This window comes from Sphaerodactylus townsendi, linkage group LG08, assembly GCF_021028975.2.
Source record: "Sphaerodactylus townsendi isolate TG3544 linkage group LG08, MPM_Stown_v2.3, whole genome shotgun sequence".
NCBI classification, from domain to species: domain Eukaryota; kingdom Metazoa; phylum Chordata; class Lepidosauria; order Squamata; family Sphaerodactylidae; genus Sphaerodactylus; species Sphaerodactylus townsendi.
In genome coordinates, this window is record NC_059432.1 from 41,587,948 (window position 1) to 41,660,036 (window position 72,089).

General features: G+C 43.6%; 1 protein-coding gene and 1 non-coding gene across 3 annotated transcripts; one reads left to right on the forward strand and one right to left on the reverse strand.

The window, feature by feature from the left end:
- The first annotated feature begins 6,920 nt into the window (after positions 1-6,920).
- Positions 6,921-25,656, forward strand: LG08H10orf143 (linkage group 08 C10orf143 homolog). 2 transcript variants are annotated; one of them, XM_048505546.1, is made up of 4 exons: positions 6,921-7,051; positions 19,514-19,675; positions 19,767-19,859; positions 21,405-25,656. In XM_048505546.1, exons 1-4 carry the CDS (start codon positions 6,992-6,994, stop codon positions 21,432-21,434), a joined length of 345 nt encoding a protein of 114 aa, XP_048361503.1. In that variant the 5' UTR covers positions 6,921-6,991; the 3' UTR covers positions 21,435-25,656. The 2 variants fall into 2 exon arrangements, with proteins under 2 accessions (XP_048361503.1, XP_048361504.1); XM_048505547.1 differs by having other exon boundaries at positions 19,794-19,859.
- Positions 25,657-30,691: 5,035 nt separating this feature from the next.
- Positions 30,692-30,880, reverse strand: LOC125438653. The gene has a single exon (XR_007245365.1). It is a non-coding gene; the product is annotated as a U2 spliceosomal RNA (small nuclear RNA).
- Positions 30,881-72,089: the final 41,209 nt, after the last annotated feature.

Below are 72,089 nucleotides of genomic sequence, written 5' to 3' on the forward strand. Positions count from 1 at the left end.
GAATCAGACATGCAATTCATCCAGTATTGCCTACAATTAATCCAGAATTGCCAATAATGATTGGCCGCAGCCCTGTTAAGTCCAAAATAGTGGTATTTTCCAATACTTTCAGCCATATGAGATGGTCCATCCAAGGTGTTGATATTGAACAAGCTAAACTGTTTAATAGTATTCCACCACAAGTTAAGTTGGACCACTCACAGAGATAACATTCTTAAAGGCTGCAAAAATCTGTCCACTGCACTACTGAAATTTTTCAATATCAATGGTGGTAAGTTTATCCCAGCAGCGCTGAAAGTGTTTAATGCCAAGGTGGTCCAGCACCTTTTGTATGGTATTCCCATCTGGATCCAAGCTTGGAATGAGAATATGGAATGCATTCAACCAAATTTTTTATATAATATTTTGGCACCCTGCGTTGTGTCCCCTATGGTGTTCTTTGTTTTGAATCAGGGCAACATCTGTAGAAACTAGGGCATGGGCTGTAACCTTTAAGTTCTGGTTGCGTCTCTGTTTTTGTACAGATCCAAACAGTCTATCCCAATTAGAAATGCGGGAGCTCCAGCTTTTGAAATGGTGGCTCCATATTGAAGAAAAATATTTTCCTCTGATTTCGCCTAGGAGTCCTACGTATGCTCACTGCTATGGAGATTTATCATCATCTCAAGACTAGATTATTTGACCATGAATATCAATTTCTTCTGAGCAAAGCTCTTGCTCCCCATTATACTTTGGGATTACCCCTCAGAAATCTTGCCCTGCTATCTACTTGGAACAGCTTGTTAACTATAAGCTTAGATGGGTCATGACTAGAGCAAGATGTACGGTAACTCTTTTCCCTCAGTCACACTTCAAGGTCGCTTTCTTAATATCCCACATATTGAGCGTCGTTGTCGGTTTTGCCCTTATATAGTTGATTCACTTTTTCATGTCTTGCTCTATTGCCCGAAATACAACATCATCAGAAGTGATTTGACTGCTTTACTACCGACAGGATTCATGATTCTTTCAGATAAAACAAAAATATCTAAGCTTTTGAACAATCTTAATGTTGAAATGTCTGAAGCTGTAGCCATATTTTAATGCGTGTTTTACAAGATGTGCAATAGTGTTCCTCCTACTGTAAATTGGAAGTTTTCGGCACATGGTGGTTTTTATGCCTAACTAGCGTGGCCCGGCCACGCGTTGCTGTGGCTTATTGTGGTGAAATGGGAAAGGAACAGTAGCAGCAAATCAATTGCAGAGGCCAGCAGTACATGCTCATGCAAACATGCAGCCTGATACTGTGCGATGTCAGTGATGTGTGTTCCTGCATTCCTTGGGGGGGGGGGGAATGGAAAGGCACCCCTCCCACAATAATACCTAGGCTGGCTGGTCATTGATCCTTTACCTGGGAGTAAGTTTGGTTGGTGGGCAATGGGTGTAAGCTTCTTGAGGAAACACCTCTGTGAGTCGCGAAAGCAGCTTAGCCATTCCAAAAGTATGTCATAGGCTGCTGTACTGAGCTTACTCCTGAGTAATGCGTGCCTGGTTTTTCTTAACTGTAACTGCAGTATTCAGGGACTCTTGGGTGCCTGGCCCCTCCCTCCCATCTCCTTGCAAGTCAGCCCCTCACTCTCTTCCCTCCCTCCCTTCTCTTCTCTTTGCATGCCACCCTCCCCCCCCTCCCTTCCCTTTCCCTCCCCTAGGGTGGGGGGGTCCTATCAAGATTCTGGGCCCCCTGCCTTCCCCTCTCCTTGCATGCAACCCCTCACTGTCTCCCTCCCTCACTTCTCTTCCCTTTTGCATGCCACTCCATCCCCTCCCTCCCTTCCCTTTCCCTCCGCTTAGAGGTGGGTGGGTCATATCAAGAATGCTGGGCCCCTGCCTCCCCTCCCTTGCATGCCACCCCTCACTCTCTTTCCCTCCCTCCACTTCTCTCTCTTCCCTTGCATGCCACTCCTCCCCCTCCCTCCCTCCCCTTTCCCTCAGCTAGGGGTGGTGGTGGAGTCATATCAAGATGTAGGGCCCCCTGCCTCCCTCCCTTTGCATGCCACAGCTCACTGTCTCCCCCCTCTCTCCGCCTTCTCTTCCCTTGCATGCCTCCCCCCATCCGTCCCTTTCCTCCTCTCCTCCCTTCTCTTCCCTTGCATACCCACCCAGTGAGTGGGATCCAAAAATTTTAGTAACAGAGTTCCCATGGTGTGGGATTCAGAACTGGCGTAGCGCCAATGGGGCTGGGCTGAGGCAGGGCCGATTTGGGAGTGGCGGGAATCATTCCAGGGGCGGGGGGCATTACTGGGGCGGGGGGCTGTGGCAGGGCCTTGGCCGCTGTGCGGTCCTTGGGTGGGGCAGTCTGCATGGCTTGAGCTGCCACGCCGCCTTCAGTGCACCTCCTGCTAGACTGCTTCAAGTTCTGCAGCGCTACAGAGAAGAGCATTAACTAGGGCAAGAAATCACGTGACAAAATCACCAATTAGTAACCCCCTCTCGGCACACACAAATAATTAGGGTAACCTACTCATAGGAACCTGTGAGAAACCCTGCTGGATCCCCATCTCTGATGCCACCCCTCCCTCTCAGTGGCAGTGAGAGGTTAAGGAGCTCGATGTATCCTAATCTTGAAGGAACCGGGTTTGATTCTCCGTTCCTGTCCACTTGAGCTGTGGAGGCTTATCTGGGGAATTCAGAGTAGCCTGTATACTCCCACACACGCCAGCTAGGGTGACCTTAGATGAGTCAAGCAGCTTCTCGGAGACTCTCTCAGTCCCACTCCTACCTCATACAGGGTGTTTGTTGTAGAGGGGGGAAGGGCAAAGGAGATTGTCCAATTTGTCCCCCTTTGAGTCCTCCCTCACAGGAGGGAGAGAAGGGGGATCCTCAATCCAAACTCCTCCCTCCCTCCTCTTCCCTCTTCTTCTTTTTCCTCCTCCTCCTCCTCCCTCTCCCTCGTGTATTGTATGTGTGTGTATCTGTGTTTCCACTTCCACTCGAAAGTGAGCTGCCTATGCATGCTCAGTTTCCACTTGCTCATCTTTGGCCCATCCTTGAGTAGAACAATTCCTAAGCGCATCTTGGAACAATTTCCTGTAAAGAGGTGAGCCAGATTTACACTACAGGCCCCTCCCTACTCTTTCCAACCAGGGAGCGCCAGGAAAAAGGCGTTTTTACCTGGGCCAGGTATGAAATTTCAGGTATGTGAACATCTGAAAACACTCTCGCCTGACTGACTATAGTGGCTGGGAATTTTCAGAGGAATTGGCCCAGCAGTTACTGAGGTACCCTGTCATCAACACATACACGGTTAGCTTTTTATATATATAGATAAAGGTCTTTGAATTGAATTGGCCGCAGCTCTACAAAGTCTTTCCCAGTCCTGCCCACCTGCTTTCCTTTGAGCAAAAGATGGCAGGAACCAAACCTGAAACTTTTTTATTCATAAAAGGCATGTCCAGCAAAACTTTGGGATTCCTTCATAAGAAGACTGGGGCAATTATTTTGGTTCTCACACTTGGATACAATTGCCACACACTTTTATTTAGCCCTTCAGTAATAGTTCTTCTCAGAGGCGTACCAGGAAAAAATGGCTCCCAGGGCAATAACTGCTCCAGGCGCCCCCCCCCACCTCCACACCGTCTCCACACACCCCCTCACTGCCCCCATGTCCCTATTAGCTACTGGTTCTTATCACAGGATCCCCTGTATTGATCTCACTGAAAGCCTTTTGTGAAACAGTTGAGTAGAATAGATTTTTGAGAAATAATGTGCTCCTGAAAGCAGGGTTCCACCAAACCCCCACCCCACCCCCATATTCTAGAGTTGCCTTTTAAAAAAATTTATAAAATATCAGTCTGCCTGTAAATTACAATTTTTCCCTAGTGATAAAAGCAAGCTAGGAAGAAACTATAATCCACAAATGTCCTAAACAGGCAGAACAAGAAATAGCAACCACAGTTTGTGTTCTGGTTGGTAGGAAAATGCTGAAAACCACAAGGGAAGTTATCTAAACAGCATTATTGATCAGAGCCAAAACCTGCAGAACCACATATTAGCAATTCACTATTAAGAAACAGGAACAACAGCAATATGCCATCTATTGAGTGTGTGTGCAAGCAACAAGCAAAGGACATTTTTGCAGCAAGAGAAAGCTTTGCAGAACCAAAAGAAGTCCAACTTGATTGTTGTAAGAACAAGTTTACATATGACTCACTGATACCATTAAAATACAAAAAATGCACTCCTGGAACTTTGAAGGAATTTCAAGCAGGATGTGTTGGGCTTGGTAGCTCATGTTGGATTTCAATATGTGGTGTATCCTGTAAAGGTGGGGAAGCAGTTGTAAGGCTGATTCGTTCTTATGAATGCATCATGCTGTATGCTTAGGACTTACTTCAGATTTATGAGAAGTAGGGCATTACTGGGGACCTAGTAGCCTAAATGTTGCTCCATAATTATAGATTTTGGTAGTTTCAAAATACAGCACCAAAGCTGAGAACTATTAGAAACAATTCAAGCATCCTGTAAAGAAACCAGAGTCATTCCGATTTATAGCTACAACACAGTCATGATTTTCAGTGGGCACTTTTGTTCAGAGAGAAAAGGCAGTTAGGAAGGGTTAACTCGTGTTCAAATATTCTCGTGTCCAAAGACACAGCTTAAAATGGGCAGGCAAGATGCGACCTGACCCTCAAATTATTCTTGCTCTCTAACATGAACAGAGGGTTTGCATAATTAATTGGTTTTTGTATCTCTTTTTTTATCAAACATCATTCAAAGGATTTTTCAACCATGCAATTTGTAAGGGGAAAGCTCCTCACTCATGCTGTCCTGTGAGAAAGGATTCAAGAATTTTTACCACAGAACAACTGCCTCAGGGCAACTGTTCAGCATGTGCCAAAGACCTGCCCGGGTCTTTGGGTAGTAGCAATGCTGAGCCCTGGGCTGTAAACCAGCATTCCAAACTCAAAAATGATTTTTTTATATTTTTGTATTTTTAAAAAAGGGAATGGTTGTAAAGCAGAAATGTAAAAAGCATACAGTGAACACAAAATCATCAGGTGCATTTCAGGAATACAATAAAACAATGAATATGGCTTTGTTGTTAGAAAGAATACTTGCAAAGAAACTATGATAGAAATTCTCAGTCCATGTGCAAAGTTCTTCAAATAAAGTAGAGGCAGAGATTAAACAAAGAAAAGAAAAGATAACTGGTAGCACTGAGTAATTAATTTATGCTAGCCACATCAAATGATCATAAGTGAACCAATCAGACTACACTATGGTCCAAACATGATTCTCAAAAATAGGTTTACCCTTCCCCTCCTTCTTCCTAAAAGGAAAACTCATACAATTAGCCACCAAGAAAGCAGTTACAGCTGAAAGAAAATAATGAAGATGATTTCAGACCAGCTAATTGAACTGATGACCATGGAGTTAAGCGCACTGATCTCCAAACGCAGACACCTGCCTTCTGAGCTAGCTATGGTGAGAAAGCAGAAAGGATTTTTTGTAGGCTTTGCATTGCTCAAGATGGAGTCTCCCTGGATATAACAAAGAAGTCATTCTCTTGACAGCAGACCATGGAAAAAACAGAGAGTAGACAGAGGTTTGTGTGTCACGTCTGTCCTTATGCTTGTTACCGCGCTGCTCAGGTAACTTTTACAGGCTCCAAGGTACCCAGCTCTTGGCAGCGCCCAGGAACCCAAGCAAGACCCGACACGACAAGTATAATAAAAGAGAAGGTTTACTGAGATGCTGACCTAAGTGTCAGCACCTCCGTTCCACACGGCCACTGCGCTGCCTAGCAGCCTTACAACATCTTAAATACATTTCCTCCCGTCGGAAGCCCGGGAGAACTCAAGACAGCCCACCACCATTCATTAACAAAATTCAAAACCACCAATCATGCATTTGCGACATGCAGGGACCAATCAGAGTTCGATAGGCATTTCCTTCTTGGGTTTCGCGCCAGAGTAGAGGCGAAAGCGGTCGACGTCAGGGGGCGAGGGCGCTTTCCCCCGGAGATCTTCTTTTGTGTCGTCCATCAGGGGGGCCTTTATTACCGTGAAAGGGATCGCGAAGCTCAGGTGCGGGGCTGGAGGACTCCTGCCCTTGAGCCAAGGAGGTCTTCCTTGCGCCAGTCACAGATATTATGAGAAACCACTACAAATCCTATTTCCTATCTAATACAGTTGACTTCTACCTACCTAACACAGAAATAAAACATAGTTTAATCCTTAGCCAAACAAAAATCCAGAAGTGGGACGAATTTACTTCTGGCTCCGCTATCATTTTGATCCTCCAGCTGCCTAACCTCTTGCCTCATGTCAAGGTAATCGTTTGCCTAAGGCACCCAAAATTTTGTACAGTCTAACGTAATGCAGAGCTGCAATCCTATGCACACACTCACCTGTGTGAGTAATCCCCACTGAATACAGGTGAACTTAAGTTCAAACAGACATGTCTGAATTTCTGCTACATACCACCTTTGCAGCACTTTAAGGCGCTTACAGCCCCGAGCTGGAAACCACCACCAATATCTTTTTTTCTTGCATTATAACTAGCCTGAAGAAGAGTTCTAAGACAGCTGAAAGCCTGCTCAATACTGCGTGAAGTTTTGGTTGTTACCGTTCCTTGTAGAAACCCCCAAAAGAACACCTGCGTTTTTGGAGTTATTAATACTCTCTGCTTCAGGACAGCGCCCTAGAAGGAACTGCAGAGATCAAATTAAGCTTTTTTAATGAGCCCCACAAACACGAAATTGGCGCGTTATCCTGGCGCGCTAATCTATGGCTTTAAAAAAGCGCTCTCACTGCTGTGACGCCCGCCTTCTAATGCACAACCCCGCGAAGGCGAAAAGCGCTCATTATTTTCGCGCCGTTAGTTCACCAGGATTGGCTGCGCAAAGAAAGGGGCGGGGCTACCGATGCACCACCCCAAAAAAAAGCGGGGGGAGAGGGGCTGTACGTGGAGACGGAGCAGCTGCGTGTTCGGGACCTGGTTGTCGGGAGTCATGAGTGTGCTGGCGGAGCGGCGACGGCGGAGCGAGTTGTACCTGCCCCAGCCGGAGTGCGTAAGTCTCCCGCAGACGGAAAGTGGTCTATAGTACTCCAGGAGGAGGAGGGGATGCGCACGGCAGAGCGGCTGCCTGGCCTGACGTGTATTGTCCCGAGCATGCTCCGTAACATCTGCTGAAGCCACAGCTCTGGCTTTATTTTTTTTCTTTTGCCCATGTCACTTCTTCAAGGAGGGTACTTTGGGGAGAGGGAAAGAAAAGAGCTGATGCCAACGCCAGGCTGGATTTTGCAGAAGGCCGGATGCCTAAGAGCAGTGCATGAGAAACGAAACCAAAACTGATAGGGCAGGGAGAAGAGTTCAGAGTTTTATTCGTATCCCAGGTTGCATCCTAAACACATTTGGAAATGCCTCATTGAATTGAGTGCGACTTCAGCTCTTTAAGGATCAGGTTACTAGTCTTGCAAGACAATCTTTGTGGCTGTGCCCCAGGAATACTTTTTTTTTTTAAGTGCAAGGTTCAAAAGAATTATCTGACGTAACTGACTGCGTTCTTAAAAGAACTTTGTTCTGCTGGAATATCTGTGCAGACTAACTTCTTGCATAGCAAAAATATGCAAGCATCCTTTAAGTAGCTATGGAGAAGTCCTAGTTGTACACAGTTCCATCTTGGGCTTAAGCCTTCAAAGCAGCATTTTTATTTGTAATGTGGTTTTACTCATTTTTTTTTCAAACTGCAAACACATTATTACTTAAGCACAATACAGGCTCTGGTAGGTTTTCCTGGCTGTGTGACTGCGGTCTGGTGGATCTTGTTCCTAACATTTTGCCTGAAGATGCCAACCACAGATGCAGGTGAAACGTTAGGAACAAGATCCACCAATCCTCGGCCACACAGCCCAGAAAACATACCAGAACCAGTTGAATCTGGCCATGAGAGCCTTCGACAATACAGGTAGTTTTCACTTCTCGGGTATGCTTGATTTTAAATGATCAATGCAAGTAGCTAGCAGGAAGCCAGAAGAATATTACCCTTCCCACTCCAGTTCTTCATCAAGCACCAGACACAGGGAAATCCAGGAGCTCTGAGGACATGGCAACTGAATGTTTTTATCGCCAAAGGCCACTTTCTTAGTCTCTACAATAACTTCAGGACCAAAGGAGAGTTTGTTCTCCCTTCCTGGGAGTCCTGAAGTTGAGAATTGCAGCGACTTTCCTTGGAGTTGACCCCAGCAGATGAAAGTCAGTATCTGTGTCCATCCCTTGAACACAAGATACTGTAGGTTTGTGCTGGAGAGTGGGTTCCTAAACCCATCGTAACTAAGAGTCCATCTTAGTATTGATACTTACTGGGGTTTCATTGTGAGTCATAATGCTGGGTTTCTAGAACTGCAGGTGTGTCATTTGTCACTTTGAAAAAGCATAGGCCTGGTATAGATCAGGATTGCAGTAAGAGAAGAAAGGTTTAACACTTTCTACAGCATCATTTGCCCAAATGGAAATGGCCTCTCAAGCCACATTAAGGCCTAGTAGGAACCAAAAAAAAAGATTTTGGAAGCCAGATTATATGCTGGGAGTTTCAGTATCTGCATTCCAACTCTTAGGTAAAGTTAGGCTGGAGTTCAAATTGAAGATAGTAGGGACATGCATATTGAAATTCTATCCTGCACTTTTTATTTTGGCTTATTCAACCTTATAGCTAATTGGCTTAAAATATTAACTATGCAATCCATGCAAAATCACTCTAATGTAAACCCATTGGAATAAATGGTTTTAGAGGGCAGAAGATCCACATAGGGTTTCACTGCGAGTCCTAAAAATATAGAATTGGGAGGGGAAAAAAGACTCTTTGATTCATAAACTCATGCACTAGTACCAGGACTCTTAGACTTGAAACATCCATGACTAATATTTTTAGTGCTTCTTCAAGCATCAAGTCATTCTACATCACCTTCCCAGAAATGCTGCCCATTCATCAGAACTTGCCACCCTACAAGAAGCTAGATTCTGGCAAGGAAATTTCATGAGCTGTCATGGATGGGAGAATGTAGAAATATGTAGTAGCTTGAATATACATAAATGTCAAGAATCATCACCCTGTTATAAATTTAGAGGGAAGATGCTTCTGACACAGTACTCTATCAGTCCAAAGGCAGTAGGATAAAGGTTCAAGTTGCAGGATGGATTGTATGCATAGGAGAAAAAGTATTTCCCATTGCTGAAAAATATCCCCAGTTGCTTGGACACATACACATTTTTTGCTTTTGATGTTGAAATATTTAAATTGTAGAGTTACCACTTTCACCTTCTTGGACAGGGTAGGCTATCATGAGGATAGAAGAAAGTGTGTGGAAAATTGCTAGCAAATTTTGTCCCATATTACTAAAAGATGCCCTTCTGGCTTGGACTTTTTCCAGTCTGTTGGAACCTAAACCTGCAAAGTTCATTGGGAACTGCTATGCCATCTTTAAACCCTTGTAAATCTCTTTGAGGTCAATCAACTAATTAAAATTGCATTGCTAATCTATATTATGGGGATCATCATCTGTTTGTTTGATTTTATGAAAGCTTCTTTTGAGTATGGAAAAAATACCCTCCCCCCCCCAAAAAAAAGCTGCTACTGCCCCCAGCAGTGTACCAATTTTTATTCTATCCTAGACACAGAAGATGGGCTTGGAAGAACACCAGAAATGATGCTATCAACTAAGCAGCATAGATAAAAATCTTAAGAACTAAACTCTTTTTTTTAAAAAAAGAAAAAGCCTGAAAGAGATCTTTTCATGATCTTTTTCTAGGTCTGCCAGGGCTGCATAAGATCCTGTGCAGCAGCCAAGAGTTACCAATAATTCAGAAGCTACTGGTTGGAGACTTCTGCTGTATAATCTGCCACAAAAGTCAGTTCCAATTACAACAGTGTATTTTGTGAGGTATTTCTGAGAACTGTTACCACATACTAGATTTTTCTTAGCCCTCTAGTGTTAATAGCTCAACATTACTGAGGCCAGTCTTCAGATTTTACAGGCAAGTGCTTTCATTTATGTGGAAGTATCTGAAGGAAAAGCTCTTAATGGATAGAGTTTTTAAATTTTGTGTGTGTATGTGTATTCCAAGCCCATTTTTAAGAGAATATAATTTGGAATTTAAATGCAGCAGCATACTTGTGACAGGAAGTTGAAGTCACCAGTGACTTCACTATACACTAATTTTTGCCAAGCTTGATGTCCCTGTATCTTTTTTCCTAAAGTGTTTTTCAGCTAGCTTTATAGTGTAATTAAATCTATCAGTGCAATGGCATGTGCTTGTTAAAAGAGCCACCTTTGGTACTTAATTGTAGTTAGCCATCATTTGCTTTATTAAAAGGGCATTTGCAAATATACAACATGGCAGGCAAATCCTCCAGGAATTGAACCCACTATCTTCAAAACCCACGCACAGCTCTAACTTTCCCTTTGGCTGAAAAGGGCTGGACATGTTTCCCCTCTAGAGCCTATTAAAACCACTCTGTTAAGTGACCAGAGGCTGTTAACGCATTAATGACATTAGTGGCTCCTTTTTCTTTAGGGACTTTACACAAAGCCTTTACCCCCTCCAACCTTCTCTTTCTCTCTTTTTTTTGGTGACACTAATAGCGTTTCTACAGAGGATTAGATTTGTTGGCTATGCTGATTGGAATAATGCAAGCTAATGCCGTCCTCATTTTCCATGTCTGTCTAAAGGCCATCTTCTTTAATGCTTTATATTCAGTAGAGTGAGTTTTAATATCACCCTTAAGGGGTGATTGGTCTTATCTGCAGCTTTTGAGATCAGAGTTGGTAATTGGTGTCTCCTTTAATTTTTATCCCACTGATACACTTAGCTAAGAAAGTGCTTCCAGCCATATGGTAATGTGGCTGTACCGGAGAGAGTGAAGACTACCTATCTCAGTTTGTCCCTCCAGTCAAACAGTATATTCTGTGGAGAAAGAACCAAACCAAAAAAAATTGAGCTGAGGAAAAAGAAGAGCAGGTTCCAAGACTTCCAAAAAATATTACGGACAGCAAAAGGAAAGCATTAGCAGTCACTTCTGGACAAGAATCTCAGTTCCCACCCCAATGTGTGCTGCTAAATAAAGCGTTACTTGAAATTCAAAATTACTGTGATTCCGCCAGCCCCCTGTTTTTGCCACGCAGTTCCTAGTTGAGAAAAACAAATATGTGAAGAGTGTGCTGGGTGAATAAGGGATCTCACACAATAGCAAGAGAGGAAATGAGAAAGAGCTTTATGGCACATCAATGGCTAATAGATTTATCAGAGCATGAACTTCCATTGACTAGAGTCTGCATCATGAGATGAATAAAGTGTGTCTTCATTTGGCACGTGCATGAAGAAAAATTGTAAACAATAGGATCAAAATGCAATGACGTGCAGAAGATAACAGCAAGTGCCATTTCTATGCAGAACACAAATATATGCAAGATAAACTCAGTGACTATTCATAACGGTAGTAATCGGTCGCAACACAATCTTGCTTTATGGACTAACCAAACTCCTATAGTTTGAAAGAAACCCGTAAATGAGTTGCCAGGTGGGTTTGTTGCAGGACCTACAATCTATTCCACAGAAAGATGATAGTTTGGTCAGATGAGAAAATGGTGTTCTTCCACATTAGAATATAGTCCCAAACAAATATGAGAATGATCATTCACTTTCATGCACTGCCTTTGTCAAAACCATTGTTTTGTGCATTATTGAACATAGTACTTTGATACAAGATCATCAATTATGCCAAAATGTATTTTACTTTCAAATAAATGCGGGGAGCAGGGCTAAGTAGGCACTAGGACCCCAACAGAGCATTCTACAACAAAGAAGGTCTGGCAGCGTTGTAGTGGTTAAGAGCAGGTGGATTCTAATCTGGAGCCAGGTTTGATTCCCCCACTCCTTCACCTGAGTAGCAGAGGTTGATCTAGTGTACCAGATCTGTTTCCGCACTCCTGCATTCCTGTGGAAAATGGATCTTGAGTTTTGCACCCCCCACCCCATCAGGGAAGCCACCCTCCCCCACCATGACCAAACAACATTTTTTACACCAGGTCATCTCAAAGTCACCATCACATTATAGAACATGCCCCAACACACAAATCTGAGCACACCCAGGGCTCCATAGTTTAAACAACATTGAAAGTGATGTTTAGATTAAGGGATTAAAGAAAATACAGGCATGTGAGAAAAAAAATGGCCCGTGCTTATGTCAGGTATGTAAATGATAGTTAACCTGCAAGAAGCAAATCTGGATCATCAGGGTGCAGCCTCTCACAGTGCTGCTAGTTTTCTCATGTGTGCAATAAAACACCTACTCGCTTGTCAACAGTACTGCACAGAAATACAGAGGTCATGTAGAAGACTTTAGATACATTAATATTCATGTTCTGTTTGCAAAAGAGTTGAGTGATTGACTTTCAGTCGGAATTGCACTTCAATGTAAAGTATAAAGATTTTAAAGCCAGTCTACTTCAGCTGTCAGGATTGTTGATTAGACTGGGAAGGTGCTTTCTGAGTAGGATCTTGCAGTTTTCAGTTGTAGTGCTGGGGAAAGAAGTTGTTTTAACTAAGCCTGACTGCCTTCGGTGAGTTCATTTGAACAGAGTGTCTGTTTATATTTTTCTACAGTTCTGTCAAAGTGGTTTCTCTGGGAAACTATCAGAGCCATGAATCAGCTTGTAGAAGTTCTGTTCTGTGGGTTACTCAAGTTTGTTCAAGTGAAAGCTAAAGCATTCACCCTATTCCCAAGGACTGAGGAGAGCAACTTTTTCCCCTCTCCTGCATCATTCCCTGTTTCTCTTGTTCTATTAATACAGATTTAATTTCATTATAGATTCTGGTGGCAGACATGTTTTGGAATTGATCAGTTGTTAGACCTATGTTGTTGAGCTTCTTATCTATGTCTGCTAGCCATTTTACAGACACAGATTCTGACAGAAGTTGATATAAAAGACTGGTAGGACTAGTCTCGAAATGAATTCATGTCCAGTATCTGAAAGCTCTTGTCCATGCCATCAGTTCCATGTTATTTTGCCCAGTTTCTCTACATTAAGGTGACATATGAGACACACCTTGGCGACCCCAGAATTTTTCGTAAGAAATATGATTGTACAGACTCAAGGGATGGCTTAACTTGGGTGATCCATATTGGAGCTCCATATAGTAACTGAGGGATGATCTTAGCATTAAAAATTCTCAGTGCAGCAGGAACAAACGGATGCCCTTTAGAGTAAAAAAATGGAGAAGATTCTCTTAATGTTAATGGCAGTATCCATAATCAGAATTCTGTACTGGTCTGTTGTTTCCATTCCATGAGATGTTTCCAATGCTGTTAAATTTCAGAATAATTTTGGAATTCTCTATAGAAACTTTGGCAGGGTTCTGCTTATCTTCATATAAGCCAGCTTCTGTATATTCTGAATTTCTATCTCTCATAATAAGTGTCTTAGACCCAATGCAGTAGTCTGTTTTTGATTAGCAAATTTTCTAATACACAACAGTACATTACTTTTCCCTTTTATTCTTCATCTTGTGCATCTTGCTAGTTGTGCTACCTGTACTTGCGTGCTATAGCTTTTAATAAAGGACAAATTCTGCAGTAATAAAGGAGATGGATGTTTTCCCAGTGGAAGGCAGCCTGCCTTCAGAGAGCCTTTTCTTTTTTATTATTACAGTTTGTACAGTTTTAATATAATACATATTTTGTTTCTGTTTCACTTCCCTTAGATGTTTTGTAATTCTCTCTCAATGGTCTTCTTGTTTCAGCCTTTCTCCTTGGAGATTCTTCTTGTATTGATCCACTTTGGTTTTAACCTAACAGGATTGTTTCTGGTTTTATTCAAATGTTAAATGCAGCCTCCATCTTTTAAGACTCTATATAGCTTGAAGACAAGTCTCCTGTTCATGAAAGATCATAGAAATAATGAAATCATAGAGTTGGAAAAGATCGCAAGGGCCATCAACTCAAACCCCCTGCCATGCAGGAATACACAAAGCACTCCTGACAGATGGCTATCCAGTTTCTTTAAAAACTTCCAAAGAAGGAGACTCCACCACACTCCAAGGCAGTATATTTCATTGTTGAAAAGGCCTTATTGTCAGGAAGTTCTTAAGTGGGATCTCTTTTCCTGCACTTTAAATCCATTATTCCATGTCCTAGTCTCTAGAGCAGCAGAAAACAAGCTTGCTCCATTTTTAACCTGACATCCCTTCAAATACTTGAATATGGCTATCATGTCACCCCTTAACCCCATGATGGCGAACCTATGGCACAGGTGCCCAAGGTGGAACTCAGAGCCCTCTCTCCCCCTTCCCTCCTTGCCCAGCCAGAGGTGGCTGCTAGCAAACGTGTTGAGGCTGGGGCTGAGCTTCAGGCAGGTCCTCTTGAGTTGACCTGATTTGCTATAAGTAGCATCTACTGCCCTACAAGTACTCCTCTCCCCTACAAAGCTTGGGAGACTGGAGGCTGGCACGCATTTCTTGGTGTGTAACTTTTGGGACCAAACTAAAATTTAAAGGGTAGAATTAAAAAGCAACAGCCCAGGTTAGGGGCTTCCATTAGGAGGAGTGCGTCTGCCAAGAGCAGGGCAGGCACAGTGGTGGGATTCAGGGACTCGTCCTGATTGGAGTGAACTGTTTGTTAAGGTCCCCCCTCCCCTGGGACAGAGAGTGATGCGGCTTTTAGTACCTGGGAGCCCAGGGCGGGGATCTTGCAAGGTATCTAGGCTTGCAACGCCAATCCGCCAATCCCGTTCCCACAGGATCAAAGCAAAAGTACAAAAGGCATTTCACACCGATAAAGAATTGAGCTAAACCAGGCTCCAACCAACTGGCAGGAAAGGGAGAGGAGCATCCCTTACCACCCTGCTGGTTGGCATCCTCTTCCTACCCCCCCTTGTCAGGAATTATGAGCCATTCCTTCTTGACAGGGGCAAATGTAGGACAGAGAGGTCCATTTCAAAATATTCTCCATGCTTTTATTTTTCTGTTCCTGTTGCATTTTTGTGGGAAGTCAAGTGCTGTGATGACATGTGAAAGAAAAATCGCAGTTCAGATGGCTGCTCTACAAATTTAGTTTTCCTGAAGTTATCCTACCCCTTGCACAGCATTCTTGCTTAGGATTGCCTTCCTTGGCTCCCTTTTCACTTCTATTTTGTGGGGGTGGAGTTATTGGGTTTCAGAAAGTGAAAGTTTTATTTCCCTCTCCTCCACACCTCTCCCCCTTCCCCCGCCAGGCCCCCAGTATGATAATAGTGTAATTATTTCAGGGAGGTTATTAGAATTAAACCTCAGAACTAGTTTTGGGGAAGCAGTGTAGGTAACCCTGTTAAGCGCTGTTAAACCCCACTGATTTTCTTGGGAAGAACTAAAGCACGATCTTTTCCTGGGAGTAGGCTCAGTTGCTGGCAATGGGGCTTGCTTCTGAGTAAACCCTCCTAGGGTCATGATTCTTCCATTCAAAGTGTTCCATGGTTGCTTCAAAGCAAAACCACCAACTACCACCAAGCTTACTCCCGAGTAATGCGCATCTTGGAGCCAACCTTTTTTTCTAAACTAAAACCTCAGTATTCAGGTTAAATTGCTGTGTTGGCACTTTGCGATAAATAAGTGAGTTTTGGGTTGAAGTTTGGGCACTCGGTCTCGAAAAGGTTTGCCATCACTGCCTTAACCCTCTCTTCTCCACACTATACATATCTAGCTACCTAAGCTGCTCTTCATAGAGCATGGAATCCAGACCTTTTACCATTTTGGTCTTCCTCCACCCACTTTGGTCTCCCTCCACTCACTGGAGCACCCACTCCAGCTTATCAATATCCTTTTTGATCTGGATATTGAGCTGAACACAGTATTCCAGGAGAGATCTGACCAATTCAGAATAGAGTGGCACTATTACATCCTCGATCTAGACACTATACTCCTATTGATGCAACCCAGAATTGCATTGGCTTTCTTGGCTGCCGGTTCACACTGCTGACTCAGGGCCTTTCCCCACTCTCCCCTATCCCCCCTATGCCGCACGCTGCTCTCAGCGCACGGCATCCCTGGCGCGCGCCCCGGTGTCCCCACGACCCCGCGCTCTGCGTGGGGTCATCAAAAGGCGCCCTTTGCAAGAGCGCCAGGGATGCCGCGCGCTGAGGGGGGCATGACAGCGGCAGCGTCGAGGCGGCTGCGCTGTCGCCGCCCCTCTCGTGGGGAGTGCCGTGGGACCCCGCGCTACTCTCCTCAAGTAGAGCAGGGCTTAAGGTAAGTGGGGAAAGGCCCTCACATTCAGTTTATGGTCTACTAAAACTCTCAGATTCCTTTCACATGTTTTGCTGTCAACCCTAACCCTAACCCTAAATCTCCCTGTTAAAATTAATTTTGTTTGTTTTGGCCCAGATCTCTAATCTGTTCAGGTCATTTTGAATTCTGACCCTATCCAAAGAAGGTGTTGAGTAATAGCTAATAGTTCTGCCTTTTCTCTGTCCCCTGTTAACATTGTGCCATCTTCTTCACACAGTGACCCTATCATATCTTTTTTTTTCCCTTCCTGTTGCTATGGGCATAACCAAAAAAGCCTTTTTTATTGTTTTTATCCCCTGTGGCAAGCCTGAACTCATTCTGCACTTGAAATTCGATTTCGAATACCTTTAATGGCATATAGATTGTTTAAGATTAGCTTAGCAAGATAATAACAGCCTTTACAACTTTACAATTTCTGACGAGTTAAAATAACACCATTTAAAAATTTAGCCACCGCTTCCAACAGCTCGTAGTTGTGGCTGTTTAAAAGATATATAACCTTCTGTTTATCTGTAATGCCTTCACTTCCATGCAGGAAGGGGATTATGTGCTTCTTCCTACCTATCTCATAAAAGGGACAATCCAACAGCATATGAGATACTGTTTCCACAGAACCCATGCCACACGGGCATTTCCTTTCTTTATGTGGGATTCCAAGGTGGCGTCCAAGGCTAAAGGCTTTAGCTTCTGACTTTCTCCCTTCACATGCTGGCTATTTGTTTGGGTTCCTCTTTGGTGATTTTCTTCTTTTTCCCATTTCTTGTACATTTCCCTTTAAAATCTTAGCTCAGGCAGATTCTACATGGGCCAAAAACAGCAGTGTGAAAACCATTTTACACCGTTTTCACACCGCTGTTTTTGGCCCATGTGGAATCCACCTCAGTTGAAACATCTTTAGACATTCATCCTGGTTTTTTTAGACACCTCCCATTTTTCCTCCTATTTGGAACTGTTTGAAATGGTGCCCTCAAGATCTCACTTTTAAGAAACTTCCATCCATTACGCACCCTTTTCTTTTTTTAGTATTCTTAACCACAAGATCACACCTGGTAGTTTCCTAAGTTTACTGAAATCAGCTTTCTTAAAGTATAGATGGCTCGCCTATTTAGTGGATACAGAGTACATACCTGTCAAAATTCAACATACTGTGCAAAAGGTTTCCCATTCAGATGGGGGCTTTCAGCAGCTCCCTAAAAAGTCTCCTGAATGTTGAGGGTTTTCCAAACCAGTACCCTTTCAGGCTATGGATTGCTGTTGATATTTAAAAATGGTCACTCTTGCACCATGCACAGAAGAAACTGCTCACGCATGCACAAAAGCCTTTGTCCCTTTCAATATGTAGTATGTCAAATACACAGGTAGAAGTTTGCTTAGGTAGCTTTTACATTTTTCGCTCAGTCTTCCTACAAGGAGTTTGGGAAAGTATATATGCATCTCATGTTCCTAAAATTGGAATGTGGAACCCATGAGTGAACTTGAAACTGGCAGTGAATTTGTATGACACATTTGTTCATTGGGCTGTGGTGAGCATTTATATGAAAGAAATCTCCAAGTAATACCAGGATTGTGATGTGGACGCAGGCTGTGACAAACCACCTCCAAATGTCTCTTTCCCTGCCAGGGGTAGCCATAAATCAGATGTGACTTGACAGCCAAAAAAAAAAGTTTTAAAAACTACTTCATCTCATCAGAGTGTTAGCTGAAGGACCATCTTCCCTCATACCATCCAGCCTACCATCTGCTTTCTGTACCCCTGTCTTTGGCTATGAGACAGGCAGCAACTAAAGATGGGATTTTTGGTGTTGAAATGCCCTCTTCCTTGAGGCTTGTTTATCACCCACCATACAGTCTTTGAGGTGTCCGGTTAAATCACTTCTTTTTTTACCCAGGCTTATAATGAAAGGTTTTTATCTTTTCAACTGTTTTATGGTCTGCTTATAGTCTGAGGTCAGCTGGATCAATATTTTTATGCTGTTTCATGTCTTTGGCTTGTTTTTAACAGCTTGTTTTGTTTCATATTGACAGTACATGGTCATTGTCATATTTGATGGTGGTGTTTTTACTTGGATTATACTGTAAACTGCCTTGCACAAGACGCCGGTGCTTTCACATGCAAATTTCATCAATAAAAGGAGATTGTGTGTATAAAAATATTTTGCTCTTTGATGTGACACAAATGTTGAAGCAAAATACAGAGGAATTAATGAGATGGCAACCACAAACCAATTTGGTGTAAACAGAATTGATGCACATTATAAACATGTAACTTGTGTTTGCATAAGAAGAGTCCTGATGAATCAGACCAGTGATCAGTCTAGTTCCATCTCATGCAGTGGCCAACCAGACATAACAGATATGTCCACATTTGTTTCAAGTGCCCTTGCATCTTGCTTATTGTCAGGCTTGCTTGCCCATGCTTCATCCTTCTCATGTGCATGGAGCTGGGATTAAAGACTTCTTGGATTAGGGATTGTGATCTCCCCCACCCCCACCCCCAATCTTTTGGTCTTGTCTGAAGTACCTGCAGTTGTCATGTCCAAATCTCGACACATCAGTGACGTGAAATTTGGTTCTGAATCAAACTTCAGAAGTCTCAAAAAGCAGATTAATTTAAAGACTTTCTAAACTAGGAATTCTTTCATTCCAACTCACCACCTTTGAATATGAGACAGGCAGCAACTAAAGATGGGATTTTTGATGTGGAAATGCCCTCTTCCTCAAGGCTTGCTTGTCACCCACCATTCAATCTTTGATGTGTCAAAGTGCAAATACCGTACAATAAACCAAGCTTGAACTTCTCAGGAACTTGAGTCTGTTTGTGACTTCTGAATATGGCCAGCAGCTTGAAATCCCATGAGAACATCCAATCACTCAGGTAGTCATCTGGACACCATTATAAATCCAGAATTCAGTTATATAAGCCCAGATGTATTTAATAGATTTACTTGAAAAATAGCAAAACCATTGATATAATTATTGACCATTTTATCATATTCATGATGTAGACAAGTTCATATGCTGAGACCATCCTCACATTGAAGTAGGTCATTTTAGCCCCCATTTTCAAGTAGGGAGTTGGGGCTGAAGGGCTATGAACATCCCATAGCCACCCCGTAAGCCTCTTACTATAACTGGTTTGATTTGTGATCAACCCTACCCAAGCTAAACATTTTTCATAGAAACCTATGAAAAGTATTATTTTATTTTTTTCCTCCAGAAACGAATCTGTAAAAGTTTGGAGACTACTCCACAGGACATTGTTTGTCACCTACCAAGAAAAAATCCTATGGATTGCTGGGATATGGAGCACAATTTGAAGCAGAAAAGACCTGTGGACTTGTTGAGTCCTCAAATTATGAAAGAAAAGCCAAATTCCATGGTATGTTTTATGCAACCCAAATCCATGCTTTTAGCAGAAGATGTTAATATATTTCATAATGAAAATGTCAAATAATGGCTATTTTTTTCAGAATTGTGTGTATGTGCTTGTTAATGAGATATTTCCAGATAATGAAACCACAACTACTGCCCAGCCGTGCCCAAGATGTATTGCTGGAGAACCGGTAAGTATATTAACCTTCTTACTGTGACATAAAAGATAGGCTTGTTCTTAAATATTAGAGCCATAAAACATAAAGTTAATAAAAAAAATATAATTACATTTCTCAAGAATAAAGCATGTAAATAAAAGAGGCAGATTGATTTAGCTTTTCTTCAGTATGCTAGCAGAGTGCAAACTTAATACGTTTCCTGCATCATTGAAAATATAGAGATTGTGAGCACATTTTTCAAATGTACTCTAGAAAGCAGAATTTAGTCACATAAATGATTATCACTTGCAGTTAAAAAGGCAGATTATTCAACTCAAGGACTTGGTCCAGTCATCATATTGATGACTAGATCAGACATCCTATAGTATTTGGGGAGATAAAAGGTGAAAATAGTCCCCTGTGCAAGTACTGGCCTATTGGTGATGCACAGGGTGACATGACATCACAACATTTACTAGGCAGGCTATGTTTAAGAGGTGCTTTGCCATTGCCTTTCCCAGTCTACACTTTACCCCCAGTAAGATGGTACTTAGTTTACTTGCCTAGAAGGATGGAAGGCTGAGTTGACCTTGAGCCAGCTACCTGAACTGACTTCCATTGGTCATGAGCAGAGCTTTGACTGGAACTAACCACTCTGCACCACAGAGCATCTTCGGTAGGGGTGTATTTTGCTTAAAACTACTTGACCACAACTGCTTGCAGCAGAAACAGGGAAGAAGAGCTCTCTTATTACAAGACATTAAAGAAAACAAAGGCCCCTTCCGCACACGCAAAATAATGCATTTTCAAACCACTTTCATAACTGTTTGCAAGTGGATTTTGCCATTCCGCACAGCTTCAAAGAGCACTGAAAGCAGTTTGAAAGTGCATTATTCTGCATGTGCGGAATGAGCCAGAGATGGAGGAAGAGGAGGAACTTGAAGAATTTACTCTTGCCCTTTATCATCCAGGAAAATCCACCCCACCATTCCTAGCACCTTCGAATACACTCCAGATAAAATCCATCGTACACAGATTACGGACTCTTCAGTGATGGCTTTTGTTGAATTTCCCTGTCTTGCAAAGATTTGCAGATGGTAATTTAGGCCACACTGCAATATAATTCAATTTGATAACCTCCAATTCAAAAACCTTGGCAATTACAATATTACCTTGGCTCCTTTGAACAAAAAATGTTTAATTTAATTGAAATATTATTTTAAAAAATATGTATGGGAGGGTTGGGGTACTTCATCGTGGCCATACCCTTTCTGAAATTCCAGAACTGCCCCCCAGGTTCACCAAAGTTCCAGTCTCCTGCTTTAGGAAACCATGCACACTGGAAGGAAGTAGTATAATTCAGAACACATCTAGTTCACAAAGACCATGTCAGTTGAAAGAGCATATCCAGCCCTACCCAGAAGCCCCATATAGATTCACCCTTAGGTGAACCATCTTTTTAGAATTCAACTTTCCAAGGTGTGTTGGTAGTGGTGATTATAGCTCATGTTACAAGTTGCAATTAATAGCACAGCCTCTTCTTTTGAAACTCAATCAACTTTTGTTTTTCAATTTCAGGGGCATCTTGGCCATATTATGGGTTTCTAGAAGATCAGAGGACATGGATGCTCCTGGATTGAATGGCCAGATTTCTCTGCATTCCTCCGAAACATGGTTATAGATTGTAGAACATGAAAGACTTGATTTTTTTTCTTTATGTTCTTAGAACAGTCCCATGAAGGTTGATTTCCAAAAACATTTATGTCTTTATTTACTGTGTTTCAGAAATTCACTCTGGACTCACAATTGGAAGTGGATAAACTAAATAGCTATGGATTTATTAGCCGCACTGTTTTCAGTTTCATCATTTTACATTTTGGATGGAAAAAAAGTGGCCCATCCTTGAGACATCTTTCAAAAACTCCATCTCTGTGTCCAGTGGACCAGTGTTGTAGACACCCAGTAGATCAAATATGGATCTACTTCCTACTGTCAGCTGTACAGGCTGTTCCTTAGTGGACAGTGGGGAATTCTACCTGTGCTTGTCATACTCATTTACTGAATTGCAGCCCAATACTGTGTATGACATCACAGTACGCTGTTACTAATCAAATGTACAAATTACCCTATGAAAAGAGGGGAAAATGCATTTTTAATGTTACCACAAACATGGCCACTTTCCCATCACATCAGAAGAAGGGAAGTAGAAGACCTATTTATTTTGCAGGTTCTTGTTTGATACTGGTGAACATTAAAATATATTGCATATTTGTTTGAGGAATACTATAAATGTCCTTGACATTGCTGAAATTATTTTACAATACAATATTAAATCAATCTTTAAAAAGCAAAAGAAAATCTTGGGCATGAGTGTTAATCATGTTTCATATACTTATTTATTTTGTAATTTGTATTTCACATGGTAGAGCTTGTTCCAAGCATTCAAGGTCATTTGTGGAGCATACTGCCTCCTGAGAGGCATTGAGCAGTAATGAAATTTCCCATTCTCACCACCATTTCACGACCACACAGTGGTTGGATACAGGACAGCCACTGTTCTGAAGTGGTGGCTTGATTTCAGTTTATTTGGTACTCTAATTAAGTGATAAGGAAGGATACAGAGAAGAAAACAGGTCAACAACATTGCTGCATTGATATGGGAAACAGCTTAAAGCTGAATTCTGGCTGCAACTATTCTAGATATCAAACATGTTTAAATGTAGGACCCAGAAAGAGGCCAGTACTGAGGTCACAGAGAATCACATAACTCGTATCAAATGGTAATTCTTGCTGGGAAAGCAGAGCGTTCCCATCCTACTATTTCAGCTGTTTAATAGCAGCCAAAGATTCGCAACTCGAGTCTCTCACCATACAGATACTATTTGCTGGTAACCTCAGGTGAATAGGGCACAAAATATCCTTAATAAAAGACCTTATTTTGTATGTATGTGCCATTGTCATGACTGATTTATGGAGACCCTAGCAAGGGCCTTTCAAGGCAAGTAAGAAGCTGAGGTAGTTTGCCATACAGAGTTCTCCTTGGTGGTCTCCCTTTTAAGCACTGACTCTGTTTATCTTTGGAGATCTGATGAAATCAGACTACACCAGTGATTCCCAAAGTGGGTGTTACCGCCCCCTGGTGGGTGCTGCAGCAATCCAGGGGGGCGGTGATGGCCACTGGTAGAAACATTAATACATATATCTTTCTGTTTAATTGCTATTAAAATTTAAAAAAAATTAATTTCCAGGGGGCGCTAAGTAATATTTTTTCTGGAAAGGGGGTGGTAGGCCAAATAAGTTTGGGAACCACTGGACTACACCATGGTGCTTTCTCTCCAATACTACTACTGGTGACTTAAAAATTGATCCTTGTGTGCATCGTCAGTCTTCATTCACAAACCTTGCTGTTATAGCTGTCAAGAACTGACTTCCTTAGCACAGTTCTTGTTCTCTTACACATTGGTTTAGGCTTCACGCCTGCAAGAAAAAAGTTTTCAGTTGGAAAATAACTGCGTTGTTGCTTGAGGTTCAGCAAGCTATGACCTTTCGCAATGGAGATAAGAACCCAGGTGCTAAGAGGAAGCAGTTTCTATCCTTCCTTTTAGTCTCCAGGACTGAGAAACATAGAGTCACGTTCCATCCATAGCAAAATGAAATTATAAATCTGGGCCACGTGGTCTGGGCCACATGGCTAGTAACAGGGTTATGTAGTTAGTTGACATCACCAGAAACAGATCTGATTGGTCAAATAAATTCATATCAACTCATAGTCTCGGCCCTAATGTTTAACAGTTTCAGACAAGTTTTGCTTTTGGTGCCTTATTCATGGCTCCTTGATCCAACCTTGGACTTTTTGATTCCATACCTGCTTTATGAGCTAGAAATGCTGTCTGCTCTTGCTGACTCTCAGAAAGAGTGGACTTTGAATGCTGGAGGATTTATCTGGTAATTTGAACCAATGCTATTAGCATGTAATTAGACCTTTTGACTCAGCCTTTGCTATTAAATCCTCACTACACGCTATTCTTTTTATAAATATTCTTGCACATATTTTCATAAACTAATTTAATTATATTTTGAGGGGTTTTGTTTTCAGGTGGCTTCATTCTTAATTCCAGTTCCCAGGCCTACATGGCTACCAAGTTAGCTGTTTTGTGAAACTCACAAAGCTTGTCCTGTGGCTGTTTGGATAGTGAAAAGAGGCAGGTAGCAGCTACAACGTGTGGGGACTCATACTCCACGGTTTTGTAATCTAGTGTGTTGCTGGCCCATCCCAAGAATCTCTTGGTGTAGGGGTTCTTGATAGCAAACTTTCATCCAGTGGGGTTAGAGGAAACAAAACTCTTTTCTTGACCTAAAACATAAGTTAATGTTATTGTTAAAATTAATTGTTCAGAAATAATGTATTTTTTCTATCAAGGTAAAATATATTTGGACCATAATGCACAAGTCTTAGCTTTCTAAAATATGCTTATGAAATGTAATTAACTGTTGTATTAGAAGAAACAATGAGAATGTAGACTCTCTTTAAAAACATAATATTTATAAAAGAAGGCCAGTATCCGGTGTGAAAAAGTTGTCTATATTGAAGGGGTGTTTTTAACAAAGATGTCTTCCACAGAGAGACAGACTTTTGTGGTTTCCCTGTTACTCATGCAGCTGCAAATAAAGCACAACAGTGAGGGGGTTGCTGCCAGCATGAAGGGCTTCCCACAGGTTTTCCTCCCAGCGAAACTCCCCTTCCTGGGCTTAAACTGTCAGAGATCATTGCACTATTTAAAAAAAAACTCCAGCACCTCAGTTTGAAGAATATTGTTATATTGATATACTTTTATACCTATGGGTTAGCATGTTTTATGAATTCCCATTTTTAAAAAGTCTCTAGTCTCCTCTCTTGGAAAGGTATGTATCTTGTGCATGGGAAGAGGCTAGAGAGTTACTTTTAAAAAATGAAAGCTGAGAATCCAGAGAACCTGCTACACCTCTTAGTATAACAATATACTAGTGCTGATTTTAAAAAATTAAGGGGAGAGGAGAAGAAATGGCTGCCATGGTACAGAGTTGGGGAAAATGACTGTGAAGCGGACAAAAAAATGTCTAATTTTCCCTTTCCACCATACAGCAGCCATCCAGGTTTTACTACAACTTTTCCCAAAAACTTTGGAGCAAAGCAGGTTTGGAGAAAGGTCAGAGAAATACCTGAGGGCGCACACATGCACCACGATGCTATGCAGAAGCAAGGGAAAACACTTTTCCAAAAAGTTTTGAATTTGGAGCAGGTAACCTGTGTGGAAGACAAAGTGAATGTGTTATATAATGATTTTTAATCCCACAATTTTTAAAACATTCTTAGAACCAGAACAATGTTTTAAGAAATGTCATCACTATTTGACTTCAATTGTAAGATTTGTAAATCTATCAGTACAGTCTTCTTTTGTACTCAAAGCAGATAAATGTTTCTATTGTGTATGAAAAAATGTATTTTATAATCTTCAGACATTTGATATAGCTGAGTTTTTTTATTTAAAGTACTTAAAATCTTTGTATTTTGTAGATCACAGTTTACAAAAACTTGGAATATTAAATAGAATCTTGTCTTTAAAATCTGTTTTTTATTTGTTTAAAAAGTCAAGTCAGTCATTGTTAAACCATACAAAGCCAAGGTCCATTTCAGTTCCCAAAGTATAGTCTAGATCCTTTTGCCCAGATAGATGCATCTTCCTGTCTTACTCCAGAAAATTCAAACTGGTTTTATATCAGAGATTATATAATTAGTAAAGGCTATCATCCTGTACACTTTCATAGAGGAAATAAATGGTATAGATTTGAAGGATGGGTTAGAGTGCAATTTATCGCAAATATTTCCTGACTTTTTAAAATATGGTGGAATTCTAATAGAAAGGATGAGTTTGTACAGTTATTAACATCAGGGAGAAGTCTACATTTTACCTGCCTTTCTCCTGTGATGAAACTGTCTTGTGAAGAAAATGAAAATCTACATAAACCACAAAACATAAATCACAAGAGACACGTACCATCTTAACGCAGATTTTCCATGGGACAATGACATTAAAAACTTTATGATGAGGCCTCTTTGATTTACATGATCACGCAGCTTTATGATGGTCAGTGTAACTGGATTTTTGCATTTACCACATTTCAAATAAACTGCCCTCTTTGTAGCTGGTCCAAAACATGGCTGTTTTTGAACACAGATTTCACTGTGTAATTTGGAAAAATCCATGCATCCAAACCCACTTTTACTTACAAATAAATCTGTTCAAGAATGAGATTCAGGTTTCATGGCAGGCCACTTCACTCCCAGCTGTCTCCTTATGTTTATTTTCATTTTTAATTCATTCTTGTCTGGCTAGAATGTCTCAGTCTGCATTCCTCAATCCACCTTCTCCAGAAACTGACCTGTTCAGGATTCCCTGGAGTAAGTGGTTTGATCTCAAAGAGTTCTTTCCCCAGGATTTAAGATATCAGGTTCTTCATTCATTCTGTCAGCATATTATAAAGTCTCTTGATAGATGTACAACAGGACAGCCTTTTCTTCAACATCCAGTTGAAAGGGTACACCAACACCTCTTTAGTAAGCAGGTGCTCTTACTACAGTTTTACAGTTTCAAATATGCCCAGGTTTCAAATATTATGCCCACAGTTACATTTTGAATTCAGATGTTCACAGAATGTGGAAGTTTCAGTATGTTTAGGTGTTTGCACGGCTTTGATGTTTCCATGCCTGGTTTTAAATTGGGTCAGTGAAAATTAGGGAGGGACTGTGTAGAATACCATGCTGTGGGCATGAATGAGATGACATCATTCATTCATTTATTTATTTATTTATTTATACTTTGGGCTTCTAGACCGCCCCATCCCCGAGGGGCTCTGGGCGGTGTACAGCAGATAATAAATACAATTTTAAAACATCATAAATAGGCTAAAACTTATAAAAGCAGCGAGAACTAGCTAAACATTAGCATTTAAATGTAAAATAAATATAGGCATAGGTGTAGGTGGTCCTGTGCCTAATATTAAATTCTTCCAACTCTAGGAGAACGCAGGCAGATAGATGTTATAGGCCCAGATGTAGAGGCCGGCGGAAGGGGCCGGCGGAAGGGGGCCAGCGGAAGGGGGCATCATCCTTACCATTTGTCACACTGAGATATCTCCCCTATATCCAGAGGCAGGAATGTTCCCTCATTTTGATATTAGCTTCCTATGATCTCACTAATCAGTTTTCTATATATAAACTTCTGAGGGGTTTTATTCAATTGTGCCACCCTGTACCACACTATTACTGTTCTGAATCAGCTTAAGGAACTGAGGTGATCCCCCACATTTCTCTGTCCTGTTTGATCTCAGAGATTAATCTAGAGCACAGGTGTCATACTCACGGCCCTCCAGATGTTATGGACTACAGTTCCCATCATCCCCTGCCAGCATGATGCTGGCAGGGGATTATGGGAACTGTAGTCCATAACATCTGGAGGGCCGCGAGTTTGACACCTATGATCTAGAGGCTTTTAAAAGTTTAACCATAAATCATTAGAATTTTATTAAATTGCTCAGGTGATTAGGATAAGGCCAGGGAGACATTTGGTGAGAAAAAACGAACTTATATAAAAATATTAAGGTGTTCTTAATGTGCAGGTCAGACATCAGTTGTCTGTTTCATAAGATTTCTGTTACAGATTTCTGAATTCTTTCCAATTCTTTCTGGTTGTTAATACAACTTTGATTCAGATTTGCACTCAGAGGTTCGTGTGTAGATGTGTATTCACCCAACACCCTTTTCCCTTCACATTTTCCCTATAGAGAAATATAGGTTCACTTCAGAGCTTTTGAAGTAAAACCACCTCAGAGACAGGCTGTTTCTGCACGGGCGGAATACAGCGTCCCAGGGACACTAAAAACAGCGTCCCTGGGGAGGGGTTTGCACGGCCGCCGCCGCTGCATCACAGCAGCAACAGCCTCGCAACCCCCGAGCAGCGCGAAGCTGCTGTTTCCGAACCTCCCTGAGCAAGGTATTTCAGAAACAGCGGCTTCCAACGGCAGCGGCTGGAAGGCACCATCCCCCCCCCTCCTTTCCCGAACACCTACCTTGTCTCCTGGCTTCCGACTTGTCGCAGAGGCCAGGGGACATGCCCCCCTGGCCTGTGACTCCAGAGTCGTCGCTCCAGGCTGTGGGGGCGTATCCCCTGGTTTCTGCGACGAGCTGGAAGCCAGGAGACAAGGTAGGTGTTCGGTGACGGCGCAGCCTGTGCAAAGGCTGCATCGCTGCCTGCCGCCCTCCCGGGACAGTCCATGCGAACGGTTCCGGGGGTGTGTGTCGGCATTGTTTATACCGATGGACCCCCAGACCATTGCGGTTCAGAAAGGGCCAGAGATTGGAATTTTTCCACATGTTTAGATTCCCCTCCTGGCTAGAGATTGGTCTCTCTCTGATACCATCTCTCTCTCTATTACACACACAGTTCAAGAGACAAATTAGCTCTGTTTTTAGAACTTGGGCTAGAAATTCCCCTCTTTGGCTAGTATAGGGTCCCTTTCCCCAAATACTCTTTCCCCACCAACACCACAGGTCTATATATGGACACTAAATATGTCTGAATCCTTCAGTTCCAAGAGCTCCAACAACCTATAATTGCCAGGTTATAATCATCACACAGCTGTAACTGACTTCTAAACTCCACCACTCCCAGCACTATCCCCAGCACACAGGATCTATGAGGAATTCCTGAGTAAGTAACAGAAAAAGTCACTCAACTGTACACTTTGCATAGTTCCAGATATGCCGTTGCAGGTCTGTGAAAAGGTTTGCATTCTCATTGCAAAATTCTGGGAGTGTGACTTTAGTTGTGCATGGAGTGCTTCTGCAAAACACACTCATTTGATAAATTATTGTATTTATTCTTTGTCCATTTTTTTCCAATGGAATGAGGAAGTGGGCTCCCTGTTTAGTCCATGTACTACAGCTTTCCCACACATGATGATAAAATCTCAAGGGAATAATACAGCAGTGAAAGTGCAATTTGTCCAGTTGCCTGAATTGAGGCTAATACATAGCTTCTTGAGCACTTATGCTATTATATAAAGGTAAATTACACACTTACAGGAAAATGTGTTTAAGAGTTCCAGTATTTCAAACATACCTCTTCTTGAGTCTGCATTTCTGAACTCCTGCTTAAATAGTTCTTCCAAAATCATACTGATTTTCAAAATACATCATGTAGTCTTCTGAAACTGGTACATGTGACTTGACTGGTATTTTGAAAAAGTATGAAGTAGGGATGTGCACTGGCAACAAAATTCAGATTCTGAATTTCAATTTGAAATTTGGAATTACAGTCTTTGGATTTGAAATTCAAAATTTTAAAAATTTGGGATTTCCAAACTCCAAAATTCTATTAAAGTCAATATGAAGAGTCGTTTTCCCCTTTTAAAAAATTAGTACACTTCCTGCTGATTCTCTCTCGACCCCCAAACAACTTCCTGCAGTGACTGTTCCAAATGCAAAGAGTTGTGAAAATGTGGCAAATGTACACCAACAGCCATTATTTCCAGGCAGCAGTGTCAAAGTATTAGGAAATGACTTCAGTGGGCATACTGAACCCTGGTCAATGGACATGCCAGTCGTGATGTCACCAGCAAAAGAGAAGTTGCACTGGGGTGTGGAGAAATACCCTGGGCAGCACAGGCAGCCAGACTGGAGCAGCAGATAGTCTGTGGTGGGTGAGTGCAAACTGATAACAGCAGTGGATGAGTGTAGTTGAGTGAGTGAGCACAGTCTTGGATAACCATTTGAAAGAGGCTGCATGAGGACACAGCGGACTGAAGCATGGCATTTGTCATACCTTGTACTATGAGTAGAGTGTGCCATTCTCTCTTATTCAAATGGTGCTCCAGAGAAGCCCAACAATGGTAGGTTGACTTTAAAGAAAGTAAGGTTTTTACAGATTCAACTTCCAGACATGAGTGGCATTGACTGAAAATGTCTACTGCCTGAGAGAATACTCTCTCACTGGGCACACTAGTTGATAGGCAAGACAGCAGTCCCACTGCCACCTTGGCCAGACCTTCCCAAAATACCCCTTTCTCAGCCCAGCAAGCCAAAGAATCAGTCTTTTTTTGGCTTGCAGGGCTCCTGCATGCACACCTCTACCTGTGCCTCTGCCATGTCCTTCCTCTACAGTGGTGTCTCTGGAGGACAAGTCCCTACCATGCTTGTCAAAGCAGGGCCCCAGAAAGCTTGCCCTGTTGTTGCAGGGGTATGGGGAGACTTGGACACTAGAGCACAACTGCTGGTACTGCTGTTTAGAGAGCTATGAACACCACTAGTTTCTTCCTGCTCTATGTGAGCCCTCAGCGCTAACCAGACCTTCTCTAGCTGCTGCTGCATGTGATAGAAAGTTAGAGGACACTGTTCCCCTCCTCACTGATGCCTAATGAACATTGTGTACTGTTTAAATTGGGGGTTCAAGAGGGTTGCTAGAAGGTACTCTTCCTTCTTCCACAAGGAGGCAAACCTATAACGGAGCTTATCCTTCACCTTGCTGACCAGGGCCACCACTTCAGGCTGCAAAAAATGCTGTTCTCCCTCTATGGGATCCTTATCCACTATCAGAATAGTATCTGTTTCTGCTACAACAGAACATGGTCGCTCCCAATGAGAATCTCACATACAGACACAAAAACTGTTAACTAACCTAATTTTCATCTATCTGTCTTTATATAACAACATCTTATTCCCCTGTCTGATATACTTTAAAGAGACTACAACCTAATATTAAATGTCCCTATTAATTAATAAGCATTAATCTATGCATCTACTGGCCTAAATTTTATTCCTAACTATATTAAGAAAATAATGTATAATTAGATGTAGAACATTTAATGTAAATTGATATGTTCCGAAAAGGACACAAAAGAGAAAAATGTTCCAGCCTTGATTCAGACAGACCATATCCCAACATCAAGTGCTCAGGGGATTTATAAACTGATAAGAACAGATACTACACTTGATCTTAGCCAAAAGGCCGAGAAGCGATGGGGATTTATAAGCAACTATGTCCCCCTTTCAATTGGAAAGAACTAATGTGAACATACCTTCTGGTGTCTGTGTCTGCTTCCAGATTTCACCGGTGCAGACAAATATCATTCAAAGGCTCTGCTCTCACTCCAGCCCCCTCCCTTGGGAAACCCATGGTAACCCCCAATCAGGAAACACTGAGTTCTCTGCCCCCACTTCTCTTGCTGCCAGAGTGTCTGAAGTTTTACTTATCAAGAAGAGAAACAGGTTTCAGTTTTTACCTTTGGCAAGCAGTAACCTAGCCTTCTGCTTTCTGTAGAAGTAAACAGGACTACGAATATGAGGAATTATTACCTAATACTACCTAATAATTCTTACCTAATAAGGAGTGATCTTATTAGTGGTTAAGAGCAGGTGCACTCTAATCTGGAGAACCAGGCTTGATTCCCTGCTCTGCCACTTGAGCTTTTATCTGGAGAAGTAGATTAGCCTGTGCATTCCAACACATGGCAGCTGGGTGACCTTGGGCTAGTCACAGTTCTTTGGAGCTCTCTCAGCCCCCCCCCCCACCTCACACACAAGATGTTTATTGTGGAGGGGAAGGGGAAGGAGATTGTAAGCCGCTTCGAGTCTCCTTACAGGAGAGAAAGGGGGGAGGGGTATAAATCCAAACTCTTCTTCTCTTAATTTTGAACGATCAAATTTGGATTCAGGTAATTCAGAGCATAATCCAAATATGGCATAATCTGGTGAATTCTGAATATATCTGAATGCACATCCCTGGTATAAAGCAGTGTTTTGTTGACTGTTGTTTCCCTATAAAAGGAGTCTCTTTATGTTGCCCCATATAAGAGGTTCCTTCTCAAACCCATCCAGTGTAAAGGATTCAATGGTGTTGATGATCGGGACAGCCGCCTGGCCTTGACTGCATTCCATAACCCGGGCGATGGGCCAGCATCTGCGGCGGAGACTCTGGCGGAGACCTTATCTCTGCGAGAGAGATGAGAACTCCGTTCCCATGGGAATCCGGGAGGGGGGATGGGATGGACAGAGTTATAACCTGTGCTTCTGGCGGGAGGCTTTATTCCTGCCACGTCGTGTACGTGAGCTTTCTAGGATGTCTGAATAAACGGTCTTTTACACCAAAAAGCCTTTTATTTCTGCTTCTATGGAATTCCTTACATTGTGGCAGGAATGCTAGTTCATCTATCTTCCCAGTGCAGCGGACCTCTGGTGTCTCGGCATGGAGAGGTTGAATATTCCTGAATCTGTGGAAAGTGCGGTAGCCCCCAAAGAGGGCTCCGAGCTTTCCCTTATGGATTTGGAGGAACCGGCGGGAGAACGGGTCTCGCTGGTAACTCTTTCCCGTCCTCGTATCAACACGAGTCTTCCCTTACTCCGTTGGGACGAGGGACGAGGAGACGATCATGTGGACTTGCATGAGTCGTTTGGGGCGCTGTCTATGGATCGAGCACCTGTGGATCGGATATCTGCCCATTTCCGTGTGGATTACAAACCTCAGATGCAACCTGTCACGGAGGAGACGGGCCTGACCACCTTTCATGCGGCAACACAGGAGTCCATTGAACGATTCCTGGACTCGTATTTTGGTGATGCTCCCAAGAATCCACCGTGGCATAGCACTGGGGCCCGTCCTAAGACCACCGTTGAAACCGGGACTATATCGGGGATTGGGAGGGGTATCCGTACCAGCTTCCGATCGGACCCCCCAGATCCCGGATCAGCAGCTGCACCTGAGGCACCCCGTGGAGCCGCCGGTGGACATGAGGTGCTGCATTCTGATGAAGAGGAATCCGAAGAAAGCCTGCCTTCCCATCCGGATCTATTCCCCCTCCCGTCAAAAGAGAGCTGGGATGAGGAAGTGGGCCGACTGCGAGATGCCCAGGAAGCCTGGGCCCGTGAACGCCAGCTATGGGAAGAGGAACGGGAGCAGCTGCAGCAAGAGCGTGAGAACCTGCAAAAAGACCGGGAATAGCAGCGCAAAGAAATCCAACTCGAATTGGACCGTGCCAAAGACGCGCTGCAACGGCAATATATGCAGAATCTATCAGTCCATGATAAGGTCCTGGAACACTCCAAACTGGACTTAGAGCGTCAACGCGAAAGCGTTAAGGCCATGCGTACGCAAAGTGAACTAACTGCAGCTATTCAACGAGACGAACTGGCCAAACTGGAACGAGAGAAAGCAGCTTTGCATGCGCACCAGGATGCCTTGACTCGCAAGGAAAGAGACTTAGCCGCCTTGGAAAAGGAGCTGAAGAAGCAGCAGGACAAGATGCCCCAAGTTGGAGTCTACGCTGTCACTGGCACAGCCAACGCCAGAGGGGCGACGCTGCTGGGACCTGCTACTCGCGTATCTGCCACCTTCCAAAGACCTGCTCCCCCCAGAACGCCAGCGGCGCCGGCGTTGGTGCCCCCACCTCCACCGATTCCGGCCCTCCCTGCGCCGCTGCCTCAACCTGCGCAACCGCCGCCCCAGCGAGCGCCAAGGGCTGTGGAGAGAGGATATTACAGACCTCCAATACCTGCCCGTTTCGATGGGACCGCTTCCAAACTCCCCTACTTCATCCTACAACTCGATGCCCACATGGAGGACTATGACGATTTGTACCGGTCTGAACGCGAAAAAATACGGGACATCGGTTCCGTCTTAGATGGAGCGGCAGCCGACTGGTTCATGACTCTTTTTGATCTGCAAGGGGAAGATACTCGCACGGTGCCTGCGTTCCTCCAAGCCTTAAGGGCTCGCTTCCAAGATCCGGGTGCTGAAAATGAAGCCATCCGCACCATCAAATCTATTCAGCAAGGCAACCGCTCGTTTGCAGAATTTGCCCGTGAATTTCGTGCGGCGGCTGCTCGACTCCCTCCTGAGTGGCCTGAGCGCATGAAATGTGAATACTTCTCAGATGCCGTCGACGGCAAACTGCGTGAAACGGTGTTCCTTATTCGGATCCCCCGCACTATTGCTGATTGGATCGAATTAGGATCTCAAGTGGCGTCTCGTTTGGATTACGCTCGTGCCGGGGGCCGCCCACGCCCAAAACCCGCCGCTACGACCACCGCTGCGACTCGCAAGCCAAGCCCAGCAACCTCTACCGAAACCACCTCCGAGCGTCGTCGCCGTCTGGAATTGTGTCTTTACTGCGGAGGACCGGGTCATCTAGCTGCCAACTGCCCGAAAAAACAGAAGCCAACCGCTCCGGCCGCGCGCACCCCATCTGCCAAGCCACCACGCAAATCCGGGCCGCCCCCAACGGGCTCGTCTAAGGCGGTCACCGAAGGCGACCCAGAAGAGGGGGAAGCAGCTGTTTGCCTCTCTTCAGCCCCCATGGATATGGGTTCGACTCCAGATGCGGTGAGTGAAGGCAGCGCTCCCATTACGATTCAAGCGTTTCTGGCCAACCCCGCTAAGCACACTCGTATTATAGCCTCAGCCCTTGTAGATTCTGGGTGCTCCCATTGTTTAATGCGGCCCCAGGTGGCGGAGGAACTTGGACTAGACCGAGTCCCCCTGGCTAAGCCCATACCGTTCACCCAAATGGACGGCAGCCCTCTCGGGGCAACCGGTCCTCCTCCGCTGCGCTGACCATTGGGAGAAAATTAGTTTTATTATGGCGCCGGTGGCCAAACACTCCATAGTCCTGGGCATGCCATGGTTGTTGTTGCATGAACCAAAATTCATTTGGAAAGAACGGATCTTAGAATTCACTGACCCTCCCTGTGGAGAACACATGAATTGGGGGGAAAACTCACCTCCTAAAGACATACCCCCCCTGGCTTCGTCAGCGGTGCATGCTCCAATTGCTCCCGAATCCACAGGCATTCCACCGGCTTACCAAGATTTAGCCAGGGTATTTCAGGAGCAAGAATGCGATCAATTGCCACCCCATAGAGACACTGACTGCAAAATCGTATTACAGCCAGGGGCTCAACTGCCCAAGGGTAGAATCTACCGCATGAGTCCCAATGAGGAGAAGGAACTTCGTGCCTTCTTAGACAAGAACCTTGCTCGTGGGTTCATACGACGAGCTACCAAACACACACATGCTGCTCCTGTATTATTTGTTAAAAAAAAGGACGGGTCTTTAAGGCTCTGCACGGATTACCGAGGACTCAATGCGGTTTCCCTGTCCAATAAATACCCTTTGCCATTAATCAAGGACCTTTTGGATGCATTGGGCAAGGGACGCGTTTTTACTAAGTTGGACTTAAGAGAAGCTTACTACAGGGTCAGGATTGCGGAAGGCTATGAACATTTGACTGCATTTAACACAAAATTTGGACAGTATGAATACTTAATAATGCCATTCGGGTTAAGTGGGGCCCCCGGAGCTTTTATGGCCCTTATCAACGAAGTTCTACATGATTTATTATACAAGGGAGTAGTGGTATACTTAGATGATGTTTTAATTTATTCACAAACCATGGAAGAGCATGAAGCCTTGGTTCGGGAAGTATTAAAACGCTTGCTCAACAACTCCCTCTTTGCCAAACTTTCTAAATGTTGTTTCCACCAAACCTCTATCGACTATTTGGGTTACCGGATCTCTTCCGAGGGGCTAAAAATGGATCCTGCTAAGATTGAAGCAGTCCTCCAATGGCCTGCCCCTACCAATCGGAAGGAACTCCAATCTTTCCTAGGGTTTGCTAATTTCTATCGGGACTTTATACCCCAATTCGCTGAACTGACTCTCCCACTCACAGACCTCTTACGCACTAAGGGTAAAGATCCACAGGCTGCCAAGCCCGGGCCCCCCCTTTCCTGGTCTAAAGAATGTCAGACAGCCTTTCAACTTTTAAAATCAGCTTTTACTACCGAACCTATCCTAAAACACCCTGACCCAGATCTTCCGTTTGTGGTTCACGTGGATGCCTCGGACAAAGCGCTTGGTGCAGCCCTGTTGCAGAGAAATAAAGATGATAGGCTGGTTCCGTGTGCTTATTTATCAAAAAAATTCTCCGGTGCTGAGCTCAACTGGACTGTAGGGGATAAAGAGACTGCGGCCATCAAAGTAGCACTTTCCACTTGGCGCCACTGGCTGGAGGGGGCTAAACACCCCTTTCAAGTTTGGTCGGATCACAAGAACTTGGCCGCCCTTTCCACCCCCCTCAAGATGTCCGCAAAACAACTCCGTTGGGCCGATTTCTTTTCTCGTTTCTCTTTCACTGTCCATTTTTTCCCCGGAAAAACCAATAAACTGGCTGATGCGCTCTCGCGCCTGCCCGGGGAGGGGGGTGGAGCTGCCTTACAGGATATCCCGTGCACTGTTCTCTCCCCCTCCCAATTGGGGCTGGCTGTCACTCGATCTCAGACGTCCACTCCTCCTTCTCCACCCATTCCCAGCCTGGTCTCTCCTTTCCTACGAGAACTCGAGGAGGCGGGGCTGCGCGAGCCACCAGCGGAGGAAGGTGACTCCCAATTGCGCCTGGAGAATGGTGTTTGGCGGCGGGGGGATTGTTGGTACGTGCCTCCCCCCCTCCGTAAGCAGGTTCTCGAGGCCTGTCATGATGCCCGCTCGGCTGGACATTTTGGCTTCCTTAAAACTCTGCATTTGGCCCGCCGTCAATTTTGGTGGCGCGCGATGCGCAAGGACATTGAGACATATGTCAAAGGTTGCTCTGTTTGTGCGGAAGCCAAATCCATTCCGGGAAAGCCCCATGGTCTGTTAAAGCCTCTCCCGGTGGCCTCCTGCCCCTGGGAAGTCATCTCCATGGATTTTATTACGGATTTGCCAGAAAGTCAAGGCAACACGGTCTTGTGGGTGGTGGTGGACTTATTTTCTAAACAAGCCCATTTCATCCCATGTGCTTCCATCCCCTCCGCTCCTAAGTTAGCGCGTCTATTCATTCAGCATATTTATCGTCTACACTCCGCCCCCGTTAAGGTGGTCTCCGACCGCGGACCCCAATTCATTTCAAAGTTCTGGAAAGCCTTTCTGGGCTTGTTGGGGGCCGCCCCGGCAATTGCCGCCCCCTACCACGTTCAAAGTGACGGTGAGTCAGAGAGAACGAACAGAACCCTGGAGCAGTATTTACGTTATTACACCAACTATCACCAAGACAACTGGTGCGAGTTAATTCCGTTTGCAGAATACGCCTATAATAATGCGGTTCATAGCAGTACAAAAAAAAACCCCTTCGAAATTGTGTCTGGTCGATCCTTCCCTCCGTTGCCGCAACTACCTGCGGAAGCGTTGAATCCTCCGGAATTCCAACAGTGGATTTCATCTCTGGCCGAGGGGTGGAAAACGGTCCAGACCGCCTTACAGCAGGCTAAAGACTCCCAAAAACTTCAAGCGGATAAGCACCGCTCGGATTTCCCTTTACGTGTGGGCGCCTGGGTGTATTTGTCTACCAAAAATCTCAGAGACGTGCATAAATTTTCAAAACTGGGCAAAAGATTCGTGGGACCTTTTAAGATTACTAAAGTGATTAATGATGTCACTGCCCGATTGGACTTGCCTAATTCTCTAAGTAATATCCATCCTGTCTTCCATTCCAGTTTGCTCAAGGAGGCTCCCGTTTCCGATGCCTGGCACGACCCGCCGGAGAGACCCCTGCCGACTATAATTGATGGCCACAAGCATTACGAAATTGACGCCATCCTGGACTCTCGTTTTAATCGCAAACGCTTGCAATATTTAGTCTCTTGGGTGGGATATTCCTCTGGGTATAATCAATGGGTTTATTCCAAAAATATTGACGCCCCTGCCCTCATTTCTGCTTTCCATCGCACCTTTCCGCACAAACCTGGGGGGGAGAAGTCTTTCTTAAGGGAGGCAGAGTGTAAAGGATTCAATGGTGTTGATGATCGGACAGCCGCCTGGCCCCCCCCCCCCCACCCAACCCCGCCCCCCCCCACCCCCCCCCCCCCCACACCCCCCCCCCCCCCCCCACCCCCCCCCCCCCCCACCCCCCCCACCCCCCCCACCCCCTCCCCCCCCACCCCCCCCCCCCCCCCCCCCCCCCCCCCCCCACCCCCCCCCCCCCCCACACCCCCCCCCCCCCAACCCCCCCCCCCCCCCACCCCCCTCCCCCCCCACTCCCCCCCCCACGCACCCCCCCCCCCCCCCACCCCCCCCCCCCCCCACCCCCCCCCCCACCCACCCCCCCCCCCCCCCACCCCCCCCCCCCCACCCCCCCCCCCCCCCCCCCCCCCCCCCCCCCCCACCCCCCCCCCCCCCCACCACCCCCCCCCCCCCCACCCCCCCCCCCCCACCCCCCCCCCCCCCCACCCACCATGCTGGAAGGGGCTGATGGGAATTGTAGTCCATAACATCTGGAGTGCCAAAGGTTCGCCACCACGGACCTAGGACTCACATATACAAAGGACCATTTCCTCCCATTTGCTCCTGTGTGCCAACTATGAGCTTCAGTTTGTCACCTGCTGTCTGTTCCCCCACTTAAAACAGCCTGCCTGGCACCCATCAGAGCACTGCTATTTTCCATTGCATTCCCCATTCCGGGAAATGGGTTCCCTGAATGGGTGAGGGGAGCTCCTTCTTTGGAGATCTTCAGGAAGTGTTACAAGGCTGGTTTGACAGGGTTTTTGATGGGGATTGAGCAGCAGACATCTTTTAATGGGGAAAGGAAGTATAGGCAGGTATTTTGTTTGCTTTTAATCTTTAATGTTGTTATTAAAGTTATAATGTTGACTACTTTCAGCCAAGAAGAAAGAGGGGTAAATATTTTAATTAATAAACATGTTGCTTCATTGCTGGGATTCAGTAGTTCTTCCCGACTAACGTTAACTGACTGTGCAGAACTGAAAAGGTACAGTTCTAAACCAGTTACTTTCAGTATAAAAGTGAATGTTCTTCTTATTCCATTGCAAGGGAGTTCAGCATAAAGATACTGACCTATCACTCTGAGTCCACAGACAATAATAGACAATGGCAGTTTTTAGTTGCATACTGGAAGCTGTGTATGACAATGCTCTTTTTCTGTAAAGATCCCACCCTAGGCCTTTTCTTACCCTTGTTCCATTGACAACTAGCCAGGAGTCAGGACTCTGTTCGTCAACCAATAAGGAAATATCTCCCTGTTTCTTGCACAATGTTCCTTCCAATAGATTCCAACTTGATTTGGGGTTCCAGTTTACCTGTGGCCGTACAGAGGGAGTTGCCAACCTCCAAATGGTGGCTGGAGATTTCCCTCTATTACAATTGATTTGCAGGCATCAGAGATCACTTCACCTGGAGAAAATGATTGTTTAAAAGTCCATATTGAAATCCCTCCCTAAACCGTGACCTCTTCAGGCTCTACCTCCAAAATCTCCAGGTATTTCCCAACCCAGAGCTAGCAACTCTACCTATAGAATTAGTTAGCCTCTGAGGCCTGCTCTTGTAGGTCATGTATGGACAATGGATTAGATTCAGGCTAATTTTATATAATAAGCTTTTGTCAGTGACTTCCTCCTGCCCCCTCATGTTGCAGTCCACTGATTTATCTGAAGGTAGGGACTTTTAGGAACAGTCTTAGAGGCAAATTGAGGATGTGCAGCAGGAAGAGGACATAGGTGGAAATTACCCCACTTTTTCAATTGTTGAAATATTTGGTCTGGATCCAACCCAGAACAAACATTTACCTAATATTGTTTTTAAAGTGTGGCTGATTCAGTTCTCACTGCATTGTTTTGAGGACATAAGAAGAAGGCAATCTCTGTGAGGCATGAATAGTTTAGGGTGACACACTGCTTGAAGGTTGTGAGCAAATGAGAAACAGAGGGCATTAGGGCCTACCAAAAACTTAAAGCAAAATGAGAGTCCTCCTCAGGTGGCTACAATTTGAGAACTGCTTGAATAAAGGATAGTCTCTGCTTAGCGGTTTTCTTTTTAAAAAGGAATTTGAGTCAAGAATGTCTGAATGTTATACTTTATAATCCCAGTTATGTTGTGGGCATTCTGCAGATGAAATTACAGCATTCTGCACATGTTCAATGGCACTGTTTCCTTACTTGAGGCCTTGCTTAGATTAAGCCATAGATGTATATCTCTAAATTTTCTATAAAACACAGTTGTTTAACTAATACCAACTTCGTGTTGAATTTAATGTTGTCATTGATGTGTTTGAGTGGCATTTTTTCCCTTGTTGAATCAAACTAAGCTTGCATTTGACTATATTATCATTACTGGAGCACTATAGAAAACACTGCATGATATTTGCTTGCAACACAGGGTATCATTCATGAGTTATACATAACTGGCAGCTTTACATATTTAAAGGGAACACGAACTGCTTCATATCTGAAGTATGTTTCCCAAGGGGTACCACCACCATTTGATCTATTTTTGATTAAAATGTAAAAATTAAAAATTAAATCAAATGGTAGTCTAACTCCTTGGGGAAAACATACTTCAGTTATGAAGTATTCCCTGTAGCAACCTTGAAAATCTTACAACTGTATTGTCTCATCTGTAGGTGGTCCTTTTATGTCACACATAATTAAAATGAATTGCTGTTAGAGAACCCATACTATTGCATACAGATTTATGAACCTTGAGGCACCTCCATTCAGATGTAAACAGTGATATCACAAAGTAACTGTGAGGGATAAACAGCATGAGAATAGGTATCAGTGAGGAAGACATTTCCCAGTGCCATAAGAGGAAAGACCAGGTGCATGTCATAAAACATTATGTATATGCCTAGTAAAAAGTATTTCCTGCAAAAGGATAATAATGCAATATGATTAGCTTACTCTGCGATTGCTATGCAGCTCAGTTCTGTCTTCTTCAGCTGAAATAGCATAAGAACTTTTAATGTATAAAGGAATGCCTAATATGTCACCAGGAAAAAAATTGTGAAATTGGATTTACTAAGGAAATGTGCTTTGCAAACACTAATACTGCTTGTATCTATCAGAATATGTGGATGTATACTTGATAAGATTAGAGAGTAAGCAGGGATTAAAAATGAGACTATAGAATTTGCATTCCACATTTTAGAGATCTGAAAGACCAAATTTCATGTGTAGGTTTTCTTTGGGGTGTTTGGATTCTTTTAATCATCTCTGTCCATTACGGTTTTTTGTAGCTGTTTTGCTGAAGTGTGACTTGATGAAAAATCTATCCATATGTATTGAAGAAAATGGGAATAATATATAGAATGTATTAAATACTGAGGGAGCTGGCATGGTGCAGTGGTAAGTGGTGTCAGATAAGAATATCAGAAACCCAGCTTTAAGTCCCCATGTGCTTTGGAAGCTTGCTTGTTGACCTTAGGTCAGTCACATACTCTCAGCCCTGACCCTGGATGGTGTTTAGATGGGAAAATACCAGGAGCATGAAGTAGTCAGCCAATGGCAAACCATTTCTGAATGACTCGAAGAAGAAGAAGAAGAAGAAGAAGAAGAAGAAGAAGAAGAAGAAGAAGAAGAAGAAGAAGAAGAAGAAGAAGAAGAAGAGAGAAGAAAGACGAAGGAAGAAGAAGAGAGAAGAGAGAAGAGAGAGCTAAGGAAGGCGGGCGTAGGGAGGGAGGAGGAGGGAGGAAGTTTGGATTTATATCCCCCCTTTCTCTCCTGTGCAGGAGACTCAAAGGGGCTTACAATCTTCACTTGCTCCTTCCCCCTCACAACAAACACCCTGTGAAGAGTAGAGTGGGAGCTGAGAGAGCTCCTAGATCACTGTGAAGCTAACCAAGGTCACCCAGCTGGCGTGTGTGGGAGTGCACAGGCTAATCTGAATTCCCCAGATAAGCCTCCACAGCTCAGGCAGCAGAGCGGAGAATCAAACCCGGTTCCTCCAGATTAGATACACAAGCTCTTAACCTCCTACACCACTGCTGCTTCCTACATGAAAATAAAAGAGAAAAAACAGATATGAAATACAAAGAATCTATCCCTCAAAAAATAACCAATAATCCATACAGTAACATTAAGTAAAGAACAGATCAGCACAATAAAATTTTAAAATCTAGCTGGTTCTCTATTGCCTTCACCCTATGTATAATATTTCTAACTAAACCCTTTTACTTCTAAACCAGGGGTAGGGAACCTGCGGCTCAAGAGCCGCATGCGGCTCTTCTGCCCTTGCACTGTGGCTCCATGAGCTGAGCCGCCGGCTTCATCCTTGCCCGCCCTGCAGGCAGCAGGGCGGGCGCACCAATGCCTGCGGCCGGCTGGGCCGCGCTGGGGGCTTCCCTTCTCGCCCGCCCCGTTGGAGCGGGGCGGGAGCCTTCCCGGTGGCCGGCGAGGCTGAGCTGCCGGCTTCATCCTTGCCCGCCCTGCAGGCAGCAGGATGGGCTCACCAATTGCCCGTGGCCGGCTGGGCAGCACTGCAGGCTTCCCCTCTCGGACACTCCATTGGAGCGGGGTGGGTGCTTTCCTGGCGGCCGGTGAGGCCGAGCCGCCGGCTTCATCCTTGCCCGCCCTGCAGGCAGCAGGGTGGGCGCACCAATTGCCTGCGACTGGCTGAGTAGTGCCGCGGGTTTCCACTCTCGCCCGCCTTGTTCGAGCAGGGCGGGTGCTTTCCCGGCGGCCGGCAAGGCCGAACCGCTGGCCCCATCCTTGCCTGCAGGCTGCGGGGCGGGTGCATCCATGCGCTTCTCAGAATGAGTGGAGTAAAAGGTAAAAAACCCCAATATATACAGTGTTATCTTTATTTTAAATGTCAAAAATTATTTGCGGCTCCAAGTGTTTTCTTTTCCTGTGGAAAACGGGTCCAAATGGCTCTTTGAGTGTTAAAGGTTCCCTACCCCTGTTCTAAACCATCTTATATTATGAATGTTCCCATCTTTTGTTTTAAGGTTAATTCAACTAATGCCATCTTTTTTATACCCAAGCAATGTATAAGAACCAACCAAAAAAATATAATCATTTACTTTTACTAACATTATTTTTTTCATTCCTCATTCTACTTCTTGTATGCCCTGCGTTATATAGAACCATTTTCAGATTATTTAAACATTTATACTTACTCTATCCCCTTTGATTTAAACTCATCTTGAATCTATAATATCTGTCTTCCTTTCTATCCCTTATACCCCTCCTAATTCTCAATATAATCATTTGGTGTTATATTGCTCTGAATAAAACAACTTTTTAGAATGAGAAGACAACTACAATCACTTTCAGGTTGTCTGGAGCTATTTTTTATTCTTATTGATGAACTTACTTGCATCTTGAATATCAGTGATCTTGTGATAGGATCCACTGAAGGTAAATCCCAGCCCCTCCATCAGCATCCATCAACAGGAATTTTATTTTTTCGAGAACATCTGTAAGAAATTTATATTTTTTGCACTTCAACAAAATCTCATGTGGCAATTCTTTCATATGAATTAGATCACAAACTTGAAACTGCATCCTGTTCTCTTCTTTAAATAACCTTTTTGTCACATAGATGACACAGTCTTGAGAGAGATTCTTATTCTTGACTGCTAAGGATCTTACATGATAAATGTTATCCACCATGGACTCTATTTCTGCAACAGGAAGAGACGTGAACTCTGCTAGCTCTGGAATAATGTATTTTAGAAGATTTTCTCCCTCTTTTTTTGGCATTCCATGAATTCTCACTGTACACTCATTTTGCTTTAAATCCAGCTACAGTAAGTTCTCAACTTGACAATTAATCTCTGATTTTCTTCTACCCTTGTCTCTACTGATTTAAATTCTTCTGAGATCCTTTTAAGATCAGTAGCTAGTCCTTTAATGTACTTCCTCATGTCATCTGCCCCATTATCTTGTTCTTCTTATGTAACATCTCATTTTGCAAAGAAGATAGTAACAGCTCAGTTTTTTGAATTTGGTCCTGTGCACTGAGGTTAGATGAAGTATGTGTTCTTTCTTGTCTGCTATCTTCGCGTTCACCACTAGATGTACTTCTTAACTCATTAAATGTCCATCTTGATTCACTTGATTTTAATCAGTCCAGTCTCTGTATAAACCATTCCCTACTCCCCCTCTCCTTTCGCAAAATCACAATCACCAGGATAAACTTTTCCTTTTAAGATAAGTTATAGTTACAGTTCATTTGCTTTTCCCCCAGACTATTTTTCCATTATCTCTATTAAGAAATCACCTTTAAGAAAGCTTTTCAGTTCCACTCATTTAAACAAAATGACAATCATGATGAATTTCATTAAACTGGCAGTAAACAGATAGTAATCTTTCAGCAGCTCCATAGCTCTTGCTGGTCACAACATAAGGTGTGAGGGAAATGTCCCTTTTGTATTCCATTCTATCAATTACGATTCACAGGAAGTACAGTATCACCAAGACTTCGGACAGCCAAAGCTGCTGCTTCTTCCTCTGTCAAGATGACATGATGCAGGTTCCAGTGGGAGAAGTCGACTGGCCTACTGGCATATTTCCAATGCCCTCCACCGCTCCTTCCCACCTTCAGGAGCAAAGCATTTCAACTTCCAACTTCATATAAATTACAAAGCTGGTCTCGCTCCCACAATCACATTCCAGGTGAAATAAACAGAGGGGGAGTCTCCCCTATCAGGAAAGATGTTGCCATTAGTGAAGACAGGAACCAGAAAAATTGCTGTTGTTCTTTCTCCTGGTCTCCCATGACTGGCCATCTGCTTCTCCTGGTGATGCCTCATCTTCCCTCCCTTGCTTATCTAATGGCAACCAAGGACAGTTGCCTGAGACCCCTACCACCTACATGGGGCTAGTTCACAGCAGAGATTGCCCAACTTGCCAGGCTCCTTAAAAAGACATAAGTGTGGAGACAGGGGAACTCCTTTCCCAGTCAAATGTGCAGGATCAGAAGAAGAGAGCTCCACAGCACATAATGCTGTGCATAATTTAGCAAGTGGGAGGAAGAAGAGTTTAGATTTATATGTCCTGTCTCTTGTAAGGAGACTCAAAGGGGCTTACAAACTCCTTTGTCTTCCTCTCTCCACAACACAGCTTGTGATGTAGGTGAAGCTGAGAGAGCTCTGAAGAACTGTCACAAGCCAAAGGTCATCCAGAAGGCTTCATGTGTAGACGCAGGGTAACAAATCCAGTTCACCAGATAAGAGTCCACCACTCATTGGAAGAGTGGGGAATCAAACCAGCTTTTACCCACTACACCAGCTATTAACCACTATACCATACGGGCTCTCAAGTAGTATGGAGTTCAAGTATGGCTTCTTTCTCTGGTATTCCCCAGACAAAAAAAATGATTTAAGCATTGTATAGGGGGTGTGGCACTTTATGCATCAAAAATATGCACAATCTCTTTCTTGAAATTATTCTTGGAGCTCTGCATAAGATGGCTGATAAGTAGCTACCTAGCCAGGAACTGGCATCCACCCGGCAGGAAATAGCTTCAAGGTTGAAGAAGCTAGGTCTTGAGCCATCACCTGACTTCCTTTCACTACCTATTTAAAGAGCCAGTAGAGCTGGCTAAGAATGGGGAAGGGTGGATTCCGTTACAGACTTGGAAGGCTATGACTACAAACTCTGAGCAGGAGGACAAATTCTTGTTAATGCCATTTTCCTTGCTTGCCTTTAACGATCGCCAATAATGCATGAAAGACCTCAAAATCCTCATACCAAAAAGTTCCTCCACCCTTCTATGAATTGCATGAATTTGTTTGAAATCTACAGGGGGATCAAAACATTTTTTATTCATTCAATCTTTATTTGGCATAAACAATATAAAATCACATCAAAATCACATCAAAATGCAAACTTGCAACATATAGCAAATAAAGTTGATTCATACATGCTGTTGTTTGTGGGATATTTCCAGCAGAAAGTTCGCAGCCATTTTACAGATTGTCGCATCAGAGTTATTTAATAAAAACAATAGTCTGTTTAGTTCGTCCAGCTCGCTAGGTATCATAGAAAGCAACCTAGAGTATTTCATTCTAATGGATCAAAACATTTGCCAACCCTTTGCACATTGCAGATCTGTGGCTAACTATGGTATTCTTATGCATGGACCCACAATGATATGCACTGATGAAGGATCATTCCTACAATCCATAAGCAGGATTCATGGAAAATTGCTGTACAAAAGTGATTTCAGTACTGGATGTGTGAAATGTCTATGGCCCTTTCCCCACTTACCTTAAGCCCTGCGCTACTCGAGGAGAGTAGTGCGGGGTCCCTCGGCACTCCCCACTGAGAGGGGTGGCGACAGCGCAGCCGCCCCGATGCTGCTGCTGTCGCGCCCCTCAGCGTGAGGCATTCCTGGCGCTCTTTCAAAGGGCGCCTTTTGATGACCCCGCGCAGAGCGCAGGGTTGTGGGGACGCCCGGGCGCACACCAGGGATGCCGCGCGCTGGGAATTGCGCGCAGCAACCCTCGGAAAAGGGTAAGTGGGGAAAGGGCCTATGATCCAGAAAGCATAGCAGGAAGTAGACAGTCAACTTCTTGTTAAACCACTAGGGGCTTGTTCACATTCTATGACTGTCTAAATACTTCTTTTTAATAGTGTTCCAGTCAAACCTGTTTTCTTTTGCACCACCCCTACGGTGCACTGTGTTCCACATGAATGAAAAGCAAGGGTGCACCACATCATATGAAAAGTGTCATCTTCCAACTTGCCATCTACATCTACTGATTTGTACAACCAAATCAGTGCTGTTCCTTCTGGCAGTGCTCCCTTTAGAGCTCATCAGTTGAGACAACATTTCAGCATGTTAGTTCTGGCAATGCTCAAGCCCAGGGCTATTCATTACTTTATTCAGTCTCTGGGCTGATTTTATAAAAGATTTTATAAAAGATAGGAAGTCTACAGGGGGATCAAAACATTTGCCAACCCTTTGCACATTGCAGATCTGTGGCTAACTGGCATTCTTATGCATGGACCCACAATGATATACACTGATGAAGGCTAGTTTGCAGGCTACATTTTCATTAATAATTTGATCTATAGGTTTATATTATGTTAGGAATTACTTCACATAAAAGGGCTACCAATTGTGAGTATAAATTTGTTTTAGTGGTAACTCTTGTGCAAATGTTTGGCATTCTTAAGAACTTGTCAATAATGTTCATTTTGGTTGACCAGTGTCAACCATTTAGTTTAAAACCATATAAATACTTCTTCAAAATCAAGGCAGTTACCTCAGCTCTTCATAGATACATGGAAAAACAACAGATGCTATGCTACATTCTTCCCTTTCTTGTGTTCTAGTTAATAATAATGTATCTTTGCCAATGATCCAGAAAAGTACCAGCATAACTACAACAAAATAGTTCAAATACATGTGACTTAAAACACCTTTCCATGGTTCTGGTAGTCCAGGATCATGATCCCCAAAAACTCTTTTGCATGTGTGCATTGATCCTTGTGTACATTTCAACTTTTCCTGTGTCATTTTCTGCACTTATTTCTCACACTACCTTCAGAGAATGCCTTGCAGGTTATATAGAATGCACACAAACCATCTCTTACTCAAGAACTGACTAGACCGCTTCCTTTAATAAGCTGACATTATCACATGCCCTTAACTGTCCTCTGGGGCCTCTCAGTCCCAACACAGAACCCTCTTTTGAAACACCCTTTCCTCCCATCCTTTACAAGATATCAGAAAAGATTTGCAAGGTGGGAAGATCCAATGGTCAAGACAACAAATGTTCACCTACATTCTCATATCTGAGGCATATGCCAAAATGAACTCTGTAAATCATAATCTTGACTATTGGACTATTAAATGTTCTAACGTTATAATGATTTCCAGGGTACACAAGGTGTGAGTTAGATAGTGACAATGGCTTTTTGCACACAGGACATTTAAAATGTTTTGCAAATATTTTTTAAAAGAACAGTTTTAGATTTTTTTTTGTCTGCATAGCACAGTAAAATAAAGCATTTCTGGTGAAAGCGGTTCTTTCTGGATTTTTAATTTTATTTTTGTAAAGTATTCTTGAAGCTATGGAGATACAGAGCACATTTTGCTGATTCTCATATCTTGTCAAGGTAGCTTAGAAGATAACCTCACAGAAAAAAAGGAAAAACGACACATACACATAATTGGCAGGTAATACTGAGTTTATTAGTGTACATTAATGATGGAAATGGCAGGCAGCTATGATACCAGATGAATTAATATCCCTGGGAAACTTCAGCAAATGGCAGACAGCACAGAGAATCACTGTAGTGGCAGAAAATGACAGGTAGTGGCAACGGGCAGTGAGCAGCAGAGAAAATGAAAGTGAGAGCTTCAGAATTGGATGGGAAAAATGGAGCATTTCCTGCTCTCCCCATAACAAGCAGGAAACATTTTCAAAACATTTTGCCAAAAAAGATTGTTAGTTTAGTGTTTTCAAATAAAACCATTTTGGGCTGAAATAGACGATTTTGAAAATGCTTTTGGGGAAAATCTGTGTGAATTCCTCCCTAAAACGCTTCTATTTCCATCTTGAAGACATTTTAGAATCAGTTAAGTGTCCAGTACACACTTTGTTTAGTCCAGTCCAATGCAGTACATTAATTAATATCCTCAACCGAATGATATTTTCAATGTAGCAACACAAAAGTGAAGAGTTGCTGGAAATGATGGTCACCATTACATTTTCTGGATGGAGACTGAATGAACTATCACTCATTTATTCCATGTAGAAATTACATGATGTCACATAATATTGTTGCTACCAAATGGGGGCTAGATTAAAAACCTGTGTAAAATATACTCAGCACAGTAAGCCAGCATGGTTTCGTGGTTAAGAGTGGTGGACTCTAATTTAGAGAACTGGGTTTGATTCCCCACTCCTCCAAATGAGCTGTGGACTCTTATCTGGTCAGCTGGACTTGTTTCCATGCTCCTACACATGAAACCTTCTGGATGACCTTGTGCTAGTCATGGTTCTCTCAGAACTCTCTCAGCACAACCTACCTCACAAGGTGTCTATTGTGGGGATGGGAAAAGTGGTTATGCCATTTTGCAATTCCTTATAGTTGAGGGTATAAATCCAAACTCTTCTCCTTCTACTCCTTGTAATTAAATCAGGAAGTTTAAGTAACTAGAGCATTCTGTACCTGCTACAACTTGTCTCCCTCCCAGATCTTCTACTTTCATGAGATGCATTGCAAAAGAAGGTAATGGACTGACCTTCTACCAGTGTTTGGAAACTTATAAACTCTATTGGCATTCATTTCAACTGGTTGTTGTCAGTGGGTCTTCTGTAACTAGAGAACTGTTTAAAAGGCCAAACTCCTTAGTATTTACATTTTGGGTTGGTTGGACTAGCCCAGGGGTAGGGAACCTGCGGCTCTCCAGATGTTCAGGAACTACAATTCCTGAACATCTGGAGAGCCGCAGGTTCTCTACCCCTGGACTAGCCACTTGCACCTGAAATGATACTGTCCATAGCCAGTGAAAACAAACAAGACAGGTTTTTGCCCTTCTCAGTTGGGCAAACACTGCAGAGGACTGCAGTGTTTGCTTCAGGATTTGTACTTATGTTTGGCCATGTTCTTGCAGGCTGCAGGCAGAAGTCAATCCAGTACCATATCAGAGGATCAAAGGGTAGACAGATCAAATGTTGATATCCAAGTAGAGAGTCTGTCTGACTGCTGAGGCAACAAACATTATCACTGTCAGGCAACAGATTTAGGTTAGACAAAAGGAAGTATTTCTTCATTCAACCAATACTTAAATCTAGTATTCACTGTCAATGCACAGTGTGGCTTTTCAAGGGAATTAGACAGAGTGATGGAGGATAAGTGCATCACTTGTCAGTAATATGAATTCCAGTGCTAGGAGCCAATATTGGGAGTAGGACCTAGCCTCTGGCAACTGGTTGGCCACTGTCAGAGACAGAGTGCTGGGCTTGATGGACCATTGATCTGATCCAGAAGGGTTCTTCAATTTTTGTTTCAGGAGCATCAAGTAAGGTACCAAGAAATAGGGGGAAACAAAGAAATATATATGGGACATCAGTATGAGATCTAAGAACAGAAACTTGTCCTGAGCAAGGGGGAAAGAGAAGCACATTGGTGCAGCAATGAACATGGGCCACATCCAGGCTAGAATAGTGATGCAGCAGGTTGCTTTAAATAGCTGTCATCTTAAATAGAGATGCCAGCCAATCAAATAACAGGTTTCATTGTGCCCTATGGCTGGGATTCACCTGCAATGCAAGGGAAACAGGGATTCACCTGCAATGCAAGGGAAACTGCTTTCAGACAGCTATGTAGACCGGGTTTGATTTCCAGTGCTCTTGACAGGCTAACCCCTTTCAAAACCTTGTTCTTTGCCCTTAGAATGTAATGTGGCTCATAAAAATGCCCTCCTGGAAGGCATACAGAAAATTCAACAATAATAGAGTATAATATTATAAAATAGATAAAAAGAAGCTTGTGTTCAGTCACAATGCAAACAGTTGTACATCTGTATGAAATTCCTTTGCGTCAAGTGTCTGGTTATCTAGTTAAAAATGCAACCCTCTCTCCATCACACCAGCTTATCACAGGCATTTTAAAGAGCTATTGCTACCAAGTGAATTAATCATTCTTACATTAAAATAAAGTGTGAACCTGTACAACTAAATGTGTAAATTTGCCATTTTCATACCCCCCCCCCTTTCTCTTCCAGTGCTTTCCATGTGGCTCAGGTGTATGCCGTGTATATACCTGTCAGATGAACAGAATCAGGCTTGCTCTTTACTGCCAAGAAAGAATTAAGAACAAAATCTTCTGTAGGAAGCAATTGTGAAGTGTGGAAGTTTCTAGTCAGGCAAATAAATTGGATTTAAGTATATTACAGTCATAATCTTTTTCTGCCTCTCTCCAGACAGCCTTTGTACATGGAGAAATGAGAATGTATTCGCAGACAAATCTTGACCTGAGGGAGAAGGCTGAGGGAATCTGGATTTTCAATAACATAAGACAATAAAGCTCAGACTTCTAACCTGCTGCAATATGGTAAAAGTATAAAGAGCTTAGCAACTAATAAAAGAAAAGGGTCTTCCAACTCATATTTGAAGATCTAGACCCCAAAAGGACACTCCATAAAGATCATAATGGGTTAGTCAGTACCTAACAGATACAATGTACCTTGTTGACCAATTGTCTGACAGTTGTCTTCTATAGGGTCTGGATATTAATAAGTCTTGTGTTGATTTCCTTTGGGCATTTGGGCTCATAATTGTACGTCTACTTGTTGCGACTCTGCACTTGCTATATATTTATTTAATGTGATTCCTGTAAGAGTAAAAAATGGAAAAAAGAAATGGAGGGATGCTGTTTCATTTCTGAGATCATATGCACACACTGCAAATTTTATCTCCCTCTAAGGTACAATGAATCAAAGCTATTATAGAGCAAGGGAGAGGACACGATCTTAGGGTAGAGAGGAAATCCAGATGTGTTTTCCCCCTAGGTCACAGCATCGTCTTCCTACCTTTGCATTACTCGGGGACTATAAAGAGATTCAATTATCACTACATTTTTTTATTTTTTATTAATAAAATTGCTTTGGAAGGCATAAACTAGTTAAATAATATTTTGACAGGTAATGCTAGTGTAAAGCAAGTGTCGCTCACACAGTAAGATCAAGGGAAAATAGATGCACAAGAGATCATCTGCTGGCTTATTCAGTGAAAAATGAACACCTGTTAAAAGGTGGTCTTCCTATTGAAATGAAGAGCCCCTCTCTCTCCAACTTGATCTCACCTTATGTTGATCCACAGACACTTGATAAAATGCAAATAATGAAAGATTATGCGTGTCTACATAAAACTTGGTAATAATCCCAAGGCAAGCACTGTTTTTTCAATATGAAATGTGCCAACAGGATGTTATCGGAAGGGTAGAAGCCATACCTTTGGAAGGTTTTGATATATAATGATGGTCTTATGCGTACTCACATCAATTCATTTGGGAGTTTAGCCCAGCAAATAGTTTGGCCCTTGCAGCTACTGAGTCAAACCAGATGCAGAAAGTTTCAAAGAACACTGGCATACAAATAGCTCCTATACCCGTGGTGGCGAACCTTTGGCACTCCAGATGTTATGGACTACAATTCCCATCAGCACCTTGCCAGCATGGCCAATTGGCAGGGGCTGATGGGAATTGTAGTCCATAACATCTGGAGTGCCAAAAGTTCGCCACCACTGTCCTATACCCTCACCAGCACAGGAAAAAGCCCTACCTTGCCAGGTCTGACTCCCAGTGCTTCCAGTTCAGGATATGACAAAACAGGTAAATAAGATGACATCAAAGTCCCTAACAGGGTACGAGATTTCTGGTTCTCATTTATTCTCTCCAATCCTAACCATACATGGCACAAACAACAGCTGGACATTTTGAGACAAAGCTATGGCAAAGCTCAGTTACACTTTTCACATACATTGGGCGTTTTCGCACACACTTTTTATTCTAGAATAAAAGCAAACCGCATTGATTCCTGACCTTTTTGATGCAGTTTCGTTGCTCGATGGCATTCACACATGGCCAGGTAGCTCACAAGCGATCTTCTGCCCTGCTTACAAGCGAACTCCTGGGTTTCTTGCATCATTTGCTTCCAGGAATGTGGCGCAAACTGTAACCGGGTCTGATTGGCTGTCGTGCCATCATGGGGCCGTCCGGGGGCGGGCTTCCAAATTGCTTCCCATCCCATTTCCGCGGACGGGCTGTTGAGCTACCGCATTAATGGGAGGCGAACGTAACCAGATATGAGTCACCGTGCTGCAAATGCTTATCAAAGCAACGGTGCTGCAAATGGGACTTGGTAGCTTGAGCTATCGAGGCGCCATTACACAACCGAACGCGAGGAGGGAGGGTGAGTCGAGTGAGACTCAAAGCGGAACAATGGGATGTGCTTGCGCTATAACCGGCAAGCCCTCCAATCGCATTCTACCATTGGCTGGATCAAATCGCGTCACACTGTGGGCGTCACCCCTGACTGTCGCTTACTCCAGATTTGTTTCGCACCTAGCCACCAGATTGTGGGGGGAAACCGGTTTTTCCAAGAAAGTTGCAGAAGTATCGAGCGCCAGGAAAAATGTGGAACAACGGCTGGAATGTGGCACAGAAGGGGGGTCAGGACACATTTCGGCTTAAGTGTGTGCGAAAAAATGTGGAAAACAGCAACGAACTCACATGCTGGATCTGCAACAAACAGTGTGTGCGAAAACGCCCATCGCTAGCCATTAAATTAGATACATGTTACATTTATTGTTAGGCTATACTGAATGATTCTCTTATACTCTGAATATCTGTAGCCATTTCAGACATGACTTTGCATGGGTCACAGGATGTAGCATGCCCTTAAAATTTAGTAGGCTCATGCAGCATATGTAAAACTGCATTTGCACGGTCAAAGATGTATATTATGTAAGGGAATATTATGTAAGATGTATATTACGTAAGGGAAACCCAGTTACAAAGAGATTATCTTGATTGAAGGGGGATTTTTGATGTAATCTATCTACCTGATGCCATTGCACAGATAATAATGGGAATCTTGCCATTGGCTTTAATAGGCATAGGGTAAGACTGTCAACAATTGTGGTCCAATATAGTTACACTCTTCTAAATCAAAGGCTTCCTGTAATCACACCAGTCAATGGCTAAGTGTGGCTGTGCTTAGGATTGCACTGAAAAGTATTTTACACTAGGTTCTCCTGCAAGAACTGGAATCATTGTGGCAGTCTTTTCAGAATCAGGGTCATCTATAAGTTAAAACAGAATCCAAAATCTCAAATTGGGGGAAAAAAATGTCTCCGTTATAGCTTACGGAGAAACTTTCTGGGGTTCTAAGGGGCTGTTTTTTAAAAGAGACAAGAAGCAATTTTTCAGCGTTGCTTCTGGTGACTCTCCTTAGAAGAACCACCAAGACTGGTAAAATTGGGCAAAGAGCTCCAATTTTATCGGCCCCCAAAGAGAAAAAATGGGGGACCATAAATTTGGAGCTCCTGGCCCAATCATTACTAAACTTGGGGGTTCTTGTAAGGAGTGTCACTAGCAGTTATGCTGCAAACTTAGTGCCTCTACCTTAAAAAATACCCCCACCCAAATCCTGGAATGATTTCCCATACACTATAATTGAACCTAAAGGGGGGAGGGGTGAAACTTTCAAACCCTGCAACTCAGCATGATTTTTACAGGGTTCCTCCCCGTTTCTTCCAGGTTTGCTCAAAAAGAAGTAACTGTTTCAGCTGACAATCCTGAAAAAAACTCCTAAAAGCTGATCCCCCCCCCCCCCGCTCTTTTTGGGATCAGGATTGCCAGCTACTGTTTGAATCGCCATGTTTTCAGTTTGGCTTTATCAAATGCACAACCATACAATTGACTCATGGACCTTCCCTAGACTACTGCAGCAGCTTCAGCAACTGCTCTCTTTCTTCCAGAATTAATCATATGAGCAATCATAGCCAGTCAAAACTGATGTAGTTGTTAAGAGAACTTGAATTGATTCCCCACTCCTCCACAGGAGCAGCAGCCTCTTACTTGGTGAAGTGGATTTGTCTCCCCATTCTTCCACATGAAGCCTGCTGGGTGATCTTGGGCTAGTCACACTTCTTTCAGAACTCTCTCAGGCTGTTTCCGCACGGCCTCCCTGTCGCCTCCACGCCGGCGAGAATTCCGCCGGCGTGGAGGCGAAGGCCGTTCGCATGCACGCATGCGAGCGGCCGCAGCAGAGGCCGGCAAATGGCAGGCGGCTCCGCACGGAGCCGCCTCTTCTCCCTGGCCCGTCCCACTCACCTTGTCCCCGTCGTCGCCTGCTGGCCGTCGAAGCCCCGCCCACACTGTCCTCCGATGGAGGCAGCGTGAAGCGAACTTCAACGGCCAGCAGGCTGGATAACGGGAACTGAGTAGGACGGGCCAGGGAGACAGCGTGTTCCCGGCGGTGCGGTTCGCACCGCGCCGCCGGGAAGACGCTTTCCCCCCAACAACCCCTGGGGGGGGGGAAGCGCAGTCAGGTCGGCGCTGCTGTGTTGCAGCAGCGCCGCCTGTGCGAACGGCGGCCTGGGGGCGGTGTTTTTACTGCCCCCAGGCCGTCGTTTTTGGCCCATGCGGAAAGGGCCTCAGTTCCACCTACCAGACAAGGTGCCTGTTGCGGAGAAGGTGGAAAGGCAATTGTAAGCTGCTTTGAAACTCCTTAAGGAAGAAAAAAAGTGAGGTATAAAAACCAACTCTTCTTTCTCATGTAACTTAGGCCCTTTCCACACCGACCAAAAACAGCAGCCTAGGGACGGCAAAAATGCCATCCCTAGGGAGCTGTTTGCATGGGAGGCCCCCCCTCGCTCCCTCCCAGCGGCACGAAGCCACTGTTTCCCAACCTCGCTTCCTGAGCGAGGTTTTCCGGAAACAGCGGCTGGAAGGTGCCATTCCCCCCTTTCCCAAATGCCTTACCTTCCCTCCAACCTTCTGGCACATCGTCCAGGCCTGGGGACACGCCCCCCTGCCCTGCAATTCCAGAGCTGTCGCGCAGGGCAGGGGACGTGTCCCTTGGCCTGGGCGACACGCCAGAAGGTCGGAGGGAAGGGAAGGCGTTCAGGCAACAGTACAGCGCTGCGCCATCTTCCCTGCCCCTACCGGGACCGTTCGCATGAACGGTGCCGGGGGGGTGCGTCGGTGTCGTATACGCTGACGCACCCCCGAATGCGGCCATGCAGAAAAGATGTCAACAAAACATGATAGCCTACAAGGTTTGGCTATGCACTTCTACAACTGATGCCAGTCCAGGCTGCATTATCCTAACTCCGGGTAACTGAAAACAGTTTACCATAAATTAGAGGGGGTGGGGGACGACGAACAGCCAAAATATTTGTAAAAATCACCCTTGTTTCAGTTCAGCCCTAGCTGCAAGATGACAATAGCTCTGTATAAAGCATGCTACAATTCTGGAAACCCAGAACCTCTTATTTGCAGAACAACATCTTTCCCCAAGCTCCCCCATCACAACTTCACTTCTGTTAGCTTCTGCTGGTGCCAACCTGAAAATGGGCAAAATCAACAGCTGCCATGTGCTTTCTTCACTTTGGCTCCTGCCTTGTGGAATCGCTTGCTCGAGGAGGCTAGGAAAGATCCTACTCTCTTGGTCTTCCACAACTATGCAAAACTGAACTATTCAAAGGAGCTGGTCTGCTCAGATAATAAAAGTCCACTGCACAAACTGGTTCACAAACTTACCTAGATAAATGATTAGGAAATCCCATGCTGACCACCTCATCCAATAGGCCAGCCACTTACTGGCTATCCTATCCATTCACAGCATTGCAACCTGCATCCACAGCTCATGCATTGGTGAGGCAGTGGCTTCCAGAGGGCAGCACTGGGTGGCAGAGGGGACTGCTGGGGCACAGGGGCCTGGCTGTTGATGCTTGTTTTCTTTCTATCCTGGGAACTAGGAGGTAGAGGAGATTGAAGAAGGGTGGATGCAGCAGGAGGCTTCCTGTTCCTCCTAGTGGTCACTAGTGGTCATTGCATGAGTTCCCCATCACTCAAACTGATATTGTCTGTACTTGTGTGCAGACAGCACTTGTCCAGGTTTGGGGGAGGGGGCATCTTGTAAACCCCCCTTCCTTTTAAAATAATTTTTCTGTAAAAATTGGGGTTTCCTTGGATATGTAGAAAAATGTCTCCCCTGTTCCTCGCCCCCTTCTCTTGGTCTATCAGTCCACAGAGGACTAGATTAAGGATCAAATATCGAATAGCTTTCTAGTATACTGCAGTTGTGCTTCCCATGAAAACCATGGTTTGCAAACAATGTGCAGACCTGTTTTACAGCTCAAACTACGGCAGAAATTTCAAGCAGAAATCTCTAATTAGCTTGCTACACACCAAGGGATGTGGACACCCAAGAACCCACAAGATTCATTCATGCAGTGGCAAACTTTGATTTGGTATTATTTCTGAACCAATATAACATACACATCATATGAAGTCTTCTGGTGATTACATAAACAATATTGAAGAAGAACAACAACAAAAACAAAGTATAGAGTTCTATGCAGCATCTTACAGCGTAGAACAGGCATGTGAGGACCACAGAAATGCCTTGTGTCTATCAGGCAAAGAGGATAATGGATTCAGGGTCCAGAGTGCAGAGGTGACATCTGAGGTTGGCCTGGGGCATTACTCATGTTTATAGTGGGGGTTGTGTGAATGCTTATTACTTAATTAATCTATTCAATCATTTCTCTAGTGAGGAGGAAAAGTTTAAAAATCTAGAGCTTTGCTAATCATTTGTGATTATTAAAAAACCAGAACTGTGTCAGTAGTTATGAAACCGATTGGTTTTTATATATTGGTTTTTATTTTCTTTCTATAAAAAAACAGAACAGTCTATACATCATGGGGAAAAATCACTACAATGATTACCAGTTATAAATCACATACTACAGTGTCTGTGACCCATGAACAAGTTTTAAGTAGGTTTGCTTGCATCAAGCCTGTTTGCCTGTCAACAGGATTGCTTCAATAGAAGCATTCAATTCTAAGTTGTCCATCTCATTGAACGTCTCAGAATAATTTCATAAGAAAAAAAAACTTGGTGTGTTTGCTTTGACCATTATTGTGTTTATTTTATTTTATTCCGTTTATGCCATACCGTCCGACCTAATAGGAACTGAAATTGGCTTCAATTGTCCCCTCCTCCATTTTATCCTCACAACAACCCTGTGAGACAGGTTAAAATGAAAGTGTGACTGGCACAAGGTCACACAGCAAGCTTTTTTGACAGAGTTGACATTCAAACTTGGAGTGTCCTAGATCCTAGTCCAACACTCCAACCAGTATATTACACTGGCTCACCACTGAACGTATGTCTGTAAAAGCATAGAGTTTCCAGCAATTCCTAGACAGAAATGTCATTTCTGGGGTTTTCCTGGAAGTGACATAAAACCATCACTGTTAGCCACATCCTGTGTCCTCACCCACAGTTTCCTATCAGTTGTCAGGGCAAAACTAGCAAGCTTCTTTTCTCTGCTCCCCTGCCATGCCTCACTGTTTGTCTAGCTGTACAGAAACTGGAATTTTGGTCTGATAAGCTTAACAAAAGGCACAGAAACATGTATAATGCGCAGGGATGGTGGAAGGGGGAAAAACTTTTTAGATGGTTATCTCCAAATCAATTCAGAAGCTGGTTCAGGTTTGGAATCTGGACCAGGAGTACCTTGATCTGGACTGATTTTAGTTGAAAACTGGATTCATGTCCCAATGAATAATAATACATTTTTTTCTAAATGTCACTAACAAGTGAGTGTCCCAAATGTCCCAAACAAGTGAGTGTAGACTTTCCTGTTAAGGGAATTAACATCAGGAATTCTCATGTGTTCCCAATGTATGAAATGTTGCTCAAACACTTTGTTTCCTGAATAGATGGTGTTCTGGTATGTTAGTATCAAACGCTATAGAGGAGAAAGGAACCATCTTGCCATTTGACAGCCTACTCCTTCCTTTTTTGTGAGCGGAAACTTTGGATTATTTTTCTTGGGATAATGGTCAATATGCTTATGTTTAATGCATCTGTAAGGTAACATTTTTGAATATGTAGAGACTTATAAACAGGAGACAATGTTAACTGCAAAAGTGATTATGACACCAATGGCCTTTATTCTTCATATATTTAGCTGCAATAGGGGGTAGAGAGAATCAAAGACGAAAGGATTTATCTTGTCCAGTGTCTAATAACAATGGGCACTTGCTAGAGCAGACCTTGTAAAACTGTCTGGTGTGATCTTAACATGTGGTAATTTTCCAGATAAATGGACAGTTGCTTCAGCAGTTCCACTGTTGAAGGTCAATGAGCCATATAATATGTACATTTACAAAAGTATCTCCCTTGCACACTCTGCGGGCAACATTAAGTGCTAGACAACGAAACATGCAGAACCAATTGTTTTAGCACTCATACATAACCTGCGCACTTTACTTATTTTTTGTCAGATAGATGTGAAATTTGGTATATTATTTTTCTCTTTCAATGACTCTCTTGCCCTTCCCATATAAATGTGCAGAAATTCCCTGTTAGGTAATGCTGTCCACACGAGTGGGCAGGTTTCTACAATGACATATGCTATACAGGCTACACAGAAAGTTGCTGCACAGGGAAATGGGAAAATTAACGTCTTGGACCTAGTGGGTTTCTAATGGTATGCCACTTTATATTTTATTTTGAAGTCTTTATATTCTCAGTAGGGGTTGGTTATATTTGTACTCTGCTTTGAGTTTTATAGAAAAGCAGTTAATAAACTGACCAAATAAATTAATGAATAAATTGCCCAATTATCTGTGACTCCTGAGTTCTCTGAACTGAAATGGTTGCCATTTATTTATATATTAAAACATTTCTAATATTTTGTTGTTATTATGCCTTAATTACCATTCAACATCTTCATACCATTAGCAATGTCCTTCCAAACTAGAGCTTGAGGACATATATTATCTATCATTCATGCATCAGTCTACCCACCATTTTGTTATCCTGCCTCTCCTCCAAGGGGGCATGTATATGGTTCTTCTATCTGCTTTATCCTCATGAAAGCTCTACTAAGAGGTAAATTATGCTAAGAAAGACTGACTATCCCGCATTCAACAAGTACTATTAAGTGGAGATTTGATTCCACCTCCTCCATTAGTCAGGCAGGCATAAGCATTCTCTGCAACAATAAGAAAGACGAAATGGGGCAAACATGAAATCACAATTGATTCAGAAAATATAAGCAACTCTTGTTATGTTTAAAGAAATATTAACAGTTGCAGGCAGGGGGAGCACTCAGGCAGCTGGTAAGCAGCATCAGCAGAGCGCCCTGGTGGGGCTGTACTCTGGCTAATTTCTGGTATGGTAATGGCATGGAACAGCATTGGTGCAAGCCACTACACCAGTGGGAAAAGGGTTGAGGCAAGAGTTAGCTCACTAAACCACCCAAGCCAAGGAATGTCCCTCAAGCTGGTGGTAAGTTATGCCATCAGAAATCACAGCATATGTGCCCATATGATGAAACAGGCCAAGAGTCTACCCATCAGGAACGATCCTTCCTAAAAGCCCAAACAGAGCACAGGATTATGATGCCCACTAGGGTTGGTCAATACTAAAAAAATTCGGTAAAATTCGGATTTGGGTATTTTGGGGCATAAAATGATTTGTATGCCCGAATCCGAATCATAGCCAATTCGGATATACCTGAAAATTCGGGTAAATCCGAAAAATTCGGGTCCGTTTTATTATTTTTTTGAATTTTGGGTGTTTTTACACGTTTCGGCCTGCAGGGGACGCAATTTTAAAGCTAGTGGCACCAAAATTTCAGGTTATCATCTGGAGACTGTCCTGATGATTCTCTCCAAGTTTGGTGCAGTTTGGTTCAGGGGGGGGGCAAAGTTATTGACCCTCACAACGGGTGCCCCACCCCCCCTTGTTTACAATGGACGCTGACAGGAGATGGGGGGCTACACTTTTGAAGGTCCACGTTGGACCCCTGAACCAACAAACTTGAGGGAGCCATCATAGGGACGAGGCCACATTTATAATTACCCCAAATTTTTGGTGACAGTAACTCTAAAACTTCACCCCCCACAGTCACCCCAAACAAATTTCCCCAGATTCCTGTATGCTCTGTGGTGGCTGGCTGGCTCCCATTTGCAGCCAATAGAGGAGGAATTTCTGTGGGAGGGCTGTGGAGTGCACATTTCTCATGAGTAAACCCACAAAACTTTCAGGGTGTGCTGGGAGAGTCTCTTCTTGGCTTCCTTCAGGTTCTGAGTGACCGTTGCTTCAAGGGTTTCAAATGGTTATGGGTAGGGTCCATCTCCCACTGCCCCCACATGGCAAAGTTCCTCCAAACCTGGATGGTGTCATCCAAAGACTCTCCTGAAGATACCCTGAGCTGACCCCCAATGGTATGATAAATGTGCACCCCACAGCTCCCTCCACCAGAAATTCCAAATTGACAACAATGCAGGGGATCTGCAGAGCACAGAGATGCCAAGGCAGAATTTTTTTGGGGGGGGTGCCCTGCAGGGGCACATTTTTAGACATATCAGCACCAAAATATCAGAGGGAATTGTCATCAGGGAGACTGTCCTGATGACACACCCATGCCCAGTGCAGTTTGGTTTAGGGGGGCCAAAGTTATGGACCCTCAAAATGGTAACCACCATTTTATTTGGCTATCATTGGAAACAATGGGGGGATAGGAGGCCCCCCTTTGAGGGTCCATAACTTTGGCCCCACAGAACCAAGCTGCACTAGGCTTGGGTGTCATCAGGCAGTCTCCTAGTGATGCCCTGAAATTTAGTGCCACTAACACAAAAATTCCGGTTTTCATGTTCCGCTCTACTGCACGTAGAAGCCTGCTGGAGTGGGTGTGCGGTGAACAACATAAACCAGCATTTTTTAAAAGCTAGTGACTAACTTTCAGGGTAACATCAGGGAGACTGTCCTGGTAGAAATTACCCCCAAAGTTTGGTGCAGTTTCAATTCAGAGGAGCCAAAGTTATGGACTCTCAAAGGTGTAGCCCCATTTCCCTATCAGCTCCCATTGGAAACAATGGGGGGATAGATTCACCCAACACGAGGGTCCATACCTGGTAAACTGCACCAAACTTGGTGGGCAACATATCAGGACAGTCACCTGATGATACCCTGATGTTGGTGCCAATACATCTCAAAATGCGTCCCTTGCAGGCAGCTTTTAATTTACCCCAAGATTCTTTGTTCTGCAGTGACTTGGCTGTATTGCTGTCAATGGGGAATTTCTGGTAGGGGGCTGTGAGGAGTTGCACATTTCTGGTATGGTCACAAAACTTTCAGGAATTGTCTTCAGGAGAGTCTCTGGATGACACCATCCAGGTTTGGGAAATTTTGCTTCAGGGGTTTTAATTCTATGGGACCCAAAAAGGGTGAGGCCCATCTCCCACTTCCCCACAGAGTAAAGTTCCCCAAACCTGGATAGTGTCATCAAGAGACTCTCCTGAAGCCTGAGATTTTAACCAGTTCATGAAAAAATGTGCACTCCACGGCTTACAAAGAAATTCCCTATTGATTCAGCTGATGCAACTAAGTCACTGCAGAACAAATCTTAATGCAAGAGCCCTGGGGGTGCCTGCAGGAAATTTTTTGACTGTAGATGTATCGGTACCAATATTTCAGTGTATCATCAGGAGACTGTCCTGATGATACCCTCCAAGACTGGTGCAGTTTGGTTCAGGGGGGGCCAAGGTTATGGACCCTCAATAGGTTGCCCTCATCTCCTTAGTTCCCATTGGAAAGAATGGGGGGATAGGGACCACCACTTTTGGGGTCCCATAACAACCCCCTAAATACACCACACTTGAAGAAATTTATCATCAGGACAGTCTGGTGCCTGATATGTTTAAAAATATCTCCCCCTGCGGGCCGAAATGTGAAAAAAACACCAAAAAATAAAAACGCAATTCGGCTGGTAATCCGAATCCCATGGATTCGGATCTGTTAGGATTCGGACAGCTCAGATTCGGCCCCTGCTCTTCCGAATCCGTCCGAATCCATGCAGATTCGGTAAAAATTCGGATTTGGACTGTCCGAATCTCCAACCCTAATGCCCACAGTTGTAACCAATCTGGAGTACTGCAGCAATGCTGCTTATTATGCAGATAGACAGGACATACTTGTGGTTTGGGATTCCTAGCAGCTACCCCACTGTGTTCTGCAGACCAGCTGGATGGGCAACCAGGGGACCCATTGCCTTGAAGAATTGGGACCCTATGCAGCAGCAGTGGTGGATACAGCAGTTGGAGATGCTGAGCACTTCCTAACAGGGTCACTAAAAGTAATTTGAATGGCTAGAGCATGTGAGGGGAATTCCCTAGCAAATGAGCCGCCGCCGCCACCCCACCCCACCCCATGGAGATGCAACAACATACAATCCTAAAGACATGGCTGTGTCTGGCACAGGTGATGATTCAGCAGGGAGACCTGGAAGCCTGACTGGTACAGTTCCTGCCACTCTGCTCAATCACATATTCCAGCCCAGCTCCTGGAGCATCCTGGCCATCCTGGTTCCAAGCAGCATGTCTTCCTCACTCACATGTATACAGTGGTAGGGACAACTCAGCTTGACCCCCTGTCAACAGAAGTATGTGGCCTGAGGCCCCCTCACCTATTGGGGAAGGCTGACAGGATGCCCACCCTTTCCCTGTCAAGGGCCTGACTGGCAGCAAAAACTGATGCCCACCCACTGCACAAACAAGCATGACTCAGTGGAAAGGCACTGGGATAGCATACCCAGAGTTCCTGATTTGACCTCTGCACAGGGAGAAGTCAGAGCAGGAAAACATCTCAGAGCCAATATTCTTCCCCACACACACATATATATACAAAACATAAAATGAGGACTGCTGATCATACACAGAGACTGCTGACCATACACATCCTCAGGCCACCTACCAGTTTGTTTCCAGTGTGAGCTACACACCAGCAACCAAAAGAACATGTGTAGGGGGGAAAGGGTGGGGACTAGGGTAGCAGTTCTAGGTTAGGAAATACCTGGAGATTTCAGGGGTGGAGTCTGAGGAGGGTGGGGTTTGGGTAAAGGAGGGGAGGGGAGGGACTTCAATGTGGTATAATGCCTTACAATCAACCTTCCAAAGCGACCAGTTTCTCCAAGTGTACTCACCTCTGTCGCCTGGAGATCAGCTTTAGTCCCAGGAGATCTCCAGCCAACACCTTAAGGTTGGCAAACCTAATGGGGACCAACATGTAGTGTCAGCCTCAAGGACGTAGGTAAGGGTGGGTTCCTGGGTTCACCCCCCCATTACATGTCTGAAGCTCCGCCCCCCCATTTGTGGGGTTTCCATATTTTTTAGTGTTTTTTCAGTTTTTGACCTGTAGGGGGCGCAGCTTTTAGGCTAGCAGCACCGAAATTTCAGGGATTTTTTGGGAGACTCTCAAGTTACCACCCAAGTTAGGTGAGGTTTGATTCAGGGGGGCCAAATTTATGTATTCCCAAAGGGATGCCCCATCCCCCATTGTTTTCAATGGGAGCTAATAGGAGATGGGGGCTACATCTTTGAGGGTCCATAATTTTGGACCCCCTGAACCAAACTTCACCAAACATGGGTGGTATCATCCAGAGAGTCTCCTAAAGATACACTGAAAGTTTGGTGCTGCTAGCTTAACAATTGCACCCCTGACAGCAGGCACCCCCAAATTTTCCTAGATTCTCTTTTTAAATCTACCTCCTTCAGCATGGATTTAAAGGGAGAATGTGAGGTCCCCGATTTAAACATTGAAAGTGATGCTGTTTTGGGTAGTGGATAATCCACCCCAAAACAGCATCACTTTCAATGTTTTTTCACAGGGGACCCCAGATTATCCCTTTAAGATGAATTTAAAAGGAGAATCTGGGCTCCCTAGTTTAAACACCATTGAAAGTGATGCTTTTGGGGGGTGGATTCCAGCATCACAGTGGCCGCCCATGTGCGGGGGGGGGGGCAGAAAACTCAGATTTTGCACCAGGCTCCATTTTCCCTAGCTACGCCTCTGCCCAGAGGAGAGGGCAGAAGGAGCTGCCAGCTGGGAGCCCAGCTTGGGGGGCGGGGGAGGAAAGGCTGCCATCCCTGGCCTCGGAGAGCTGCTTTTATAAGCACTGAGGCTGGGGCTGGGGCCGGGGCTTGGGAAGGCATGGTCACGCCCCCAGGGCAGGTGGGGGCATGGCTCCGCCACCAGAACTCACCCCATAAAAAATCTATACCTCCATCACTGGTCAGCCTTCAAGCTTCCACTGGATGTCTCCTATATTTTGCATCTGAATAAAATAGAAAGTCCAGAGGCTCCAGAAAAACTAACAACAGCGGTCCCAGCATGGGCTGGCTGTCAGGGATGCTTTGTAAGCGTTGTTCTCAATGTGGATAAGTTACTTACAAGTGCTTCACCAATTCCAATCTGGAAACATATTTAAGATTAAAATATGGATTCTCAACAATACATGCACTAAAAATAAAAGCTTTGTGTAATGAAATGTGCATAGGTGGTACAGAGGTAGCAACTGTCTGAGTGTTTGTGCTTTTGTAATTATTTAAATACACTGCGAGCAAAGATAATGAATGCATGGTTTACAACATATTGATACTTTAGTAATTAACAGAGCAAAAATCGATACAAAAGTGTGCAAACATAATTAAGAATTTGCCAAAGTCCTTCTCTGGCTACATTCACATTTCTGTCCACAGTCGGTTACAAGCTTCAGAAACTTGTAATTTTCTGTGTTCACTTATGAAATGTTTCCATGTAGCAACAAAATGTAAAATATGCAGGTGCCTTTAGTCACATAAATGTTGTAGATCTTTAAAGATAAACATATAAGACCCTGGAAGACTTTTGTGATTTCTGGTGGGAATACATTAAACCTGTAGTGGAGCTTCCCCTGTGGATTGTACTTCTGTTTCAGTCTCCGTTTACTGCTGCTTTCACTCATCGTGTGATAGACAGGCTGCCATTTCCGTCTCTTGAAATGAAGGTGGAAACATCAGTAAAGAGCAAGCTTAATGGTAGTGGAATACACCAGGGAAGGGCTTTCTGAATGGTTCAAGAATCTATTCCAAATTTTAAGCAGATTCTTTTTTTGCTAAAAAAGAAAAAAAAACATAACCTGAGATGTTACACTTTAACCTTCATGGATGAATGTAAAAATGAATTTATTGCTACCTCTGGCAACTCTTTTCCTATTGCTTTCTGAATGGATTACAAGTAGCTAGCAATGTTCAGTTTGGAGCTCATGCTTTCGGGCTGTTTCTGAGCCAAGCACTCTAGAGATAGGGTGTGCTGAATTGTTGAAGTATAAGCATAGTAGACATCTCAAAATTGTTCTTTCTTAGGCTGTGCTCACATTTTTGTAACAGATCTTGGATTTACTAGTTTTAAAAATTATATAAAGTGCTTTCAGATCTCCCCAAAGACCTTGTAAAATGATGCGAAAGAAAATGGGTTTCTCAATAGATTACCATGTGAATAAAAATCACAGACCTCCAAAATGGTTTGCAGGAGGCTTTTGCACTATGGTTGCCCTCATGCAGTGTCAAAAGTCATGATAAACTACCCTGAAATTGCTTCCCTGTGTCAAGTAATTATTTCTCACCTCTTGCTGATGGAGATCTGTGCCTCAAATGCATCCCATGATTCTCAGGCGCACTGCTGTCTAGTTTCCTGAGCAGACAAAATGTGGGGTTTTTGAATGATGTATGAACTAGAAGCATGAACAATAAAGGAATGTAAACAGAAGAGAAAGGACTCGGGCGCTGATGCCAAAGGAGGGCTCCTAGGGCAATTTATGTCACTCAAAGACAATGGCTAATCACCAAAATGGTAGAGGTGACAGAAAACCTCTGGTATTTTCCTCCAGCCTAACGCACAAGGCTTCTCTTCTCTTCCCATCCCTAATTTGCAGCAACTAATGCCTGGGCCCATCAATTAAAAATAAGCATTGAAACCAGAAGTAACATGATGTCTGAAGCATACATCAGCCAGGTAGACAAAATTATCCCCTCCAGGGTTGTTTTTGTTAAAGTGGGGTACTTGGGATAGGTGATAGTTTTCAAAGGAACTTCTGAGTAAATAGGCACAGGATAGCCATCCTCAACCCCTCTGGCTGCACAGTCAATGATTAGCTGGCTTGGGAAAACATCCCTTTAGATGCTTCAGGGTCCATACCAGTGACCTCTGTCTATATGCTAATAATTCTTACTATTTCTTCCAACCCCAACCAGGCTAAATTGTTAAAACCCATTCCTACACTTGATGCAAAGTGAGTGAAAAATACACACTCTGAGGCAAAATTAATGCTACCCCCATTTCCTGTCTGGTCCCAGCTAATCGGTATTATACTAGTTTGGGTGCATGGATGGGGGGAAAGGTTCAAAAAACCTGCAGACCAGTGGCGGAGCTGACTTCAGTAGTCATCTTTTCATCTCCCTTGACTGCATGAAGCACATCGCCAAACCCTGTCCAGTCTGGAAGGGCCACTACACATCCCATTTATCCAGGATCTGGAACATATTTCTCTACTGATGTAGACTTCTTTAGGAAAAGCCTGTACATAGATTTCAGACTGCAGGGTTTTGAAATGTATCCTGTATCTTCTCTCTCAGGTTTGTCTGGCATCTTCAAAAATTAAAAAGGGTGTATTTGAGCTATAATCCTCCAATGAGTTGGAAGATACCAGTCCTCACGCCTTTAATAATTGAGCATGTCGTATTTTTTAATACATTTCCTGCTCAAAACATCCTTAAGTGAGGCTGCATTGCACTAGGCTAGTGTTAATCCCTTTTAATTATGAGTGGGGATATGGAGTTTTATAAGATAAATTAAATTGTTATATCAATATCACTGAAAGACTGTGGCCATGCATGGAAATGAAGCAATGTATCTTAAATTCCTCACAATTGATGCCTCTTCATTCAAACCAACCTTCCATATACTAGTAGGATATTATATAATTCAATTCATGCAGAATTCACAGAATGTAGCTAATTGGAAAGGATTTTATTATATATATACTAGCCCGGCCACACGTTGCTGTGGCAATTGTTCTTCTCATCACAGTCCGCAACCCACACAGATGTCCATGCAGGTCCAATGATCCCCAGCTGATCCTTTTGGGAGCAGCAGTGGCACAGTGGCTAAGAGCAGGTGCACTCTGATCTGGAGGAACCGGGTTTGATTCCCAGCTCTGCAGCTGGAGTTGTGGAGGCTTATCTGGGGAATTCAGATTAGCCTGTGCACTCCCACACATGCCAGCTGGGTGACCTTGGGATAGTCACAGATTTTCGGAGCTCTTTCAGCCCCACCCACCTCACAGGGTGTTTGTTGTGAGGGGGGAAGGGAAAGGAGGTTGTAAGCCCCTTTGAATTTCCTACAGGAGAGAAAGGAGGGATATAAATCCAAACTATTACTACTACTACTACTACTACTACTACTACTACTACTACTACTACTCTTCCTCTTCTTCTTCTTCTTCTTCTTCTTCTTCTTCTTCTTCTTCTTCTTCTTCTTCTTCTTTTGGGGTGGTCAAATAGAATCCCTCTTTCCCTTTTCAATTCACATTATTATATGGTGCTGTCTTGGTTTTTAGTATAAGGTAACCCTTTCCATTCCACAACAGAACTGTCCAGAGTGCGAATCCCGCTGTCCATGAGGCTGGTTGACACGCACAGTCCTGGCTTGGGTAAGGCAGAAATGGGGCAAGGAGGCTATCCCAGTCAGGCAGCAGAGGCAGGGTGGTGAGGCACTCAGATCGAGGCCAGCTCCCTGGGTTTTTAAAGGGCCATGTGCAAAAGAAGCAGAGCTGGTAGTATTGGTTCGCCCCCATCCCGCGAATTTTCTTAGAAGAAAAAGGCAAACTCCAGCTTGCTTTTAGTAAAAGAGAGCTCTGGCGAATATGGGTGAGGAAGTGGGTAAGTGGTGGTTGGATGTGAGTGAGGGCAGAGTGAAGTGTGTGAGGATGAGCTGGATGTGGATGAGAGTATGTGTGTTGTGTGGTAGTAGTGGGTGAGGCACAGTGAGTGAAAGTTACCTGCATGTGTGTGGGGGGGAACCCCACCTGACGTCTCACACGGCAAAGTGTGTATGTGTTTCACTTCCACACATATTACCTAACAGTATTACCTATTTCCTGTTTTCACTGCTAATCTCTGGCAATCTCTGCGAACATTCTAAGCCCTCATACCAACCCCTCAGGCCACAGACAGGCTGCACAAACATTCTAAGGGTGACAGTTAAACAGAGCCAGCTTCATGGCCTGGTGCGTCAGGAAAAAGACGTTTTACCTGGCTCAGGTATGGAGGTTGTAAGCCCCTTTGAATTTCCTACAGGAGAGAAAGGAGGGATATAAATCCAAACTATTACTACTACTACTACTACTACTACTACTACTACTACTACTACTACTACTACTACTACTACTACTACTGTCCGATTACCTGCCCGCAACAGGGAGAGACGTCATGTGAAAATTTGGGGGGGATCTGACCAGCCATTTCGGTGATAGAGCATCTGTTAGAAGTAGAATTATCAGGACACACCTTTCTGCCATTTTGCCATTCACTTTGCCTTTGCCTTTGCCTTTTCCCTCTGTCATAAAGAGGCCAATCACTGCCGTTGACATCAATTCCACAGGCTTGTCGTGGGCACAGCCACCTGCTCTCAGCTCCCTCCAGAGTAAGCAATCCTACCAGGTAAATGCAGGATTCATTGCTCTTGGACCATGGGAGTTGTTTAGCCCCAGGAAGTAGTGTGGCAAACCAGTGCTTAAAATGCACTGCTTTTTTAACGTTTGAAATTTAAACTTTAATATATTCAAGACTGGGTCTTGGAATCTTGCTGTGAGTCTTCTTCCCAAATGCACATATGAAAATCTGTATTCTGAAATAAGAAATCCTTCTTTATCCTGGGATGGGACATAGCAGTTGTGGTGAATGGCTCATTGTAAGAGCAATCCTGAACAGGCTTACACCCAGAAAAGTGATCTTGGGACTGCAACCTATATTTGTCTTTTAGGTTTCTTTAAAGAAGAAAGTCTGTGCAGAATTAATCTTTCCTGTTTCCTCTGTACATATTTATTTTATACTGTATAGATAATGCTAATGAATCAGCTCAGGTATGCATTTTCCCTGCAAATGAAAGCGGAAATAAACCACGTCTTCTCATGCTGACTGTATCCACCTGCCTTATTTTTCTGCTAGTTTACACTGTATTTTGAGGTAACTCCTGAATGTTTCATTTTGTGTCAAACTTCTTAAGTTATTTGAAAGCCACCTGGAAGAACATTACTTCTGGGATCACAAAGAGCAATTATATGTCTAATAGGATAGTTATGGCAGGTACTCTGCTGTCTCCATGCACCAGCTTCCTCAAGATAGTTTCTGACATCCAAAATGGTCTTTAATCAACACCCACATTTGAAATCCATTGAAAGGTGTTAGGAAATGCATACTGCATATCTGCTATGCCTCCAGGAAATGGAAAAGTCGGGCACTTGTTTGGAATGTGCTGAATGCCTCGGTTAGCACTGTGATAAATCGGCTATTTGGAGATCAGGTGCACGTACATGCCAGATGACATCTGGATATGATTAATTCAATCAGTGTTTCTTAGGGAAGTAAGGAACTGCGGAGGCAGCTTGTGGAGTCGTATATGAGACACATATTAACCAGGTCTAAATGGGGTCTGCCAAACTGATTTGGGAACTAAATTAAAAGGAAAGAGGTAAAAGTTTCAGAGGAAGAAAAAATATAACTTCTCCAACAACACTTGTGCATGCTTTCTGTGTTATGATTCCTGCCCACAAGAGTAAGTTCCCTTGAAATAAAATAAAATTTGGAAGATCATGAATTTACAGCATGCACATATTTTGGAACTACATTTATGTGCCTTTTAGTGGGCTCTGAAGAGGTGACATACAAATGTTCTAAACAAGCAAACAAACAAACAAACAAACAAACAAACAGAAAGCTCAAATGCCACTCCAACATAAGCCAAACAATTCCTGCCCAGATCTGTTTTGACTTGGAAAAATGAGGGGAGGCAGAAGGTCCTCCTCCCCCGCACCATGACCCAGCTCCCTTACTATGCCATGATTTTCATTAAATGAGTCTTTTGTGGGATAACTCCTGTGAACAAAACAAAACATGCAAAGCTGCCAAGATGGAAGCCAGAGGATAGAAGGAAAAGATAAATCTTATATGTTGCATAGTGTTAGCTATTAGGCTATAAACTAAAGGATTTTCTTTCCATTTCTTAAATAGGGCTCTGCAGTCTCAGCATCATCGTTGTTATTAAAACATACCCTTGTTTGTGTGTATGTGAACATGTGCATGTTGTTCGTTTTAATTTGTTTAGAATGCTCAAAATGTTTATCAGTCTCTCTTTTTGAAAATGCAAGTTTCAGCATGAAAACTTTGGTCCCTGGCCCTCTTCCTTTTCTGTTTCTAACTTCTCCAGCTCAAGCATTTCGTCATTACTTCTATCATGCAGCAGGGACAATTCTTACCTTGTGCAAATACCCTTCCTGTTTCACTTGCACCAAGCAAATGTAAAGGATAGTGATGGACATAAGCTGAATCCAGCAGAGGACAGTGCCCTTCAGCATTCAGATATTAATTTTCATTGACAGCCTTATGTAGATTATTTGAAATCAAAGAGTAATACATCACACCATCTAAATGGGTCATGAGCAAGCAAGTGTATGTGAGGCAAGACAGAACAGAACAGTTTCTACATATACACAAACACAGGGTGACGATACTTTGGGGTAGAAAAGGAATAATCCCAGGCAGTTTCCTTCATCGCTTTCTTTGTATCTGTAGTTGCTCCCTACTTCACTGTTTCAGACTTTCCAAAGTTCCTTCCACTCTTTGTTAAAGCTTAAAAAAAAACACTTCTCTACAGCTACAGCTATTGTGACAATTATGTAGTCATGTGCAATTTCAGAAAACTTCATTAAAAATAGGTTCTATTGTAATTTAATTATCCCAGTGGCTTTTGGTAAATTTTTCAAAGTTCCAGTTGGCCACACAGGGCTTACTTGAGTAAAGTACAGCACATTGTTAGATTTTTCAGATAAAGTCTGCTCTTTTGTGATTCAGCAAACCTTTTCCTCTGCACACAACTGGCATCTTCATTGTTAGGCACCCCAGAGGTACACAAATCAAAATGGAGTGCACTCAGATGAAAAAGGTATTCCCAATCATACATGCAGATTACACATTAATCATGCAGTTTTTTAAAAAAAAAAACCCACTATGAGTTACACAAATTTAACTCTGAGGAGTGAACTGTGCTTTATTTGCAGCTTTAAAAACAATTTAAATATTTTTGCTGGCTTCTATAGTCTTTCACATCATTCATTATATAAGACTGTCTCTAGACAGCAGTAATGTAATGTAATGTGATCTACATCCTAAGCTTATTTACTTTAAAGTAGGTTACATTTAAATCAAATATTTACTTACAAGTAGGATTGAGATGCCAGGTGCCAGTTTTGAAAAACTATATCAGGATCCCATTAATTTCCGTTTAAATATTGAATGATAAATTACAAACATCCAAGGTCAAATAACAGATGGGAAAGAGATGCACAGTCATAGACAATACAGGATACAGTGGAGAAGTTCCATAACACAGAGTGATTCAGACAGAAGGACCAATTTTTGTATACTACATTAAAGAAAAGCAGACAAGAACATTCTTATTTGATGGCACATAAGAATTTTACAAAGCATTCAGACCTTTCACGTGTATTTATTTTGACTTCATATCCCTTTCATGTCCCTCAGTCTTATTGGTCTTCATTAAGTAAATAATGCTTCCATTGGCGGTCTCTGTTGATGTCCACCA

Excerpts from the sequence above, each read along its gene's own strand:
- LG08H10orf143 (XM_048505546.1), top strand. The coding sequence starts at position 6,992 with ATGAGTGTGCTGGCGGAGCGGCGACGGCGGAGCGAGTTGTACCTGCCC. Across the intron at positions 19,676-19,766 it reads AAGAAAAGCCAAATTCCATG|AATTGTGTGTATGTGCTTGT; the intron begins GTATGTTTTATG and ends TATTTTTTTCAG. Across the intron at positions 19,860-21,404 it reads GATGTATTGCTGGAGAACCG|GGGCATCTTGGCCATATTAT; the intron begins GTAAGTATATTA and ends TTTCAATTTCAG.